We start from the raw sequence: 72,089 nt of genomic DNA on the forward strand, positions 1-72,089 counted from the left end.
CTGTATTCAACAACGGGAACGGGTCCTTTTTTCAATTGGTGGAGATAGATCGGTATATTTTCCGATGCCTGGAAGATTAAGCGTTGGCAACGCATTCTTTTTAAATCCCAGTAGTACCGTATGTGTGCTTTCAATCGCCCACAAACAAACGCACTTCTTGCTAGCACCGGATTATCGAATAGAATATCTGTCTGAGCAGCCTTTAACACAACACGGCATTAATTTATCACCTTGAAGAATTCAAGCACGCAATATTATTTTTAGATGGTTAAAAGAAAATTTAAAATATTTACGCTTATAACGTAAAAATCCGTAAACTTAAATCTTAGAAATGGCGTCTTGGAAATTTCCGTTCATTTTATCTGAGCATAGCCCATGTATGGCCTCTCTTTTTGCTACACGAATCGGTGCCCCGTTCTGACAGAGTGATTTTAGTTGAACGACAAAAGTTGAACAAAATGTCGTTCAGACGTTTCAATTTAACTCGAACCGATTTTGTTAATCATGATGGCGTCAAGTGAATTTATCGCTGCGTGCGTCCCTATGATTTCGGATCTTTTACTTAACGAACTGTAGAATTTGAAAAAGCATAAAAAACTTCCCTATGTGAGCTTAAAAATGGATTATAAGGATATAATTATAAGGCGTTAGAAGATACCGAAGGCTATCGCAATCATTTGCAAATTTTGGAAGAACAATTTGATGTACTGTTTTCTAAGATTCAAGAAAAAGTTATGGTCGCGGCTGTCCCGGCAAAAAGTAAGTTACAAATTACGCTAAGATAACTGGCAACGGGAGATTCTCTCTCAGGAGAGTCTGGCTTATATGTACAGTGTTCCAAAGATACCTGGCAACGGGAGATTCTCTCTCAGGAGAGTCTGGCTTATATGTACAGTGTTCCAAAGATACCTGGCAACGGGAGATTCTCTCTCAGGAGAGTCTGGCTTATAGGTACAGTGTTCCAAAGATACCTGGCAACGGGAGATTCTCTCTCAGGAGAGTCTGGCTTATATATACAGTGTTCCAAAGATACCTGGCAACGGGAGATTCTCTCTCATGTATATGTACAGAGTTTCAAAAAACACCATATCATGGTTTATAAAGTGTTCGTTGCAATAGTTGATATCCTAAAATTTGTTATGAAGATAAAAATAATTATTCTTTGAAACATTCAGAGACGTGTTATTTAATAATAATAACTAATAAGTTACAGTAACATTTCAAAAAGAATATTATTAATTGCAGTGTCACGGGCATTTGTAAACTTCTTCCTTCTGATCCCAAAGACAGGGGTGGCTTTGGTATAGATCCATTAACCTTTTGCACTCCTAATTTTTTTTTAATTACCTACTACCAACTCCTTAATTAATTTACAAAAAAGGGATAAAAAGTGGCCTCAATAAAAAGTTAAACAAAAAATTTTAAAATATGTAATTTTTATTACTCTTTCTTTACAAAAAGAAATGTAAAACTATATTTTCACCTAATTACTGAGTATTATTTTCAAGACCGAACGACACATGTGCTTTCTCGGCCACGAAATATTTGCTACTAAAAACAGTAAAAACAAATGTAAATACACAAACAGAACAAAATATTATGTGATAACAAGTGAATAGGTATAATAATCCTTTGTTATGTGTTGGGAGAAATCCCTTAGCGCTTCCTATTGTTACGCAGGTAGACAGGCAAGTACCTACCTACTTACATGCGTCGCAACCAAATAACTGCGCAGTGCATTTACAAGGTTAAAAATAATACGATTTTAAAAATTATCTAAAAGGCGAAACTTGACGAGATATATGTATTTTGCGTATTCGGAATATTCAGAATGAGATATAAAGTGTTTAAAAGAAAAAAAAATACATTTGATAATTTAAATTATTTTTCGAAATTGCGTTACTATAATGTCGAGTATGACTCGACATAGGAGTTGGTGTAAGAAATATAATGTCGAGCCACACTCGACAAAGGAGTGGTATGAGTTAATCTTAACATCATATCATCCGACCACTTAATACCATTGAAGTAGATGCCATGATGGTAGGAACTAGGTACGAGTAAATTAATCACTCAGTAGGGATGTCGACTTGAAACATATGTTCACACGTTTCGATTCAACTAAAACTTTCGATCAACCAAAATCGCTCTGTGTGAAAGGGGTAGTAGAGAGCGAGAGATCAAACTACAATTTGCTCTGATCCAATGAGATCTGAGCTTTCAGTCACGACAGTTTTGTCTATAAGAAAACGGGTTGGTGACGTCACGCCTCATCAGGGTTACAAGGTCAGACCGGAGATATACGCCCCTGCTATCCAACGCAACTATCTTGGTACATAGATTTTGTAGATCTTTTAAAATTATAGGGTAACTCCGCAATCGGTGTTAAAAACATTCATTGATAAAATGTACATGAAAGTAAAGTGTTAATACTTATTGATGACCGGTCAGTGGTTGAGTGGGCATAGCGCTTGGGTCTCACCCGAGCGTCGCGTGTTCGATTCCTCGGCTGGCTAAGTCCTCCATCACAACACAAGCAACATTTTCGGCTTTCTGTGGTGGTAGTAGGAGATTTTCAGAGATTGGAGATTGTTGGGTTATTCGTAACCTGGGAATGTTTGTCTTTCTTTAAAAAAAAAAAAAAATAAATAAGACAAATAAAGTAAAATAAGACAATATTTTGCTGCCGACTTCAGAATAGGTGAGTACCGGCAAATCAATTACTTATATTGGTATTCCCTTCGGATTACTAATACTACCTCCCACTTCCGGAACCCCAAAGCCGCCTTTGAAAGGCTTTTATCGACAATATGGGTAATACAGAATACACCAACACAAAATAAAAAAAGGTTTCAGTCTTGATCAAAACAAAAGGTGCAATAATTTATTCAAAATTTAATAACATTAAACAAAAGTCAAAAACATTTACAATACATAACATAAATAACACAAAACATAACTCAGGCATTTAAATTTCATGACATTACATAATTCTTAATGATATTCTAATAATTCACATAACTAAGACATGTGAACACCTCAGCATATAATGTTGTTCTCCTAGTGAGGTGTTCACAAAACACTAAAACATATTCCTGATTTGCACGCAGTATCTACCCATCATCCCCACCTTACTTAATGCGGTATTGTTGTCTAGAAAGTTATAGAATAGAGGGAAGTATGACTACTGACAAGTAGTGAGAAGGCAACAAGTAACAACTGAAGGACAGAATGCCAAACTGACTATAATCCAATTTCCAAGAGAGAGGAACAAGTTGTTCTTGGCCCTGGGTTGGCTGATTAGCTTCTAACTATCAATTACTTCATTTTAATCTCACCCAATGGTACATCCATTTTACACGTACAAATACAAATCGGCAACTACGATTTCTCAATAACCAGTTGGCCGATTGACCTCAGATTTGTTATATAACTTCAGTAAACTGGTTTTTTTAAAGTAGCAGAATAAGGTCGATAAAATTTTAATTTTACTTTTTATTACTCAGATAGAAGTAAGAAAAATTTAAGTGCACCATTTTTGTACGAAACAATATTACAAAAATATGTTTTTCTTCTGTAAAACGTGTATACAATTTAAAAACTACAACTGATTTTGATATTATTAAAACATAAAAAAACTCATTTTTATAGAAATAATATAGGTATGTACCTACATTCCACAATAAGTCATGTTTAAGTACCTTTAACTAATCCCAAGTATGCCTACCCACTGGCCTTGCCTGTGTGGGATTTTTGTAATACATGTTGTCTGGAAACTCATAGTACAAAGGGGAAACTGATGAACCTATTACAAAAGTATTTTTTTATTTTGTGAGTTTTTATGTTCGAGTAAATCGAGTCAGAAGTTGGAATTTATAATTTTTTTTAATTGGTAGTATTTTAAAATGTGTCGAAACGTCGGCCCGGCTACAAAAAGTTTTAATAGAAAAAATGTAACAAAAGAATTGAAATGCTCTGATCGAACAAAACCAGAGTATTTTCTGGGTTTTCCATGTGACGTAGATGCACCAGTTTGCCGCTTGTACTACAAGTTTCCAGACACCATGTATACACGGGGGGAGGGGGGGGGGGGATTAGGGCAACTGCCCCCCTTAACTAATTCTATTGATACCATTATATTCAGAATGAAAAAAAAAAATATAATAAAAAATAATTTACAAATTGCTTAAAACACGGTCCTAAACAACAACACCGCTTTCAGGCCACACAATACCCTCTATCCAAGGGACAAAGGTAGATATCCGCGTATTGGTCACCATGCAGGGTGAAGTGTTATACAAGGATTTCATCCCCACCAGCAGGTGAGTACAGGCCACCCTGGGGCTGTTGGAAATAGTCAGTGGGGCGCCGTGGTACCAGCCCTGAGAACAAATAAAGTGATAAGGTGAACACACTTCAAATGGCAGATTATTAATTCATTTTAATTAATTAATCACTTCTTTAAAACCGGTAGGTGGTCAGTGTTTACATTCATGGTCAATGGAAATGGTTAGGTTAAGCTAACCTAACCTAACCTAACCCTAGTAGTTCTGTGAATAAAAGTCCTCGCATCCAAAAAATGTATGTTTTCGTTTTTCTCTCATTAAATAAAAATTTCTTCTGAAAACTTAAGATTTGTAAGTAGGTACTTATATACCTACCTACTTAATCATATAATATGAAAAAGTTACCCAAATGATAATCCACGGGAGGAATTAATTAAGGAAGTCGTTTCTCCTTAATAGTAGATACATTCCGAGAGAAGAGAGCAATCAGAAGAAGAATAAGGACGGGTTGTTTCGTGGAATAATAACAATTCATCAAATTTCAAAGTGAATTTTCATGTTCTGTGTAGGTTCTATTCAAGTTCTATTATTATATCATTATTGGCCAAGGGCTTCACAAAGCTGAAATACTAACAGAACTTGAATAGAACCTTCACAGAACTTGAAAATCAACTTTGAAATTTGATGAATTGTTCAAATTCTGTGAAACAACCCGTCCTTAGAGATTGAATGTTACGTTACATAATATAGACATTATTTTGAAATTAAAACTAATTTTTATATGCAAAATAATTATGTGTTAATTAAATTGAAAAAAAAATGGTAGACCTGTAGACAAGCTGCCATGGGGCAGGCAGCGGGACTACTCTTTTGTTATTTATAAAATGTTTTATTATCAATATGAAATAATAAAAAACATCAGTATTATAATGAGCTCGGTGTACAATACATCCCAGCGTTACATACCGGACATACTCCAGTTGTGTTGACTGGGCGGCTGCAAATCTCCAGGTCATGTTTTACGCCGACAGGGTGAGCATACCTGTCAGCGGGGAATGTTCTAGAGCACTCCTCCTGAGATACTCTCTGCATTGTCGTCTGAAATGTTGAAAAACGTACCAACTAATTGTTTTATCCAATGAGAACAATCCGTATAGTATTACAATGTGAAGTGAGGTTTTGAAAAAGTGTGTTTTTTAATGTAAATACTACACAAGTCTCTCAACTACTCCCAACCGTCTAGAACCAGTGGGACTATGACATCCCCAATTGAGGAAGTGGGGAGGCGAAGGTGATGAAGAAGAGGAAGGTGGAGAAGTACCTGATCTGGTCACCAAACACGACTAAAGCCATTTCAAGATACATTCGATCCGGATGAAGATCTTTCACCAGGGCGATACTGAGAGTATCTTCCACTCTCGAACGTGCCACAAATATATATGTACATTACTTTTAATAAATTAATAATTTATCGTGAAATTACACGCAAGGATTTGAAGCAGCTACTTCTAAGTGTGTGCTTTTATCAACATTTCATTTCTCCTCTTCAGAGTGGTAGAAATACCATAAACATGTGGAGATCGGGAAAGAATTCAATAATGTAAGCTTTGTGGAAAAGTTTTATAAAGGGACCCTAAGATGGGTTTGACATGTAGAGCGAATGTACGGAGAAAGGAGTGGATGGTAGAATAAGTCTGGGACTCCCAAGGTAGACATGGCAAGTACTTGGGTCATCTCAAGATTCAGATTAACAGAACCTATGTATGAATGTGCATGAAGCGAGGAGTGTGTGTTAAAACAGAGTTGTGTGGCGGTCCATCCTCTCTGCCTACCCCTGGTTAGATATCTATTTAAACAAATGTACATTTAGTACCAGCCACAGCTGTCAATCTTATCGTTATCACATCATCGGTCATTGTTCATTCTGAAGGCAGAGAAATGTGTTCTAACCTTGTGGGGAGGTGTGGTGAGTAAGTCATCCCACCCAGTGAAGATGAAGCCACTGTCAGGAAGAGTTGTGCCGGTGTGGAGACAGACTGGGATTATACTGCTTGTGAATGTTACCCTGAAATTGATTTAATTTATTTCTGTAAAACTGTAAAGTGGTAGTGCAATGCAATAGTATTCCTTAACCCTTTAGGTGCGGTATGCTGATATTCCTGCATGACGCATGACACTCGTGAGACCTTGTCATCTGTTATTTGACATTGGAAATAATGGTAATAAAGTAACAATAAATTATAAAATTTCATAAAAATAATAAATATCGTGACATTACTTTTCAACACATGTAACATTGACTTGACATTGACTGTAACATTGTAATAATAATTACAAATAGATTCTAATGTCGGTTGTGACTCTGTCCGTAACTCTGGATCAATGAACTCTAGAACTTTGATTTTTTTTCTGGGGTGTTATGCCATATTGAGCTACCTCCTTCTTTAGCTCACTTCAGACAGCATTACAGTAATTACAAATAAACATGTAATTTCACATTCTATTACACATCTGCCCTGATCATGGACACTATAATGCTGTCCGAAACGTTGACTAAAGAAGGAGGTAGCGCAACATGGCATAATACCCCAAAAAGAAATCACCATAATTTAAAGACGTGAAAATTTCAAATCATATTCAGAACTTTGGTTTTGAATTTAAGTGTCATCATTTTCAAAATTGGAACTGATTTGTCGAGAATTCAGACTATCTGTGATGTTTGAAGGGTCTGCGCTAGGTATCTTTCTATATTAAAGTGTTTAGTGTGGCGCACAGTTTGCTGTAGTCCACCCTTGTATGCGCGCGAGTTCCCTACAGAGCATCAGACCATGTGAAGCAACAGTGGGCATGTTCCGCTAGCAGGACATGTAGCAAGAATGGAAGATAGGACAGGACATACGAGTGTTTGTTGGTCGACCTACACTGAGGTGGCACTATACAGGTGGAACTATTCCTGCTAATAAGTAATAAGGAACTTACCTAGGAGATGGGGAAGAGGAAGGTGGGAAGTACCTGGCCATTCAGATCTGTTCACCGAACACGGCTAAAGCCATCTCAAGCAATGTTTCAATTCTGAATGGTAGTCTTACACCAGGGCGATACTGAGAGTATATTCCACTCTAGAAAGTACTGCAAATATACTACATAATAAATTGTTAAAATAAGATTTACTATTTGAACCTCCGACCTCCGGATTGCTAGTCGAGAGCCTTAGCACTCGACCACGGTGGCCGTCAGATTGGTAATTGTAATAGCAAATGGTCTTTAATTGAAATTCCAGTCGCACCCATGAACTTATTTGTTTTGTGAATTTTACTAACATTATTCCAAAGTTTTGTATAATTATGAAAAGCTTACTGTCTGTCAAGCTGCAGAAGGGCGATGTCGTTATACGAGTGTGAGAAATTAAAGCTGTGTAGTGGGTGGGCGAGTGTTTTTATCACATTGTATATGGCGTCAGGGTTGTACTGAGGTGTAAAGTTCCCCCCCAATCCGACGAACTTGACATTCTCTGATCTGAAACAAAACAAGTGCAGGTTAAGTAGGTCTAATTGTCTAATACAATCACTACGTCATCTGAGATTCACTAGCATAATATATTTGTTATGGTTTTATATTCCCTTGAGCGAGTCCAACATAAATTTTTACGTTATATTAATTTTAAATTGGGAATATTCATCGAAAACATTAACTACCCCTCTCTGTTACAATTATCGGGACTCGATACATTAAAAGAAAGAAGAATTTGTTTTGACCTATTTTATTTATTTAAAATCGTTACCAACCTGTTGAACTCCCTTGAACTTCTTTCGTTAATATGTTTCCATGTACCTAGTCGATCAGTTCGTTTCAAATTACCCTATCATTGCAACAATACAGGATCTAATGCTGAACTCAATTTCATAATGAATCGCCTACATGTACTTAGAAATAAATATGTTTTGGATGAACCTATAAATATTATTAGTTTAACCTCATACAAACACTACTTAATTAAAACTGTCTCTCAGCGCTTCTCAGATTGACTATAATCAAATACAGTTTTAAAGTATTAATTTCTTAACACTCATTACATAATATCCGAGATTTATAATATGTTGTATTTTATTTATAATAACCTACTCATTGTACTTTTTTATGTTGATACTACTATTTCTATTGTTCTCTTTTATGTATTTTATATTTATATTTTTTTTATCTATGTATATTCTGTGTTCATATGTAAAACAATTGTTATTCTTTTGTAAAAGCCGCTATAATCGGCGTTAATAAATAAATAAATAAATATCAAAGGAAAACCGCTGATTCAATTCAATTCAATTTTTCATTCTTTTAAAAACATTACAAAATCGTTAATTTCAAAGATCCTTAAAATAAATTGCATTCATATAAGTCGGTACATACATACTAGTATTACAAAGCAGTATTTAGTGTAGCTATACACTATGGTGTATAATTTGTAAACATGGAGTGAAAAATAAAATAACTGCGTACCATACTAGCGACAACAAAGATGCTGTTTAAAGGCAACTTCTTAAAAACTATATATATATATAATTGTCGATATCGGAATTGATTCTGTTCAACTACTGACTCATCTCGCTAACTTTACTCTTCGAACAGTTCGAGAGAGTTCTTAAGGCTCCGAAGAAAGCGTTCAAAAAGATGAAGTAGATTGTTTGAAGGGAGATAGTCTCACGGCTATGCGCCGGTGCCAAAGGATCTATGATGCTCGTTCCCCGGAGCATCTTCCATTGAAATACCGGTATTTACTTGTAATACTTGTATCCCAAATTCAACGGAAACACTCCAAAAACAATCTGTATCTCTTAAACTTACTGGAGGTCTAGCACGGTCAGTCGATAAAGCCATATGTCATATATGGTCAACAATTGATAAGAAATGATCCGACGGCCGATAAACATATTTTAGGCCTCCATAGCATCAGATAAGCTTCGTTTAACTGTCAATATACACATCTTCTTTAATAATGTCGTTCGTTATGCAAAATTACTGGCTTATTAACGAACAGAGTTGAACTAACGAAGCTCTTATAATTGGAAAAGAAGTCGTATAAGCGGTGAATTAAGGCGGGTACGGGTACCGCCGCCCCGAAAACTATTTATTACATAACCAACACCTCTGTCATAGCTAATAGTAAGCTCACTTCATCAGGAGCACAGCTCCTGATGAAGTGAACTTGGTTCATGAAACATGTTGAGATTTTGTATCGAAATAAAGTGATGTAAACAATGTTATTTGTGTTTTAATAAAAAATAAATATTGCCATCACAAAGTGAAAAGCAGTTAGAAGAAGTTTTCTTCGAAAAATTAATAGTAAGCATAATTTCTTCTGAAGTCATACGATTTATTGGTAGATATTTAATACGTGTTTACTTATAAAACATGGTTTTTGTACCGTTTTTTAAGGACTAATACAAAAAGGTCTCAATGACATTTCTGTTTTCAAATATTCTTCAGGCAGGTAGGTGCCATAATATTGTAAAAATGCAAATAAGGAAGTAAACACGACAATTTCACATAAAGTAATCTTTACTGAACAATTTAAACGGCCACCATTCTGAACCCAAAACTAAACATACAGACGGATGAAATGCAAAACGGTCGAGTTAAAAGAGACTTCAATTCATTCAATTATGTGAGGTAAATTTACTAGATCGCCACTTATACCACGAGTTTCCAAACACGTATATTCCACAAGTTTGTGAAATCTCGTCTAAAATGCGCTTAAATCTATAAGGTTAGATCGTTCAAATATCAAACCAATTTGTGTGTGTTTATTCATCGTTGCAGTCATTATTACAAGGAGTTGAACTTTTAAATGAAGAAACAATAAACTCACCCAATTGCTGTAATGGCGTATGCAGAGCACACCACCCACCTGTCACTCAGTAATGTCACTGGATGCCGCCGCCAGGAGATCTCTTCTCTCCGACCTGATCCAAGTCGTCCCTGGGAACACAACACATCTTCATATTAATCTCTAAGAAAGTGTTGTTTTAAATTGCTCGCAAAATGTTTTCTGATTTTCGTTTTTTCATTTGCTTTGTTCATTTTTTACTGCCAACCATCTGGAACCAGTGACACTATGGCATCCCAAATTGCTGTGTGTTGTGAGGCTGAAGGTAGTGGGAATGGGAACGAGATGCGGAAGAGAAAAGTACCTGCCTATCTAGATATAATCACGTATGACCGTGTTAAAAATAAGGAAATTGTCACCAAACACGACTAAAGCCATTTCAAGCAGCGTTTCAGTTATGATTAAACTGTACTTGTATATTATATACTATTTTAAATGAATACATAATAACACAACGTGACCAAATTGTCTATTCGGGTGCCCTGGACTGGCCGGAGATGGTAGGGCTATATCACTTGAAGTAAAATATCGTAAAACATCTCAGTATTGCCCCGGTGAAAGGCCATCAGAATGGAAACTTTGTTTGAAATGGCTTTAGCCGTGTTTAGTGGCCACCTGTTCCCCACTTCACTACCCTCAGCCTCATAATAACATCTACCCTGATGATGGAAACTGTAATGCTGTCCGAAACTTTGGATAAAGAAGGAGGTAGCGCAACATGGCATAATACCCCAAAAAGAAATCACGGTAATTTAAAGAAGTAATTGACATGTTAGTTTGGGTGTATAATATTAATTGAAAAACAATAAATTAAATTGAATATAAATATTTTAAATACACATGATTATTAATTATTTGATCCCGTTACCACTGAATCCAGAGCCAAGGATTTTACCCGCCCGCCGATGTTTTCAGAGAAAATTCAGATCTATAGCCTTAATTTGAATTGTTTTTAGTTCCTTTCTATTAATGGTCTTTCATTTTTGTTTAAAAAATGTAGTTTTTCTCCAACATACTTAATTAATAAATAATTACATTTAAAAAAATCTTCCTAAGAATTTTTTAAATACTGTTTTCAAAACATGTCATAAAATAAGCATGAAAATTAGTTTATTAAACATGATAAAACAAATATTGATTTGGAGAGAAACATGCATTACAAATTGATAACCACTTCTTTACCAACCAAGTTTGGAGATAACTAAAGTACAAAATAATGACACGTGGAAATTTAACATCCCCAAAATACATAAATGTATTGCAATCAGAGATGTGCAAAATGGGTAACCAAAACCATTTGAAATGCAAAATGGAAATGGGTCAAAACTTTTCCATTTGAAAATGCAAAATGCAAAATGGTTTTTAGAAAAGCATTTCAAATGCAAAATGCAAAATACCTATTTTCAAAATGCATTGAAAATGCAAAATGGTTTCTCAGGTCAAACAATTAAAATAATTATAGATTTTTTAAACAGTTTTGTCATTTAATAAAGGACATCAATGTAGAACAAACATATTACATGATGGTAAATCAAAAATGCCACGACTATGGATTATGAACCACAAAAAATTTGCGCAGGACAAATGTTGCCAACGTAAAAACATAGAAACAGCTATCTAACATTTAATATTACAGCGTCATGGCCCCATGTTCAGTATTTGAATCAGTATTTTTTGTAATGGTATCACTCAATTGCCAGGGTTCCTACCAGGGAGCAACTTGACAAATGTAAATTATCTCTCATAGCGAGGTTGAGGACCGACTGATATTTGGGGCTTATGAAAAAAAGATGAGTGGAGATAGTAGGAAGAATGTTACAAAAAAGCATTTAAAATGGAAAATGCATTGAGAAAAGCATTTAAAATACAAAATGCAAAATGGTTTTTAGAAAAGCATTTAAAATGCAAAATGGAAAATGCCCATTTTGCATTTTGCATTTCCATTTGAAATGGATTTATTTGAAATAAAGTACATCTCTGATTGCAATGAATAAGCAAATAGTACGGAAGTACGCGTCTGTTTGAATGTTGCTTATTTCAAGAACGACGGTCTAGGATGAATGTAGTTTGTATATACTTGACTGGCCACGCACTAGGCAGCCAACATGATCTGCAATGTGTATTAGGGCTCTATGGAAGCCAAATATCGTCGGCTGTGGAAGCCAGCCTCAAATGTGACTAGGGTACATGTGTGTGGATGCCTCAGTCCTCAGTCCTCACGCACTTGTCGTGGCAGCCAGTAGAACTGGTGATATTGGCTGCTACAAGCTACAACTGGCTGCTCCTTTATATGGCGGCTGCCTGGTGCGCAGCCACCCCAACTCTAAGATCATGATTCATGTGTTAATAGCAATGTTATATAGTTGTGAGTGATGAATACTTGGAACAGGTGGATGAGTTTGTTTAATAGTCACATGTTAATAGCAATGTAATATAGTTGTGAGTGATGAATACTTGGAACAGGTGGATGAGTTTGTTTAATTGGGAAGTATGTTTAGGAGAGGCTTAGGACTATTTAAAACGCAGCAAAATTCAGATATTTTATTAAAAATAGTATTTTTTACCACTATAATTAAGTTAGTTAATCAGCATTTTGAAAAGACGCCGATTTTTTTTATACCTACAGGACGTTAAATAATAGAACTAGAGTATTTTTTTCCATCAAGGGAATTTCATATTATTTTTTATCAACTCGGCATCTTGACGCTTAGATGGTTTGGGCATGTAGAGCGGATGAACGAAGAAAGTAGTGTAAAGAGTGTCGGGTCAAAAGTCAGAATAACGCAAGAGTATGTGAGATGAATTATGAATGTGAATAAAGCAAGGAGTGAATGCGAGAGCATTGTAACGGTCTATTCTCTCTGCCTGCCCCTGCCAGGAAACTGCATGAAGGCCAGTTAGTCATTTCAAGAAATTAATTAATATATAATAAATAAAGCTACCTAATGTCTGAAACTTACAATGAACGGGGCCTCGGCGGCAGTGCTTATGGGAGCCAGGTGATATTCTATGTTGGAGTCTGGTGTGTGCAGTGGACACAGGTTTCCCCGAGTCCAACCGAACCTTGTTTCTTGACACGGGTAAATTTTTTCCGGCAACTTTATGCAGTCTGTAAAGGAAACAAAAAAATTATCAGATGTGTATATTAATATAATGCCTCTTGTTTCATTACCTCGGTCAACTAAATTTGAACATATGATTTAATAAAATGAAAACGTTAATTTTTACACTTACGCTAAAGGAAAAACATAAAAATTATTTTTGCGGATGTGTTGTTTAGTAGGAGGTCTCGAAATAATAAATTGATGTTCCCTACTTAAAGTTAGAATAACTCTATTATTATGTCTAATAAGGGAACTTTGAAAAAAAAGTAACAGTTTTATCGTATAACCTACTATTGCATAGTTTTATTTTTATATATTAAATAATTAATCAATTTACAGTACAATGTATTAGAGAGTATAATCAATGTTAACTAAAATAATTGATACACTTAGTTTTCACTGCTTTTGATTTTTTAATGTTCCTCTTCTATAGAAGCTGCCGCTTGTGTCTAGAAGAGTGGTGAGCATCAAGATTAATAGTATTTAGTGTTTGTAATTATGAATATTAAAATTTATAATTAATTCAAAAAACATTTTCATCATTTTGGTATTTTTACATTGAACTTCTCTTTAATTGCTTTTAGTAGGTTTTATCGTTTTCTTTCGTATAACCTACTATTGCATAAATTTAATTTGAACAATAATAATTATTAAATTTCACACTCTGTATTAGGTGTATTTACAAATAAACTGAAACAGATTTTCAGACATGCAACATAATTTTATAATATGTATTTGTGGTCTGGTTTAGCAATACTCACAGTCTGCGGCCTTGGAGCCAATCGGTAGCTGAGTGACAAGTCCCTTCGGCAGCGGCGGACAGGCAGCCTCCGCGCAGCACACCAACTCCGACTCGTTATTAGTCAAATCACATTTCTGTAAGCAAAGAAAGGTCATGTTAGGGGCGCAAAGTCAAATATGTTATTATTGTCATAACGGGACATAAAGGGAGGAACAGTACCTGTGGAAAAATGCCTTTACTGGCGGCCTCCTTCGCTGTCTGGCAGTTGGCGAATGGTCTGCACACTCCCGCAGTCCCCGTGTGCTTCATCGTGCAGTTCATCCCTTCAAACAAACAGATACACCAAGGTTAAATAATACAACACAACATGACGATGAATATTTTACACGCAATCCACAAGTAATGTGCTTCAGTGGATTGATGTTATCCGGTCTACGGTAAGATGTGTCATCAAGAATTCCTAGTTACAAAGTTGCAAACACTCAGAGCTGTTCGAATTCCGCCTCAATGACTTTCTGCCTTTTGCAATGATGGTATTGTGGTGATGAGTGAGCCAAGGAAATCAACGAGCCATCGCATCGCCTACTGGATTTGTAATGAATGATGATTAAGTTCTGGGTACTATACCTTCAACCATTGTTACCAGAGGGCAGCAGACAATCTGAACGTTGGCCTCTACGTCGCATGTCTGAAAACAAAACAGTTTTGTTATAATTTTAAATTACCTTTTTAAAATTAATCTTCTTTATGATTTTGTTGTTTAGATGTGAGGGATAAAAAGGCACAGAAAATAAACGATTAGCTAACGTACGAAAATCGAACTCGGGACCTGTTCTCGCTCCGAGAGGAATGCACCAAGAAACAGCTGCCCGCCCTTTTTCTTTCAAAACTTAAGTTTGGGTTTGAGGCCAAAACAGTTAAAATAACTCAGAGTTCAAAAATATTATGAGTCCCCACTTGCATTCATTGTTAAATTAATATCTATGTTGCTGATGGATATCTTTTCTTAATAGACTCCCCGAATCGCTTTGGATGTCTAAATCGATTGCGTTTGAACGCTAAGAATTGTTGCATTGTGTATAAGTTATCATATCTTTGTTTATTAAAGGTACTATATTTATATTTATATGAAAAAAATTTTGTTGCTGCCACCGGACACTTCTTGTTTTTATGAAAGTGATTAAGGAAAAACAGCTGAAAAGAGAATTTCTTTCAAACAGTTTGTTCATTGCTGGTTTTATTTTTGATTAAATTAGGAAAAAATCAAATTGCCTTAAGTTGAAGAACTTGTTATTGTCAGGAATGGAAACTTCGGATATGCCGACTTACCTTTTTTTCTACCCTTCTACGGTTTCTCTCCTTTGCGCTGGTTCATACACAATACACTTAATTTTCACCAAATTGCGCAAGCTCACGATGGCTTTTCTTAGTTTCGACACGGTCAAAAAGGGGGCTCCGTAATCAGACACAGATTATGTGTTGACACTACGATTTTTTCAACTGAACTGGTTACGCTAAGTTGGCATGGGAAAAGTAGGACTTGGGTCGGTGGGCAACAATAATATTCACAAAGGAGATTAAAAAGAAAGGTGTAGGTAATACGATGCTAGGTACCAACAGTATTTAATAATTTTATCTTTAAATAATTAACTAAATTTATAAGTATAATAAAAAAATGAACAACCGGATCAAGCATTACTGCACAGGATGATACAGTATTTAAATCATTTTAGTTTTTTCGCAGTGGCTAATATGAGTGCCAAGATACGTTTATTTTTGCTTTCATTTTTATGCTCTTGATGAATATTTTCATCATGGACTGTTGTATTTCTCGGCCTGTGGGACTAACCTACTCTGGTCTGAGTACTCATATTCAAGGTGGGAAGGATCTTGTTGTTGAATTGAGTTGCTCCGGATTTCAAGCTGTGTGTGTTTATTTACTATGTAAGTGAAACCGTATTGCGAGCGCTAATCCTCTTAGTACCGGTATTTCAGTTGTTATTATAATTAGTGAAATTAATGTGGTTTTCAACTTTAAATTTGGTATGGTTAATTTGAGCTGAAAAACCATGATAAAATCCTGCCTTTTCTAGACGAAGAGGTGATGCGAAAACAAAATGTTAGCCATAGCAACAATGTGATTAGAAAAGCGACCCAATCTAATGGATATCTACACTCCAGAGCAGAACCTATCAACATCCAGAGCAGAAAAAAGGACAAATAAATTTAGTTGGTGACCCGAGCGAACAGAATACAAGTAGATCCAAAAATGGGATTGGAGTTTATAAACCTAACCTACGCATTAGATCGAAATATTTTCTTTAGTAGTTTTTTTATTAATAGAAGGTATTATTGTTAGTTTTAGATACGCATAAAGGGAAGAACAGTACCTGTGATAAAATGCCATTAGAGGCGGCCTCCTTCGCTGCCTGGCAGTTGGTGAACGGTCTGTACACTCCTGCTTTCCCCGTGTCCTTCATCGTACAGTTCATTCCTTCAAACAAACAAACACACCAGGGTTACACAACACAACATGACAATGAAGATTTTACCCATAATACGGAAATAATGTGCGTCAATGAAATTTTTGATAGTTAATGTTTGCTGGGCTACAGTACGAGTTATCATCAAGAATTCCTAGTGATAAAGTCTTAAACACTCTTCCTTTTGCAATATATAAAAGGTTTGTGTTACTGTACAGAAAACCAAAGCTACCATCGCAATCGATTTGATACGATTAATCAATCATGATTTAGTTCTGGGTACTATACCTGCAACAACCCCCTCGCAGCAGACAATCGGAACAGAGCCATCTGAATCGCAAATCTGAAAGCAAAAAAAACAAACGGTAAAAAAATAACTTGCATCCTGATGAACAAGCCATTATTTTTTAATTTAGTTCACGATTAAAAATAGTGCTGTAAACAAAGATTAAATAAAATTTATTAAATATAAATTAGATTAGAGACTGTAAAAGTTCACCTGAGGAGTGATTCCCTTCAGGACAGCCTCTACGGCAACGGGGCACTTTGATATACGAAGGCATTTGCCGGCCCGCCCTGTTTCAACTACCGAGCATTGATCACCTGCAAAAGCAACAATACCGTTTATGCAAGAATAGGTACATTTTATTGAGAAAATGATGATTTATTTAATAAATTAATTATTGGGTACTATACCTTCAACTACTGTCACCAGAGGGCAGCAAACAATCTTAACCGTTCCCTCTAAAGCGAAAATCTGAAAAAAAAATGGTTTAGTGTTCATTGTGATTTTAATAATGAATGAAACAATGTTAATAAGATTTAAAAAACAGAAAAGAGAAAAGACACAGAAGATAAGAGATTAGATCTCAACCAAGAATTGAACTCGGGTTCGCTACTCGCTCAGGGAGGGATACATCAACCACTGTGCTACTGAAAAACCTTATTTTAGCCGTCGAACCTTTTGGTCCTCTCATCTTCCCTCTTACTAAACCATTTTATATTAATATCTATTTAAGGTTATCCTTGCCAAGAGTTTTTTAATGTATTATTATTGTGGCAATATTACTTATTCTTGAAAAAGTCTCAGATTTAAAGTAAGTGCAGACACTGTCGTGTACAGTGGTACAGATTTCTAATTTACTATTTAATGCCTTTTTTACACGGTGCTAAAGATTTAGTCGTAATGCCAGTGCTGTCCAAACGTGAATTTAGTAAGTTGATGCCCCCACCAATACCACTATCCGGTGCACATGAGGCAATCCTGGCTTACTATCCTGGGTTGGCACAAACCAGAGCGGTGTACACGCTGCTAGGAAATTTTAAGCCAGTATCATTGCAGTGACTCCGGTAACCTCACGTCTACATCCGTTTATAGTTAATAATGAACAGCTTACTCCTTTTTAGCACCTGCTCCGGACCTGGTTGATTTTCCATTTTTCACAACTCTTGACGATATATTGCTTTTAATTTAAAATATTATATTAATCGCTACTGAAATCTATCAGATACGGAATAACGTTTTGGGGAAACTCTTGCAAGACAAATATAAGTTACATTCAAACAATCCTAAACTCTTTGACTTAGCTTTCGGTAAGCAAAAGTATTTATGTACAAAGAAGATAAATCAAATTATTGTATAAGTCAATTAATATATTACTTATTCCATGGATATTATGGTTAAAAATTGTATGTCAAAACCCCTTGTCGGATTCCATATATAAAGATAAAGTAGATCACACACACAACACAAGAATGTCCATTCCAAAAATTTACATATATATATATTGACCTCATATACAAAATGAATGCTTGTTTGTTTGTTAACTAATTATCTCTGCACTGGAATGAGATACGGAGTCGAATTAATGTTAACAGAAGGTAGGTTTTTAAGGGTTACAATGTGAATTTAATAATACTACGTGAATTAAATAGTAGAAAAAGTAGGGGATGCCCGAGAAAGATACGAATCAAATAATTATTTGTGGTAAAATGAGGCGAATGTGATGAAGGAAGAAATAGGCGTGGGGACAATACGACTAGGAAGTGAATGTCTTGAGAAGTCGGGGACACCCTAGAAAGATATGGTACGATCGAGTGAAACCAATACTTATGATAATCTTTCCGCTTTTAAAATACACCCAGTTGACAGGTACACGAGAATTCGCAACTATCTAGCGGATCTGTTTAATTGCACAGAAGCTAAGTACAAAAAGACTATATGTACTATCATATCTTCTGAATCATTATTAATTAAACCTAAGTCTACTCATATTAACTTATCAAATTTTCTGTGTACTTGTATTAATTTTATACTTTCTGTCGTCATTTTATGATCAAATGCCACAGTTAATTGTTATTTTTGTTTCAATTATTACAAGTGTTTGATTATTCTTGTATTGTGTAACATGCAATTATTGTGTATGGTATATTTATACCGTGGATGTTAAACAAATAAATAAATAAAATGCCAAAGGAGTTAAAAAGCGAATCAACCTGCAGGACTGAACTAAAAAAGTGGTTAATGGATCAAGATTTTCTATATTGTTAAATACATTAGTATCCATTGATTCAATGCGTGTAATTGTATAAATATGCCTTTGGGTGTTTAACAGCCGTTGTTTCCAACCTTTCCAAAGATCAATCTCATGCTCCGATCGGCCAAATGATTTGTTCCGTAACGTCCGATTCGCTTTTTCCAAACAACTTCACCGTTGGTTTTCTTAAGTGGTCCCGCCCACTTTCATAGACAATAAAATGACATCAAATTAAAAACTTTCAATGTTAAATTAATATTGACGAATTTATTATTGTATTTATTGTTAGTGCTTTTTTTTCAAATACTGTAAAACACAAACCGATATTTTATATATTTTTAAACAAACGTATGTAATATGAAAAAAATAAAGTGTTAGCTTGAATTTAATGCCACCGTGTCTTGGCGTCGCGAATATTTTTAACTCTGTCAATAGTTTTTATAACTAGTCATTTACTGAGGCAAGCTTAATCCATTAGTTTGGCTTCCTTAAATTGGTTGATCGCTCAGTCGTCACATTTCCGTTGGAAAGAGCGTAGTTGTGCTTTTGGGCAGTATCAGTGTTGCCAAGTTAGTATATTATATGCTTAATTTGGCATAATTACTCCATGTTTAGCATAACTATTATGCTTTTAGCATATAGCATATTTATTTGGCTTATTTTTACGGAAACATGAAAATAATAAAAACAAATTTTTTAACTAACAAAAATGATATCGATTGAAAAACTTGTGTCTCAATGGAGAAACATAGTTCACAATAAATGGGAATCCTTGACTTCCACTGTAGAGTTTTGGAATGAAGTCATGCAATATAAAGATGCAGCTAATAATAACCCCTTCGGTTATTTATGTCAGATTGCAATGTCTATTTTAACATTGACGCATTAAAATGCGGACATTGAACGTGTATTTAGCCAAATGAGTCTGGTCAAAACAAAACTCTGAAATCGTTTGGCGGTGAGAACCCTGAATGCCATTTTGTACGTCAGATTTGGCCTAAAAAGAGCAGGGAAGTGCTGTTATTCTTACACTGTTCCCGACAAAGTACTACGCTGCATTGGGACCAAAGAAAGTTTCGACTCCGTCTCTCAGCCTTCCACATCAGCTGCTTTTAATGAAGAAGAAGAAGATGAAGATAAAGATATTTTTGTTTCACTGATTTTATTTCTAAATTAAATTTATGTTACTTTTTTTTGGCATTTTTTAAAGTAATTTAGCATTTTTCTGGCATATTTTTCCCATCACTCTAGCATATTTTGAAGTAGTTGAGTTGGCAACAATGGGCAGTATTCAGCTAAAATTTCAGCTCAACGGTTAATCAATAGGAATGGGAATAACGGCCGCAAGTATGTTGTGAACCTTTGAGTGTCTGTATGTCTATGAGTATGTTGACTGTGTTATATCTATCTGTCTATGTATTCTAGGTCTTTGTATTGTAGTCACTTGAAATTTTGTTCTTTCTTATGTTTTTCTATATTGCGGCTACTCATTATATGTGTGCTTTAGTGTCATAATTAATATTGTGAATATGGCCTGCTAACAAACTGCTTTGGGATCTTAGCGGGTGCTTATAAAGAATAATGAAAAATAAATGTCTTTAGTGGTCATTATTATGCAGATTGTCATTTATTATTTTACAACTGTAAAAACTTTAAATTAATCTCGTTTCTTGGTTTTGGCATTTTTAAATTCGTATCCTGTCAAAAAAAACATCAGCGCATCGTCACCGAGCACTAGCCGATCATGTAATAGTTTTGAGCGGCTACACCAAGCTAACTAGAAAGCTAGGATATAAAATTCGGTGGTGGGGGACGTTACTAGCTCAAATAATAAAATCACATCCTATTAAACTATTCTATCTTGAGACCATAGGTTACTGGCTTCCTCTAACTTACTAGATTAAAAGCAAAGCTAGTTCTGTTTACACGTAGCTAGTGTTATTAAGCAATATCTTTCTATCCTGGTTTTAAATACTAGCCCCGTGCACCGTACAAGAATACTGGCATCGTGTGGACAAGGCATAAACGATTTTAGTTTTGCCTCAGTGGCTAATATTACAAGCGTCAAGTTGCGTTAATTTCAATGTTGCCTTCATCTCCCGGCCACGGGATTAAGTTGTCAATGTCAAGGTTGGGAGGATTGTTCCTATTTATATAGTTTCGTTTATGAGACTATTTTTTTTTTATAAAATTAAAAATTGTACAATGTTTTACTTGTTTTCACCTGACACTTCTTTTTAAAGAAGATTGATTTTAAATAATCATACCATTGCTAGTATAATTATCATTGCAAGTGTAATAATCATTAATAGTAGATTAAATTTCCGCGAGTGTAAAAAATTGTTATTATTGTCAGATTCACATAAAGAGGGGAACAGTACTTGAGGTAAAATGCCTTTACAGGCGGCCTCCTTCGCTGTCTGGCAGTTGGCAAATGGTCTGTATACTCCCGTTATCCTCGTGTCCGCCATCGTGCAATTATCACCTTCAAACAAACAGATACATCAGGGTTATACAACACAACAGGTGATGGTGACTGATAAACTTTATGAAATGAAAGTGAGGTACCTTCTCTAGGGGTATCTGTTTTTGCCTGGAATCTGGTTTCCAGTCCTGTGTTTTGCCCTGGTACCCAGGGGCAGCACACTATCAATCTGTTCTTTGGGGAGACGCACATCTGAAAACGCACTACATTTAATTACCTATTCATTTGTACATCTGCATGGAGGGCATACCTACTTTTTAAAATTACTCTCCACAATGCATTATTTTTTAAAACCTTTGAAACGTACCAAATTTTCAATAAATATCAACAATTGGTAAATATACAAGTAGTAGCGAGGTCGGCAGTACAGGGCATACTGATTGACTATTGGGAGATATATAATTAGTGTAGTGGTTCTGGGAGACATAGTTTTATACATAGCAGTTTGCATAAGAACTATGGTTTTTATATAAACTAACCAACTAACCAACTAACCAACATGAAGTTTCCCCGCAGGGGTAAACAGAGAAGACGGACCGCCAAACAACACGGTTTTGGCACACACTTCTTGCCTCATTCACATTCATTTCTCGTTACATACATACTCTTCTATTAAGCGCCCCTGAGGTGATAACTCACAAAAGCGGCGCTATACAAATTGTCCAATATTATTATTATATTATAATATTCTGACTCTTGACATGAAATGAGTCATGTTGTAACAGTTATAATTGCTACCCCAGGAATCGAATGTTGACTCGATCAGTAACTGGAAACTGATGTTGACTTGATATAAACACCTAGCCCTGTCGGGTGTATAGCCGCTCGTTTGTTTGACTACGGAACAGCGCCACCGGCGGAGAACGAGAACAAGGATTTGATTGGTGATCTCTAGACGACATGGCCACGAGTTAACTAGCTTGCATGTTGCTGGACATCATGTTTCTAGTTTTTATTATATTTTGTGAGGTCAATCTTTGACTCACATGGCGCCCAACATTTTGTAACAAGGTTAGTACTAATGGTTTAATAATGTCACATGTACGAAATAATGCTTTGCAAATACTCCAAACTACAAGCGTTTCCAAAAATGAACCTTGAACACGCTCTGAGATGTAATCAGTCCTAATTATAGAGTCTCGGGTTTTATTATGTATCAAATATTTAATTTCATAATGACATCATCTATTTTATTTTGATTCTAACCCACATATGAGTAATAAAATATGTCTGATGAGTTTATAAATGTTACAACGTATCTGATTCACCATGTCTTTCTCGGGCGCCCCCGACTTTTGCTACCATTCACATTTGCATTATATATTCTCCTTACACACCTCTATTTGCTCATTCGCTCTTTATACCCAAACCATATAAGCGTCCCTTTCTTGAGCTCACTCATTATGCTTACATCAGCCTTGCACTTTTTGCGGTTCTCCAGATTTCTCACACGATCATACATGGATTTACCATGCAAAAGTTTCAGGGATCTCATTTCTACAGCATTCAGTCTACTTTCATCCTTCCATTCCGTTTCTTCTTTCTGCCAGTTTCATTCCTAACTTCCATACATCAGGGTAGGTACCAACATTCCATTGTGGACTGCTAGCTTCGCTCCTTCAGACATTTTTGCTAGCGCCAACTGCGTTCAGTCCTCCATGAATGGAGTTACCTGCATTTACCCTTCTTTCAATGTCTCTGTCAGCTTTCCCCTCTCTCGTAAACATACTTTCTAAATACACAAACTCATCCACCTGCTCCAAGTATTCCTTATTTACAACTATAGTGCGCACTGTTTTCGTACTCTCTCTTTCAAACACCTTAATGACTTTAGACTTGCTTACATTCATCATTAACTCATTCTTCATACATAATTGGTTCTTCCTAGACACGAGAGACTGTAGATCTTCAATACTGTTAGCAATCAGCATCGCATCATCAGAATACAACACGCGACCACTCCGGGACCATTTGACTTCTTTCCAAAACAGTTTTATGTTTTCTTCGAAGTTATCTGTCGTTTTGAATTCCTCTTCCTCCTCCAGGCGTTTCTTTCTTTTTTTCACTACAACTCGTACTCTTTTCTTGCATCCCTTTTAAACATATTTCGCTCGATCCCTCTCTTCACTAGAAGCACTGCCAGCTTTATTAAGATCATATGTAGATACTTTCAGATAAATAAACTGCCTCACTGCAAAACTAGGCTAGCCCAAAGACACATTAACTATATTGGCCCAAAAAATTAATTCCTTACCTAGTTCCATCAAGATGTGCCAAAACCTAAACTCGTATAAAATAAAGGTCAAAAGCTAGGTAAAAAGTATCTGAAAGTGAGAGAATTTTTTCTATAATTTATACTACGAATATGATACCTGTATATGTATGATAATATGTTACCATCTACATTAAAAAAAAGTTAACTTCTTTTAAACTGTTTTTTATTAAATACGCAAAAACTCCAGTAAAATCATATTAAACTAACTATATGTACTATAAATATTTTTCCTTTATTCATATTTATTTTTTCATTAAAACCATAGATAATGTAACCACCACTGTTTTGAATACATACCTTATAATGACCACGCACAGGCTTCGCCTTTGTGGGATTTTTTTGTTACTGCCTTATGTTTTGTATAATTATACATATACCTGTATGTATCAAAAAATTGCCAAAAAATAAATAAAAATATATATATATATACTTTCAATTATTAATTTATTATTTTTATTCCTCTACTTTCTTCCAGTAGTTAAATGCAAAAAGGTTTTCCTTTAATTATGCAGATGTGCAAATGATGCACATTTTGGGCATATACAATATTATCACATCATATAGATCAAGGCTGCCCAACCTTTTTAACAGTTGGGCGAAATTGACGACTTTGAATCACTGGCGGGCCACTAAATACCTGACGGTTCCTATTTCCATGGGGGGGGGGGGTTGTTAGAGAATTTCTATAAAACATATTCCCCACAAAAAAAATTCAAAATGAGTGCTCCCCACAAAATATTTGAAATCCATGGGGGGGGGTTGTTGTTACGGAACTTCGCGAGAAAAAGTTCCGCGCACCCAAAAACATCATATGTGATTCCCCACAACAATTTTTCTAATTCCATGGGGGGGGGGGGTGGCTACAAGATTCCATTTCGGACGCAAATAAATTAAAAATATTATATCAAAAACCGGTGTATTTTTGTTTAAAAACTAAGTTCAACAGGTTAGATTTTTTCGTCGCTGATTCTCCGACCGCGCGCAAGCTGCATTGTTTGTTTTACCGCGGGCCCGCGACACCTTTTCAGATTGGCGGATTGGCGGGTGTTTTGAAAATGGTTCACGCGGGCCACTTATAATTCGTTCGCGGGCCATATTGTGGCCCGCGGGCCTGGGGTTGGGCAGCCTTGATATAGATTATTTGTATAAAAAATGCATAAGTTTATGACATCAAACAAACGAGTGGTATGTCTAAGAAATTTATATATTAAACCGTAAAATCGGTAAAATGGAGCTAGTGGTAGGCAGGGTCGGATCTAGAATTATCAGTGAGCTGGAGTGGTAAGATTGAAAAATTCCATATTCAAGCTTTTTGATATTGTTGGAATAAAAAGAATACAAAAGATGCAGCTCTGTCTCTCTGTCAAATCTCTCTTCTCTGAAACACGTGCTGGTCATAACTGCAACGTTAAATATCGCTGCTCCATTTTTGTTCACAGAAATAAAACACTCTGATATTGTAAGTTTTTAGATTCTCACGGCCAAAAGCATTTTTGTTGTTTGTTTTTGGGGTGTTATGCCGTGTTGCGCTAACTCCTTCTTTAGCCGACGTTTCGGACAGCGTTGCAGTGTCCATCATCAGGGCAGATCCGGTAGATCCGAAGATCCGAAGAAGCAACACGGCATAACACCCCAAAAACAAACAACAAAAAAACACCCTGATATTATTAAACGCAAATTTCGAGAATTCAAACTTTCCTGGAATCAGAAAAAGGACGAAGAATTTTACAAATAATTTTGTGGACAAAGTGTTTTAAGTCGTGAAAGACATGTCATAAGTCATAAGAACTGCCATGTCAAATATTTTCCATTTATTTTATTAAAGTACTCGTGTATTTTTCGTTGTCACGATTAGTTGGGATAAAAACTTGGCTCTTTTAAAATATCATACGTTAAGTTAGTTTTTAAAAAACCATCTTTTTATAAAAAAGGTAACCTTTTTTTCTGTTGAACAGTCAACGAAATATCGACTAAAAATAAGCTTTAAGCTAGAAGTAAAAAAAAAGTCCATAGGAAGTATGGAAGTATGGTTGATTGGTGTATGTTTTCTTCCTACTTAAAAATAAGAGATATTTCTTTTTTTTTAATTTCAATATTAATAATTTTTATATTATCTCACTAATTGTAATATTCGGCGTAAGTTTATATTTTGTATTTCACAAAGCGGCAGAAAGCATTTAAAGTTTCCAATGTCCCTTTTTGGAGAAGAGAAATCTCTTCCAAGGACGATAGAGTTAATTTGCCTACACAATATGAATACGATACATTGTGCGTAGATCGATACTAGCTTAAACAAGTACATAATAACACAACAACGTATTAGTCCAGTCAACATAGCACAACAAGTGGTAATTTCTTGCAAATTACCTTTTATGTAGTGTAGAAATATTGATATATGGTTTGAGTTGCTACGGCGATTTTAAAACCAAGTTTTCGACCTCAGCAAACTCAGCGCCCGGCGTTGCCCGACTAAAACAGTAAATCTTAACCTAGGACTATATTTCAAAAAGTCTTTGTTTTTACCGTATATTTCAAAAAGTCGAAAAAAATGTTCAGACGTTTTTGGAAAAAAAGTAAATTTAGCTTCAATTTGTGTATAAAATTACTTCGCATGTACCTTCCTGAGTTATATTTACCATTGGTAGGGTAGATACGTGAGCAGAAGTTATTTCTTGGTAATATGACTTACGAGTCAAGCGAAATTCCTTGCAAAATCTCAATAGAGTTGATACAGTGACGTAAAAACCAAGTTTTCAGCAAACTTGGTTTGCTAAAAACTTGCCCTTGTTTTTGTTACTGCCGTATATTTAAAAAAATAACTGACCGTCCAATAAATCATTAAATTTTTTTTTGAGAGTAGAGTTAATTTGCTACAATTTAAGCACGAGATGATTTATATAGAGACGACAATAATTTTAAAAAAAATTATAAGAAAAAATTATGCTCAAATTGTAACAAAATTACTTTCCTTTCAAAAAAACTCGATTTTTTTTCAAAGGACAGACTTTTTTTAAATATACAGCACAAATGAAAACAAGGGCGTAAATTTTGATGTTTTTACAGGGTAGCGCGGGGCGCGGGGGCGGGTTGAGGTCGAAAACTTGTTTTTTACATCACTGTGGCAACCCAATTTAGATTTAGTTAAGAATGTTGCTGACTTGACTGAAATTGACAGGTAAAATCTGCTCACATATCTATCCCACCCATGTCCAATATATTTTACAAGGCCATTTTACATCTTAGGCTGAAATTATTGATAATCATTTTTACTCGAGATCGTAATGACGTTTACCTACACCCCATAATTTCCATGGGCCTGGATAATTTTTTCACATTTATCAAAAAAAATCCGTTTTACACAAAGTTGTATCTCGGAAACTGCCATACATGTATTACCCAAAATTGTATCTCGGAAAATGACAAACCTCAATGTTTTACACTATGTTGTATCTCGGAAATTGCCATACCTATATTTTTTATAAAAAATTGTTTCTCAGAATATATCTACATATAGTATATCTTATTTTATTTTTAAATTTTACCAAATTGATTTTGCTTTGAAAAACGTGTGAGTATTTTTCGACAAACGTTTATTTTTTTTTAAATATACGGCAAAAACAAAAACAAGAGCCTAAATTTAGTTGTTTTGTCAGATAGCGCCAGGCGCGGTGGTGAAAACTCCGTTTTAAACTCACTGTGGCAGTTTAATATAAAAAATCAAAGTACCCAACCTTTTGCAAGAAATGTGCACTATAGATACATAAAATAATAGGAATAATAACATAACGATTTTTGTAGAAAATATGTAAAGAACAAAATAAACAATACCTATCTACATTATGGATCTTTGGACCTTCAAAAAGAACGTCTGCATTGGTGACTAATTATTATGTATGTGACTTTACCTGAGGTGGTATTCCTTGAAATGCCGCATTCATGACGGTAGGGCACTTGTGCAAGTGTGTGCAAACGCCAGGCTGAATAGTTACATCCGTCACACACAGCTCTCCTGCAACATAAAACCAGAATGAAGTGAGAGAAGGGAGAAGAACCTCTGTATTCCTAGTTGAAGACCTTATCCCTTGACGCATATTGTGCTACCAACCACCTAAACCTTCTAATCTAATGTATTTCTAATACCCCGAAACAATAATTGTCGTTACAGATGACTATAATCCACCAAACATTAAATGGGATCCATTATCCTCAGAATTATCTGCAAGTAATAACTTGAACCTATCTGTCATTTAATTTATTTGTGTTCCTAGATCTGTTATTATATTTTATTTATTATTTACAATATTGTATTTTTTGTAAATCTCTCAGGCCACGGGTACAGAACCCTTAGTTTTTTGTTTTAATATTCTTTATTATTATTATAATTTTAAGTGAAAATCTGTTATTAGATTTTATCTTTATTATTTAGTTTATTTTTATATATGTAAATAATCTGTTGATTTTCCCAAATAAATAAAATAAAATAAATAAGATAAATAGCACTGATCGAAGTCCAGATGTAGTTTTTTCTAACAACAAATCTGTTGCTGTAACTAAATCCGCAGAAGAGAATTAGAATCTTCCTTTGGACAATTATCATCAATCTTTAAATAATGTAACCATAAACAACATTTTATGTGAAAATCATAAAATTAACGATAGTCTCATAACTTTGATAAAGCCACAAAAATTCTTCCAGAAGACTTCCTACTTTAGGTTGATTGGTTATATCCGAATGATGACAAAATAAATGACAATATAAAACAAGCTATTATAAGTCATGGACCTTACGTTACGTCACAAAATATATCAACTTTTCCTAAATGATTCGGTAATGATCTTGTTATCTAAGTTTAAAAAAAGATTGCTCATTATAAATTCAAAAAACGAGAACATTTATGATTATATTGAATTTCACAAGTTGCGTAGCACTGCGCTGTAACTTCAGATAAATGAAATGTAATGTTAAATCTTTGTTGAATAATTGTAAATCATTAGAAAGCAACTATTCTAGTGTTACGAACTGTGGTGGAATCTAATCTGAAGATACTGTCGATTGTAACGGGATTATTAAATAAATGCACAATTGTAATAACACAATTAGTCTATAAGTTGTATGACACGTATTTATAGAAGCAACCACTATATATGGGCCAGGGGGGTATAACTCCGAGAAAAAAGAGGGTAAAAAAAAGACACGGTAATCTCTATGGCTGACTTGTGACATATATTTTCCACAAACCAGTGCGCACTACATGCATGTTTATAGGCCGCTGTCATTGGCCGATTTTAGGCTAGCCAATGGGGTTGGCTCCGAATGAGAATTATATTGTCTATGGTTACGCCTTTTTTATAGTTTCTATCCTAGTCGATGGTGAGTATGTCGTGTAGTGACGTATATTTTTCAGTTACAGACTTTTATCTATGGCAAACTTTAGGACCCATGGGCTCAGTACGAAAAACCCGAAGATATTGATCTAGTGAGTGGTTCATTTATGGTGAGCCCATATCATATGTATTTAGTATTTTTACAAAAGAGATGAGACTTGTATTTTTACAAAAGTCCCCGACTTTCCCCCTTGTGCTTCCTTCCCCACCCCCTCTTGAATATATTTTTCAAAGCCTTCCGGAATATGCTAATATCTCCTTAATGGTTTTATAAAATCAGATTATTTATTTTTTGTTTAGTTTTTAATTAGTTACTCTAAAAAATTGTATTTTTTCATTTTTGCGATAAAAGCTATACAATCGCTACAATTTATTAGTAAAGGAAAAATATCAGTTTTTAAAATAGTATTTCTGAATATATTTGCACATTACTTTTTTCTGAGCCTGTTAACGAAAAAAAATAAATCAACAAAACTTGTAGACAATATTTTTAGCTATAAAATAATGTATATGATGATGGGTTTTAATTTATAATAAGGCACGTAAACTGTTAATAAGGAGCACGGCGCGCGGCGGCTCGAACGCGCAGCGGTTCGCGGCGCAGCGAGAAATTACAAAAACCTAAGGAAAATAATGATTAATTCATGTGTTTGCTTTTTTTTTATAACAAATTCATTTAACGTTGAAGAGTTATATTGTTATTTACCAGTTTTAGTTCGGAGGGGAGGGGGTAATATAAATATTTTCCCCTGCCCAATGAAGCGCTTTAATTATCCACCAACCGCCGTGCCACGGTCTGGCTAAACAGTCATATTATGTTGTATGATTGTTTGTTACTTATTATTTAAATAAAGGTATGTGGGAAATTTATGAGAATCAGTTTACGCATCCTCAACAGATACTATATAAATAATGAGAGAAGAATACCGAGATATTGATGGGAAATTAATACAAATAGAAAATATGTATCAAGATTTAGTTACGTGGAAAAAAGATATGGAGGAGGTTAATAATGATGAAAATCTAAAAGAGACGATTCCATATACTGAAGCAAGTGAATACAGGATTAAAGAATCATCGAGTAGGACTGCCAAGTTGTGGCTTTACCTTCTACATTGCATCGACCTCATGCTTAGATTTATATTTGCAGAGAAGTCCGGGAATCGGAAAATGCACCTAAATACTATTGTTGATATGCTTCCATTTTTCCACCCGGCAGGAGATTTACCATACGCAAAATCAGCACATATGTACGTTCAAAGTATATTGCAACTCAAATCAAGAATAACTAAAGAAGAATATAAACTATTCACTGAAAATGGGTACTTTACAATAAGAATAAGCGACAGATATTAGTCCGGTACGTGGACGGACATGATCATCGAGCAGTGTCTCATGCGACCAATGAAGTCAGTAGGAGGTTCGACACTTGAGCGCGGAATCACTGACAACGCTTTGTCAAAGTGGAAACTTGGAACCACTTACTGCGTGAAAGTGCAAGAGAGCATTGAAGAATTGATCGGTATAGAATTTAATTTTACTGAACAGCATGTTGAGCTGCGCGAATCACGGAAGAAAAAGGGATGAGCTAGATATAGGAAAATATACATCATGGCTAAGACAGCACAGTCCGTTCACCAAGCTTTCGGGGGAGCTGGTGTCTTTATCTTTAGGGTTTATTTCAGATAATAGTGTCAATTGTGATAACGCTTATGAGGTGGGCCTAGCAGCTATGTAAAAATGAAAGGATGTAATTTTGGAGATATACGACTGAAAAGGAAAGACATGGTGACTACTCAGCATGATTCAAATCCGCAACTGTTAGGACGAGACAAGTTGCAGTAAGCCCCCAGCAGCTATTTAACAGAATACTGTGCATTAGTGATAGTCCTAGCAAGCTTTAGACCTACTTAGGATATGAATTGGCTTCAAGACCCCTTCTATTTTTGATGAAGTCTCCCTTCGTAAAGGAACAAAATCATGTATGGCGAAAGTATTTAGCGAAAGTATTCATGACGAAGTTGATTTGGAAAATGCTGCAATAGTCATCGATGGGGGATACCTCCTACACTGTGTTGTTTGGCAAACTTAAACTACTTACGGAAACATCATCAAATCATGCTCACGTTTCGTCCATACTAAATTTGGCAAACATTCTATTGTCGTTTTCAATGGATACCCTGAATAACCATCTGTAAAATATGAAGAGCAAAGACGAAGGTCGGCTAGCAACTCATCGTGCGATATTGAATTAAACTGCACTACACGTTGTTTGAATAAGAAGGAAGCTTTCTTATCTAATAAGAAAACCAAAAAAAATAATGATTGAAGCACTGTGTCATGAATTTAGTGAATCTGGTTTGTAAACAGTCACGGCCGCAGGTGATGCCGATATTGACATTGTACTAACCGGCCTCATCTATTTTTTTCTGTAAAGATGTTGGTGGAAAGGCCCCTTCAAGAACTTTCTACGTCATAGAGAAACCTATAATGTTACATAAAGATATTCGAAAACACATGTTATTTACCCATGCCATTACGGGCTGTGATACGACCCCATCTTTATATGAGTTAGGAAAGATAAAAGCTGTTGATATGATGAAAAACAATCCCGAAGCAAAACGCGCAGCTGAGGCATTTCTGGAAAAAGATGCAACTGAAGAGAACTTGTTGCAAAATGGAGAAAAATTCGCTCTCGCTATGTATGGTCTTGGTAGCTACTCTAATTGAAACGAAGTTCGATACTATAAGTTTACCAGACTAACGACAAAATCAGCTTTTAAATCTAAATTTGACTTGGCAAAACTACCACCGACTTCAGAATCGTGTCATCAACATTTGTTGAGAGTTTATTTGCAAGTACAGTTTTGGTTAGGAAACAAAGTAAACTCTATAAACTGGGGATGGAGGTATGAAAATGTAAATGAAAATGGTGGAAAGAAGAAATTTTTGAAACCATTTGCTCCTGATGACCTTCTTTATCTGGTGTCCTGTTCCTGCAGGTCTGGATGTGGAAATTACTGTGGCTGCAGAAAATCTGGATTTACCTGCTCTGCCATGTGCTACAACCGTAACGGATTATCATGTCTGAACACACCCCAGTATGACGAATAAATGGAAGACTCTCTTGAATAGAAAATTATTTGAATATTTGCCTAATTTTGTCAAAGATAATATTGATAAGTAGGTATATAATATAATTTACACACCGTTTTGTCATTATAATATTTTTAGAGGTACCTTTATTTTAAGAAGCTTGTTTGAAAGTAAAACATTTTAGATTTATGCACTATTTTAAGTGATTTGTTGTTTCGGTATTTTATTGTTGATAGGTGCACATAATAAAACAAGTGAGAATTTCCACAAAAGATTTTTTAGAACTTCGCCATAACATAAGGTCTGCAAAATTTTAATGTTGTGAAAGGGTAGTCCCACGCTGTTGTAGGTATTTTTGGCTTATTTCACATAACTTTATTTTAATAATAAGTAACAAACAATCATACAACATAATATGACTGTTTAGCCAGACAGGGGCACGGCGGTTGGTGGATAATGAAAGCGCTTCATTGGGCAAGGGAAAATATTTATATTACCCCCCCTCCCCTCCAAACTAAAACTGGTAAATAACAATAAAACTCTTCAACGTTAAATGAATTTGTTATAAAAAAAAGCAAACACATGAATTAATGATTACTTTCCATAGGTTTTTGTAATTTCTCGCTGCGCCGCGAAACGCTGCGCGTTCGAGCCGCCGCGCGCCATGCTCCTTATTAACAGCCTACGTGCCTTATTATAAATTAAAACATAATATACATTATTTTATAGCTAAAAGTATTGTCTACAAGTTTTGTTGATTTATTTTTTTTCGTTAACAGGCTCAGAAAAAAGTAATGTGCAAATATATTCAGAAATACTATTTTAAAAACTGATATTTTTCGTTTACTAATAAATTGTAGCGATTGTATAGCTTTTCTTGCAAAAATGAAAGAATACAATTTTTTAGAAAAACTAATTGAAAACTAAAAAAAAAAAAATAATCTGTATTTATGAAACCATTAGGGAGATATTAGCGTATTCCAAAAGGCTTTGAAAAATATATTCAAGAGGGGGTGGGGAAGGAAGCACAAGGGGAAAGTCGGGGACTTTTGTAAAAATACATGTCTAAAGGTCTTCTAACATCTGTGAAAAATTCAGCTTCCGGGGAATTAGTTCCGACATTGGGTCTTTTTTCACCTTCATTGACTGGGCTATGATCTGTAATTACCTAAAATCTGTCAATTCACTTTAAACTTGAACTAAAGAAGGTAGTACATGTAGGTCAAGTTGAATATATGTTTGGAATTTGCTAACACTACACTGGCTTTGTATTCACGAAGAAATTTAACGAAGATCTTACTTACTTCATTATGGTATAGTTAACTGTTTAAATATACCACAATGAATAAAATCAACAATGATGTTGCTTCATTATGACATAATTAATTATTTAATAAAGTCAACAAGGATCTTGCTTCATTATGACATAATTAATTATTTAATAAAGTCAACAAGGATCTTGCTTCATTATGGCATGGTTAACATGTTGTGATAAAAAATGTACATGTATTTTTTTAAACAACTGGTCAATACTGAAATAATAACAGAACTTGAATAGAACTTGAAAATTAACATTGAAATTTGATGACTTGTTCAAATTCTATGAAAAGACTAGTCCTTACAACAAACGTAACCTCTAGCGATCCAGTGGCAGCAAAGTCACCGGGAAAAAAAAAACAGGAAAATATTCTCATATTATATTGGATTCATAAGTTACATTTTTTCAGTAAAATTACTATTTTTTATGTTTTTTTTTTTACTTTGTTATTCGAGTTTGAAAAGTTTGGAACTTTTTCATCCTGGAATACTTTTTTGTCTGTTGGGAAATTTTCTACCATGGATTCATTATTTTTCTGAAAAAATTTCCTCCGGACAAATAAGTCAGCAAAAAGGTCGGGAATTTTTAAAAAAGAATTATTGTAATTTATATTTTTGATATAACGTGAAGTTTTGGAAATAATATTAAATTCTTTCAAGAAAATAGGAAAATTTAAGTTCGGAAAATGTTTCGGTAAATTTTGTAAAATGTGTAACAATTTTCCATGTTGGGAAATTGCTATTTTAGGGAAAAAATATCCAGGAAATTGTTTAATCGAAAATTGGTGGGGCAATCTTTATAAAAGCATTATTTTTTTATATTTTATGATTTTTGGAAATTTTACGTGTTGCAAATTTTTTATTCTTTGTGAAAAACATTCTTTCGGGAAAATTGTGAAATTTTTTCATAAAATAATCACTCCCCCGACCTGCGTCAAAAAGTGATTTTCATGCTAAATATTTGCTGTATTATTAGCACAAGTAGATTTATGTTGTGGCATTACTAAATAACTAACTAAGTTCAAATATCCGAAATAATCAATATTTTTTGGTTCAAAAATCACTGATTACAAAAATGAGTCCAGCGGACCACAACATATGTATTATTTAGGAAAAAGTTTAAGGTTTTCAAATGAAAATTTAAAGTTAGTTAATTATTTAGTAATGCCACAACTTAAAGCCACTTTATTTAATTATACAGTAAATATAACACATTCGGGAAAATAACCCAAAATCATTTATCTTTTTGATATTATGTGATGTTTGGGAATTTTCCATGTTGAGAAATAGGAAACAACAGAAATATTTTGCTCGGAAATTTGATCTAAAAAAGGGTTGGGAATTATGTGAAAAATTTTTAACTAAGAATTTGTTAATTTTCTTTTTGACATTTTCTAATCAGGAATTCTGTTTGAAAACTTCAACGGTTTCTTTTGTAAATAACAGAGTGCGCCAATTCCGTTTACAACAATCCGAAACTGTACAGGCATTAGCGTCATAATACTATCAGATATATTTCCTATTTTATTGATCTCATTATCTTATTTATTTTTTATATATGTTATTTCTTATTTTTTTGTTGAATTATATTAACAGATTATTCTCACACGAATATAAGGTTCTCTTGGTAATACATTTGTATGTATTAAAATTGAAAAAAGATGACGGTCATTTAATATGTCAATTTGTGACAGAAAATGAGATCTGGTTGTTCATATTATAAGTAATCTTATTTGGTTGGTTAGAGGGAGAACATATGTCGGGAAAGCAGAATTTCGCTGGCAACAGTTTGTAACATTTAGGATTTAGCAGGTTAAATGCATGGATTTTGTATAGAGACCAGTGGCGCACCACAAAAATATACATTTATAGAAGAGTTTCCAAGAAGACTGTACAGAAACGGACTACGCCTCGCGAGGATCAAAGAATTGTGTAAAATATTCTAGTGTATCACAAGTAATTAGATTGCACCTCACAAAGGAAAAGCTAGGATTAAAATAATTCTTTCGTGATTATATTTTCACCAGTCATTTTATATGAAAAAATCGAGTTCGCTATTCAAAATCAAATTATTTCTGAAAAACGTTGCGCAAAGTGTTATATCATTTGTGTTTTTTGTATTTTATGCGGAAACTTTATTGGTTCATGCAAACATGTAACATGTCATTATTTTGATAAAATATGTATTCGTTTGTTTCTCTGATAAACTAAAATAAAAATAAACCGAAAAACGATGATTCAAATAAAACATTAGCAGTTAACATTAGCATTAGGACTATTGTGCGGTATTAAAAAATAACTAAATATTTAAGTCACTAATTAAGTACCTAACCAATTTTTTATAAATTGAGTTTCTCACACGTTTTTGTAATACTTGTGCTATTAACTATGTATTTCTTGGGCTTAACTATGTAACAATTTCTAGACATTTTTGTATTATTGAGTTTTATTTTCAAATGTACTTACATAATATTATAAATCCTACCAGATTGGATTTAGGTAACAATATTTATGAACTAAAAAAGTAAATGAAGTAAATTTGTGTTAAATATATGCACGAAAACGTATTTTTTTAAAATTTAAAACAAACCAACTAAAAAAATACTATGGACTTTTTATTTGACAAATGGCATTTGTGGAAATGACGGATTTTAGTAAGAAAAATTAGCATTCAATAAATGTCAGTAAATCTATTGTTTAGTGTTGTAAGTATTTGTGTCGAATTGATTTTTTTTTGTAACAAATGTATTAATAAACCTCTTATTAAAAATCGATCTACTTGAAATACAATTAATCAATCTAATTTATTAAACTGCATTTAAATGTTGGTACTAGGTACCCATAATAATCACGGGTTTCAGTAAAAATCGGAATATTACAAACAATGGCAGTTAATCTAGTTTTAATATTCAACAAATTATATAGTTGTTAGGTATATAACTTGTTTACAATTTCAATGTAACACAGAAAAATAGACAACACATTATATTCTATAAATTGTTATCAAGTTTAATTTGCGGAACCCCATTTTCATTTGAAGTTTTTTTTTAATCTACTCAATATGCAATAGTATAAATTAATTTATTAAAAAAACCTAAATAAATGTTCTGTGTAATTATTAATGAGCGTGACAGATGTTACGCCTTTCAAAGGCATTATCAATCACTTTGAATATGTAAAAAAAAAATTTAAAAAAGACAATTCTTCAGATTTTAAAGTGCGTATGTTTTTAAATTGTGAAAATATTATTATAATTCTTACCTTGCAGCTGTCCCGAAACTAAAGATGTAATTACTAACACAGTGAACGCGATTTCCTCTAAGAAGCTCATTTTGAAAAATACTTTGAAGTGAAGTTATTTTTAAAAATCGTACTCTATAATGTACCGCACTCTACAACGTTACATCTACAATGGTTGGAAACAGCCAAGCAATCATATTTATAAAGTATTATTATCTGTACACTCGGAGCATGAAAGAGATAACGATTTGGTTTGTTTCAGTAACTCTTATAAACAGGAAAATATTTGAAATTATGGAATTAATTTGACTGTCTTCTTTGAGCATGCTGTCTGGAGGGACTTTTTAACGATTAAACGATTAACGTTTGTGGGATATGCGAGATAAACGATGATCGTTCTTGACATGACCTGACTACATACATACTTGATTCACTTGATCGTGCCATTTATTACTGATTTTTCTACCAGTTAAATCAATATGTATATGTTACCTTACAATGCAGCTTACAAACAGCTTCACAATCAGCTACCATCACGGATTCAAAACACAACCTGTGTAACTGGTTTTGCCTGCCTATAGGCGCTAGAGAGTGTGCCAGTGTGTTGCCCACCAACAGGCGCAACCCTCAAAATACATAACCGGTGTAATTGATTTTGCCTGCCTTTAGGCGCTAGAGAGTGCCATTGTTTTTGCCCACCAACAGGAGCAATCCTAAAAAAAAAAGGACAACACAACATGTCTAAATCTCGCAGTAAATTCTCCAGCGCGAAGAAAACCACATCTTCACCACAAACTAGCACTATGGACTCACCGTCGGCGACACATCAATCTATGATTAATATAGACAGTGAATCAATATTTGAATTCATCAATACGAAATTCGAGGAAATGAAGACAGTAATGCTCAATAAAATTGAAACAGAGCTGCAAGAAATAAAAAACTTCACGAACTTCATCAATGACAAATATGATGACATTTTACAAAAACTTCAACAAATCATGGACATTCCAAACACCGTCAATAAAATCAAGGAGGAACTAGCGGATAAAGAAATCAGATTATCTACGGTAGAAATCCACCTGGCGGATATAGAACAAGCAGCCCTGCTGAACTCCATAGAGATAAACGGCCTAAAATTACAGGACAACATATCCCCAGTCCACGCTGTTACACGGATCGCTGAACTCGCAGGCGTTACGATGTCCCCAGAGGATACATACAAAGTCACAACAAACAAAACAAATGATCAAACAAAAATAACAATTAATTTTAAGGATACCACAAAAGCACAAACCATGTTAGCATCCAAACACAATGACCCGATAAAAAAATTCAACGGAGAAGGAGCCAAATATGTTTATCTTAATGCGGCATTAACCCAATATTACAAAAATCTGCACTGGAACACCAGAAAAAGAGCCCAAGAAAAAGACTACAAATATGTTTGGGTAAAATCAGGAAAAATTCTCGTCAGAAAATCCAAAGACTCAAAGGTTATGGAAATAAAACACCTAAACGATATATCTAATAAACTGACATAAACACGACTACATCTAACACAACCTCACATCACATACTTACACAAATACACACCAACATGGCAGATTACATGGAATATATAGATTCGGACAATCAACACTACTGTGAAAGTACAAATGATATTAACCTCTGGACCAAATTCACAAAAGAAAAACATAGAATCAATATATTACACCAAAACATTAGATCGATCAATAAAAATTTTGATGAATTTTTTATATACCTCCAACAGCTTGAAAATAATTTTGATGTCATTGTACTGACAGAATGCTGGTTGAATGACAACTACATACCAAAAACAATCAAAAACTATAATACACACCATACAAAAATACACAAAAACCAAAATGATGGTATAGTTATATACGTCAGTGATAAAAATAACACAACCATTCAAGAAATAAACATAATCGACTCCAACTGCATACAAATTACATATAGAAAAGAAACATGTATCCTAGCTATGTACAGATCTCCATCCAAAAACAACATCACAAATTTCTTAACTGATCTTAACAATACATTAAATGATCTCAACAAATACAAAAATATCATCATCATAGGAGATCTTAATATAAACATTCTACAAAACGGACACCCACAAAACATAGAATACCTAGCAATACTAGCACAACACGGACTGGAGCCAATAATAAAGGTCCCAACACGGGTCACACAAAACACTAAAAGCTGCATAGACCATATAATGATCAAGACAAAACTAAAAACCAAAACAGTAGTACTTGAAAGCACAATCACTGATCACTACATGAATATGATAGCAATAGACACCGAAAACACTACTTCGAAACAACATAAAATATTTACAAAAAAAATAATTGACTACTCAAACTTAAAAGAAAAACTCCAAAAAATAAACTGGAATACATTATACCAAATAGATAATGTCGAGGAAGCCTGGAATACATTTACAAATACGCTAACGCAAGAAATAAATAATTACACTACAATAAAACATATAAAACTTACACACAAAGCAAAAAAAATTAAACTATGGATAACACAAGGAATATTAAACTGTATTCGTAAACGAGACAAAATTCACAAACAAATTAAACAAACACCGTATGACATGGAACAACTTAATTACTATAAAAGATATAGAAACATATGCACGAAAATTATTAGAGTAGCTAAGGAGATGTACTACAAAGAAAAACTTAAAAAAGCAAATTACCCAAAGGAAATATGGAAAATATTAAAGGAAGTTACATACACACAAAAATACAAACAAAAAAATACTATCGAACATCTAAATATTAACTCGAAAAAAATAGATGCCAAAACAAATATAGAAATGATGGCAAACCACGCAAATAACTTTTTTGCAACTATAGGGAAAGTTTTAGCGAATCGTAAAAAACACAGCACAAACACACTAACACAAACAAACAGATCAAACATCGATACCCAACCAACACAACACAGATTTATATTAAAAACAAGTTCGGAAATGGAAATTAACAAAATAATAAATACATTAAAAAACCAGATTGCTCCTGGATTAGATGAGATAACAACGGATTGCATTAAAATAATAAAAAATGAAATATTAAAACCTATAACACACCTAATCAACCTTAGCATAACACATGCCTGCTTTCCTAATACTCTTAAAAAAGGACTGGTAATCCCTATGTATAAATCCGGAGATAAAATGGAAATAACTAACTATAGACCAATTACTTTGTTAAACTCTCTATCAAAGATTTTCGAAAGACTATTAAAAAACCAAATAATAAAATACCTGGAAGAAAACAAATTAATCTCGGACAAACAATATGGATTTAGAAAAAAAAGAAGCACAAAAGAAGCTTTAGCAAGTACAATAGATTATATACATAGCAACTTAGATCAAGGGTTTAAATGCATAGCGATATATTTAGATTTGGCTAAAGCCTTTGATTCAATATGCCACAAAACACTTTTTAAAAAATTAGAAAATATGGGTATCAAAGACAAAGAACTACAACTATTAAAAAGCTACATGAGCGACAGAACACAACAAGTCAAAATTAATAACTATACTAGCAAACCACTGCCGATTACACACGGAGTTCCACAAGGAAGCATACTAGGGCCCGTTCTTTTCATAATTTACATAAATGAACTTTGCAGCATGGAAATAGATGGAGAAATAATTAGTTACGCAGACGACACAGTTTTATTATTTAAATCTAAGGATTGGAATAAGGTTTATAACATAGCGAATCTAGGAATCACGCAAGTGAAAAAATGGTTGGACTCAAATACACTCACACTAAACATATCGAAAACAAAATTCACAACGTACATCATAACTAACACAGGACAGCCAAAAAACAATACAAACACCATAAAAATACACGAATGCATAAACACCAACATCTGCGATTGCCCCCCTCTAGAAAAAACAGAACAAATAAAGTATCTAGGAATCCTAATTGACCATAATCTTAGATGGACACATCACATCAAACAAATCACAAATAGACTCCTCAGAACAATACACATTTTCCTAAACATAAGAAACATATATAAAATAAAACAATTGAAAACAATATATTATGCACTATGCCAATCAATAATAGAATATGGAATAATTGCTTGGGGAGGAGCAACAAACGCAGCTATCGCTCAAATAGAAATCGCACAGAAAACGATATTAAAAGTAATACTCAAAAAACATAAACTAACCGACACAGACCAAATATTTAAAAGCTGTGACGTACTTGATATACGCCAATTATATGTTAAAACACTACTAAACTACATTTTCGACCAAAAAAACAAACCCCAACAAACACAAAATATCACTAATAGACCGGTCAGACAAGCGTACAAAGAAAACATAAAAACTCCGACGGTAAACACTACCTTTGGACAAAGACACCATAAATACCACGCTATTAAAGCATTCAACAGTCTTCCACTTGAAACAAAAATTGAGGAAAATAAAAATAAATTCAAACACAAAATAAAAAAATGGATTAAAGAACAAAAAGACAATATTACCAAAATACTATAACATAAAAGAATAAAACATATACACGCAACACAAAAAAAAATATATAAAACACGCAACACGCACAAACACATATATATCATTATAAATGCCGATTTACATTCTCTTTTGATATTTTTCTTTTAGTGTTATAATTATATTTTAATTTTTAATCTTTATTTTTTATTTTAAATTTATCTTTATTTTAATGTTGTTTTTCTTTTATTTTTTTTAAATGTATAAATTCTTAAATTATAAAATGGGGGCCTCAGCACGGGTAAACATCCCAGTGAGGCCAACATTACTAAATTGAAATATGAAATATTGTAAAAAAAATGTATCAACAATAAAAAAAAATAAAAAATAAAAAAATAAAAAAATAAAAAATGGGTGTAGTAATTTATTTTGTCTAAATTAAAGAAACTGTGTTGATTTTCTGCAAAAAAACTCAACACAAAACGCTAAAACAGTGTATTAAAGTTAGTACAACAATACGACAGTATAAATTGATTCAATATTCTGATGTACCTAACCTACCTACTTAAAAATTACGATCTTAAAATTTTGATTTTCCCCACAGGTCCGCCGTAAGCTTGCGAACAGGGCATGCACTGCACACGGGCGGCACTTTCAGGGGGCGGCAAATACAGTGATCTCGGAATGTTCTGACTCGTTATCATTAATCATTCCAGCATAACGAATGTCATTGGATTTAATGCATGCATTGTTTAGCAATAATTTGTCCATAATTATCATTGAAATTGGCAACAAAGAAGTTTTATTTTCGGTAGATACCGATTTTTTTACCGAAATGTATCCATATCAACGAACCAAATATTTTTTGGGTGAACATTCACAAACCCCCCCCCCCCATCTCAATACACCCCTCCAAACTGCTTTCTCGGAGATAACTGTGTAAGTTTGAAATTTATCTCTTTCAACAATTGTTTAAAAAACGTGATACGACGATTATTTGAAGCATTTTCACGTATTTGCTGAGACCTCTTGGAAAGGAATGTAGTATAATCTAAGGAATCTGGATTAAAGGGAAGCAACCCACTCGGCTTGAAACCGTTCATCAAATATTCTGATTTCATTTCATCGAAATAAGTTCATTTGACGTGGATACGATTTAAGTACTTCTTTAACAAAATTACAAAATATTTTCCCTCAGGGCTTATGTCATCTTTGGGGATGCTATGTGCTCGTCTTTTGAGATGTTGAGGTTGTGATTTTGAAAAGACCCATGTTGTAGGGGGAAGGAAACAGCCGAACAGTTGAACTTAAGAGCGAGTCGTAAAAACGATCCGTTCTCTTGAGATAAATAGAGTCAACCAAGTATAAATATTAAGCGTGCGTTTGGCATGTTTTCCGACCACGTACCGGTGCCGAATACATAAATGACACTAGTTCCTCGGAGCATCTTCCATTGAAATGCCGGTAGAACCAGGACAGCATTCCCACCTGATATGAGGCTTCCTCGATTGGGGTATCCTTGTGTTGCTGAATGGTGGGCTAGTATTTACTCTTCCACCAGGGCGATAAAGAGTATCTCATTTTAATTTCAATAATATTATTTACAGTATTGTTTTATTATCACCAAGAGCGCTGCGATTCCAAAAATGGGTAAAAATCATTATTTTTAATTGGTTGTTATCCTTAGGTTACTAAAGTCAAGAGGAAAATGATAAAAATATTTTTAATATTAGTAAAAATGTATGACGTCATTACAACAAACGGTAAATACGCCTTGATAACAAACAAATACACATATTATAATAATTAATCAAAATACCATTTTAATGTAGCTGCTAATGATCTACAAATTATAAATATGTAAAATGAATAATGTAGTTAATTCTAATGACTACATTTTAGAGCTCGCATTTAATATAGTAGGATTGGAGGTATTGATTGGAAAGGATATGGGATGAAAATGACATGGAATGGAAAAGAAACGGAATGGAAATGACACGGAATGGAAATGATATGGAATGGAAATGACATGGGGTGGAAATGGCGTGGGATCCAAATGACATGGAATGGAAATGACAACGATGGAAATTACATGGAATGGAAATGACATGGAATGGAAATAACATGGAATGGAAATGGCATGGAAATAAAAAAAGATGAATTTAACGTGTTGTTTAAAATGATTTTTTTTTTTACAATAGTGAATAATAATAACACAGAAAACGAAAATAAAATTATGGATTCCATTACGCTTGATGCCCAAGAATCTGGATCAAATCCTAGTACAGTGGAAGATAGTGAAGATCATCGAAATGACACAAAGTTATTAGAAAAATACCTTTTCCGCCCCAAAGAACCTTAAAGAAATTGAAAGAGGGATGCTGAAAAGATTCCATAAGCTGTTGCGTCAAGGCAAAGCAAGATGGTAAAGAGGCAAGAGTTGCAAGACTACAACAGTAGTGTAAGAAAAGAGAATTAAGAATAATCCAATCACCATATCGAGCAGTCCGATCCAGCACTGGCGCAAACTTCACTCTCATCCTACAGATGACGGTGGTGGCAGCTTGATCTTAAAGATACCTAAATGTCGAAGATTGCAAAGAACGCTCTCTTGACACTTGTGTACCCGACATGTTCTTATGGCGCAGTATTATATTCACGGTGGCTGGTGATGGGTGCAATACAATGGAAATGGTTGCGTTATCATTCGCCTTTTTCAATTTAGTCTTGTACATTTTAATTTATTGTTACAAATTACTTGTTTTATTATATTACATTAAAAACACTGGTAAACTAAAGAAGGCTGGTACTAAAGATTAATTAGTGAGAGATGTGAAGCGAATGTCTTTTGGGTGGTCCATAAATATAGCATAGCACGGCCAATAACTGTGGAAAAGGAGGCAGAACTGTGGAAAGGGGGGCCAATAATGTGGAAGGGGGCAGTAACTGTGGAAAGGGGCAAATTATGTGGAAAGGGGGCAATTATGTCGAAGGGGGGCCAATAATGTGGAAAGGGGGCTAATAATTATGGAAAGGGCGCTAATAAATATAGCATGGAATGGCTAATAACTGTGGAAAGGGGGACAATAACTGTGGAAAAGGAGGCAGCACTGTGGAAAGGGGAGCCAATAATATGGAAGGGGCCAGTAACTGTGGAAAGGGGCAAATAATGTGGAAAGGAAGCCAATAACTGTGAAAAAGGAGGCAAAACTGTGGAAAGGGGGGCAACAATGTGGAAAGGGGGCCAATAATGTGGAAAGGAGGCCAATAACTGCGGAAAAGGGGGCCAATAAACATAGCATGGCATGGCCAATAACTGTGGAAAGGGGACCAATAACTGAATATCAATTCTTTATTCAATTTATAAATACTTAACTTATACTAAAAAATATGCATCAATTTAAGAGAAAACTAATTATCAACAAACATTAAGAAATAAATAACCGACCTATAGGTGTAAATAGTTTTAAAACAAGTTATTTATTAACAGAACCAATCGTTGTTCAAATTAAAAAAATATCTTAAATTCGGTGAATATTTATTTATACTGGGTTTTTACAGATGTGAGAACATTCCAGATATTATAAATCAGTTAATTTATGTTAAATAAATAGGTACAACAATTACAAAAATATATTAATTTTCATACATCTTAAGGCGAAGCTTAATGCCAAATCACCATTTTGATTCACCTTTATAACGAATTGGTGTACATTATGAATACCAAAAAATATACTTTAGATAAATTGAACGTTTTCCTATCGCTTCGCTTGAGTAGAATACAAATAAATATATAAATCACTCAATAAAAAATATAAATGCAAACTACTAAAAAAAATTTTTTTCAATAGAAATGTATGAACGCATAAAGGAAACAACTTTAAAAAAATACAGTATTATGGCTAAGATTATCTGTGACAGTTTCATTTGATAATTTTTTTTGCTTTCTTATATAATTATTTACAAAATAAATAAAAACCAGTTATTTGCTTGAAATCGAACGTTTCTGGACTCCGTTTGTCAAGCGATTTTAATGCCTATTACCTACAATATAAGGTATACCAAGAATATACACATTTTTGGCTTGTAGCTTCCTCTTGATAAAGATAAAACAAATAAAAATACAAAATTATATGAAAGCTCACTCAAATGACAAATAATACAAAAAAATAAAAGAGACACAAATAGAGACGCAAGTATTTTATTTTATTTATTTATTTATTTAAGGAGAAAACACAGATACAGACAGTAATTAAAAGGTAATTTTGTAAAACAATAACTTGAGAATTCGCCTGCATCCTAACTATTTCTCACTGATTGACAATACAATAAGTAATACGTAATAAAATCAGCGCAAAATATTTTTTATAGCAGAACATTTTTCTAAATCCATATAAATTATCGACGAAAATGTCTACTTCAGCACACTCTATCTAATTATCATATTTGGGTCATTTGTTAATGTATTCAGGTGAAACATGCTATGGCGTCTCAAACAATGGGAGTTGGGAACATTTAATTCAATATTGCTAATACATAATGCAGTATCATTAGTAGATGCATTCAGAGTCGCTTGATACTACTTGTATTGCAGTCAATTCATATCTCCGGGTGGAAAAAGAACTTCAAGCTACGTCAGGACGGTCAGGACTTTCTCGATGAGCCAACCTTGTTAAGTTTATTTTCTACGAACCTTGGGTTAAACATGGAAGACAACATAAGTATTCTACTTTTATGGCTATTTACATTTTGCATTCACACAGCGGTAGGCAAGATCGAAACATTTACACGACCGAAACACCAATCGAATTAATCGCTCGAAGTTCAGCGGGAGCGGGATATGGTACATTTGTATGGTAGGTAAGTACGGCTTTTGCAACAATGGACAAAACCAATGTGTTCATACTAACAATGATACATTTATGGTTTACTTGCAAATAGCGATAGGCGCAATCGATAAATCATCGATTTTTTTTGACCATCCACATTTATGATTTCTGACAAAACGATTTTGTCAAAAATCAATCGAAATGATAGTCAGAGATAATCATTTTCACAATCGAATGTCAAATCCGAGAGATTATCACGTCACGTCACCATTTTCAATATGACACTACATCGTCGAAACCTAGCGTCTATTAATTTATTGGTTTTAATTTACTTTAATAAGGATAATTTTGTAATAGTAATTTCATTTCCTGGCATTTTGACTAGTCATAACAATTTTTTCGACAGGATATTACATCGTCAAAAAAATGTTTTCTCATTTTTATTATCATTATTATGGTATGAAATTATATTTTATCCCATACTCTCAGTAAAGCTATACATATCTGATAAAAAATAATATCTTATAATCATTTTTATGTATTTTACATTCGTTTATCAATAGCAACTGTCTTTATCATAAGTCATTTGTCAATGGGTAACAATATACTTATATCAATTATTCATAGATTAGAAAGAAAACCTCACCCCAAATACCCACACAAGATCAAAATCATATCTCTTTATATTCATTATCTAATTGATCTTATAAATTTGCTTTTTCTTCATTTTTTCATTTTAACTTATTTTCAGCATCAACCTCTCTCCATCTTAAGTACTTACCATGATATAGGCCATTTTACTGTTTTTAGTATATTTATAGCCTTCAAGATTCTCAACATACAAATAACTTACAGAACGTACAATAATACGTGTTTTATACATCAATCATTGACACAAACATCACAAAAATTCCTACACATCATTCAGAACTCACTAACTCTTATATTTATATATTATATTAATTAAATTATAACTATGATTCAGCTGCATGTGAATAATTATAATGATTCCGATATTAGCTGTAATATGAACGTTGTTCTAGATTTGAATAAATTAAACAACTATAACTGGAGCTCATATAACTTGAAAATCATACATCAGAATATCAGAAGTATATCGAATCTTGATGATTTTACAATTTTTCTGAATCAATTTAATTCCTATTTTAATGTTATCATATTAACTGAATGTTGGATAAACAAAGATTACACATCCAAGTCAATTCCCAATTACTCTGAACAACACACCAAATTCAAACTCAACAAATCAAGCCGGATTGTTATATATATTAGACGGTCTACAAGCTCAAGTAGAAGAAATTTCATTATCGCAATCAAACTGGATGAAAATAATATTGAATAATATTATGTGTATATTTGCTATCTACAGGTCACCCTCTTTCCAAAATATAGACCCCTTCCTGAATTCATTACAATCAATCATAAATAATTAAAAAAATCTAGAAAGACAAATCATTATAGGAGATATTAACATTAATACCCTCCCGGATTACCATCGTCAAACAAACGATTATCTTTGTCTGCTTGCGGAAAATGGTTTCACTCAGACAATTAACAGCATTACTCGTGAACAGGGCCTGAGTAAATCCTGTATAGATCATATCAATGTGAAAAAATTAATTTTATCGACTCTTTTGTTATGCACACTAATATTTCAGACCATTACACAACAGCGATTTGCCTCAAAGAAAAGCCCCATACCTCTACTTAAATTAAATTCGTTTCTCAAACAAACTTCAATAATCTACTTGACGAATTGAGTTTAGAAAAATGGCATAAAGTTCTGGACCAAACAGACACTGATGCAGCAATGAATGAATTTGTTAACAAACCAAATGAGTATATTTCAAAACACAAAAGCATTAAACCCATATCTAATAAACTAATAAAACTAACGCCATGGATCTCCCAGGAACTAGTCAAATCGATCCACAAAAGAAACCAACTGCATGAAAAGGCGAAAACGTACCCAGAGAATTTGTTATTACAAGTTTATTATAAAAAGTATAGGAATTTGTGCAAGAAGTTAATTAAATCAGCGAAAGAAACTTTTTATAAAAAAAATCATTTACGAAAACAACTGTTCTCCAAAACATTTTTGGGAATCGTTTCGTCAAATAACCAAATCTAAAATTAACAAATCTTCAGAAATTAAATCTCTATACATCAACAACTCAAACTCTCAAGTCCCAAAAAACATTGCAAATTATGCCAATAATTATTTCACATCTGTGGGAGATACACTTGCGAAAAAAATTCTCGATAAATGTATGACAACAGAAACCGATCTAGCCAATTTATCTATCCCTAATCTCAGTCTCAAAATAGAATTAATCCAAACATCACCAAATGAAGTCATGAAGATAATTGACGACCTCAAATCTTCAAAAGCGTGTGGTCCAGATAAGATTTCATCAAATCTGCTAAAAATCATTAAATCATACATAGCCATACCCATTGCATTCATTTCTAATCTGAGCTTTAAAGCGGGTAAATTCCCTAATCATTTGAAACACTCAATAGTTGTATTACTACACAAAAATGGGGACAAATCACTAATACAAAATTACCAACCTGTTTCCTTGCTAAATTCTGTATCTAAATTTTTTGAAAAAATTGTGAAGAACCGTCTTAGTCATTATCTTGAAAATAACAACATCCTTTCTAGCAGACAATGTGGCTTTCGCAATGGTTTAAGCACTGAAAATGCCATTGCCAATTTGACAAAAATCATCTCTAATAATCTAGACAAAGGAATCAAATGCATTACACTCTTCTTGGATCTAGCCAAAGCATTTGACACTATTTCACACAAAATTCTGCTGAGTAAACTACAGAGAATCGGTATCCAGGGGCAACTTTTAAAATGGTTGGTCAGCTACCTAGAAAATAGGAGCCAAAGAATGGAAATTAACGGTACTCTAAGCGATCCAGCCAATATAAAATTCGGTGTACCTCAAGGAAGTACGCTAGGACCACTTTTGTTTAATGTTTATATAAATGAGTTATGTAATAGTTGCTTTGCAGACCATATAATTACCTTTGCAGATGATACAGTATTATTATTTGAAGGAAAAACCTGGGAAAAAAACTCACAGTAAAGCAGAAATTGGCATTAACAAAGTAAAAAAGTGGCTAGACAGCAATCTCCTCACTCTAAACTCGGATAAAACTACATCCTTCTGCTTCAGCGCAACTCAAGCGGGTCAACCTAAAGTGATGCATAGCATTTTTGTACACCATTGCAATGCCATAAATGTATGTAAATGTAGTACCTTAGAATGTGTGGACAGTACTAAATATCTAAGAATTATCATAAACAAATTTCTGAGGTGGGATAAACAAATAGATTTAACTTCCTCAAAAGTCAGGAAACTTACACATCTTTTCAGGGCTATTAGAAATATTCTCTGCATTAAAGACATGAAAAGAATTTACTTTGCCATGTGTAATTCCTTATTAGATTATGCTTCCTTAGGTTGGGGCGGTTGTACTAAAACAATACTTGATCCCTTAGCAAAAGCTCAGAAATCACTTCTTAAAGTTATACTTAAAAAACCATTCAGATACCCCAGTGATTCGTTGTTCGAAGAGTTTCGTGTTCTAGATGTAAGCAGAGGCGGATTTGCCGTCTTGGCCGCCCTAGGCATCATATTGACCAGAAGTATTCAAACTTTTCAGTAAGTTCCTAGGGTCAAAACCGTTTTAATTTTCCTGCCATTATCATTCATGGTTCATGGGGTGAGATTTGTCCAGGTCTTGGCGGCGGATACGTCTGCCCACTTGCTGCGTGGCGGGCCGGATCGAGAGAGACTGGGTGAGGGAGGCCTTTTGACCTTTCCAGCCGGACTATCTTGACCCATCGCCTTGCACCGCAGTTGGAGGGATGTATTCATACGTCCCGTCACTCCTGGACACACTAATCCCCAGATTCCTACCCACCCCTCATACATTTTCCTTTTCAGAACTTCCTATCCTTCCCTTCCTTAAAAATACCCTCCACACAGCATCACCTAAGATGACATAGGTCGTGAGGGAAAATATTTTCCTCAAAGCCTCCTGTGTGGAATTAATGTAAAAAAATACGCTTGCTAAATTCGCTAGTTCAATTACTGTATAATTGTCGATTGTCGCAGGCCGGATTGATGACATTGGCGGGCCGTTGTTTGGAGACCCCTGATATAGACTATAGACTACATAATGAATTTACTTTATTGACTAACTTTTATCGAAATCGATTAAGAAATTTAGTTAACTATAATAGCTGCTAGTTTGTAATACTTTCTAAGGTTTCAAGGATTTGAATAAAACATTTAAAACAGTTTTAGGTTCAATTTATTTAACTAGTTTCAGGTTTATTCTCAAACAATAATATATAAGTGTTTCCACAGTTTTTTTTCACAGCATGATAGGTGTGGCGAGGGTGGCTGCGGGGCGTGGGGGTGCGCTGTGTGCTGCGTGTGAACACGCTCTTGCATATCGCTATTTCGTACGTAGAATATTTAGGTCCTTAGGAAGTAATTTCTTGTTATCATCTGTGACTTTTTTGTCACGATTGGCCGCCCCTAATATCTGGCCGCCCTAGGCCCGGGCCTACATAGGCCTAAGGGCAAATCCACCTCTGGATGTAAGGCAATTATACATGAGGAAAATCATATTACATACCCAAAGAACGCGTCACCAATACACTTCCGTACTCCATTATCACGATACTAGACATGCTAAGAGGAACCCAGTTGTTTCTCCCACCACTTCTTCATCCTTAGCTCAAAGACAATTCTCATACTTAGGCCCTAAATTGCTTAACCCGGCGATACTCGCTACCGGGTAAAAAATACCACAGAGTACAAAAAATTGGTTGTATTTTTTTTTCTACGCGTTCTGGCAACCCAAGATTCTAAGTACCTTCAAGCCGATAGTTCACACGCCCTCACCCCGCGCGGCGGTCAGTTCGCGCACGGCGCTTGTTAACGACGGACGTGTAAAGTGAGTATGGGCAAAAAATACCCGGTAGCGACGATCCTTGTTCCATTATTTTTCGATATGTTTACGACTATGTTTTTTGTTTTAGAGCTGTAATACAATGAGTATTCCTCTGAGTGACAGTACAATAGAACAGCTGCTTCAAGAAGAAGACAGCGGAGAAGAAAATGTGTCAGAAAGAGAAGATTTTGAGGTGAATAGTGAACACGAAAGTGAAACTGAACAAGAAGCTGATAGTTCAGACGCGCCCTCAAATTCAGAAAATGTTTTTGACCGTCTACCTTCAGATTCAGAAGTTGAAGAATATGAAGAACTGCGTCCAATAGATGAAGAATATTTAGAAGATGTGCCATTGAAGTACCGGATGCGAGGAAAGTTTATTGGAAAAGATTGATCTACTCAGTGGCAAGTTCTTGCGCCAACGAAACGTGTTCGCACAAGATCCCATAATATTGTTTATCATTTACCAGGACCTATTGGCGAAGGAAAATCGTGTACATCTATGTTAGAAGCCTGGGATCTTATGATTCCGGAAACTTGCCTACATTGTAAGAGTACAGACATTGTGGAACTTAGAGCTCTTTTAGGATTACTATATTTCTGCGGAAGACTGAGAAGCGGTCACCTGAATACAAGAGATCTCTGGGAAAAGGATGGAAGTGGTTGCAATGTATGCATTGCCACCATGTCACGAGAGAGGTTCCATTTTTACATATTTGAACAAGGGTTGAAAGAAGACAAACGGAGAAGAAAACTGGCACCTTTTCGCGAGATTTTCCAAGAGATCGTTGACAATTTCAAAAAATATTACAGCGTTGGCAACGATGTAACGATTGATGAAAAGTTGGAGAAGACTCGTTGTCGGTGCCCATTCAGGCAATATATACCCAGCAAGCCAGGTAAATATGGCATAAAAATTTTAGTGATGGCTGACGCGCGAACCTTTTATACCAATAACATGGAAGTCTACGTTGGAAAAAATGACGGTCCATATGATCACAGCAATTCACCAAGAGATCTTGTCAAGCGTTTGGTAGAAACTATAAGAAACAGCCACCGAAACGTTGTGATGGATAACTGGTTCACCAGTTTCCCCCTATTGAGTGACTTGCTCAATGATTATGGATTGACAGCACTCGGCACTTTGAGGAAGAATAAAGCTGAAATCCCACCTGTTTTTACGACAACTAAGGGCCGAGATATTCACAGCTCCCTTTTTGGGTTTCAGAAAGACTGTACTGTAGTCTCGTATGTCCCAAAAAAAAAGTAGTGCTCTTGGCTTCAACTATGCACCATGACGGCAAGAAAAGTTCTGAATAAAACAAAAAGCCGGAAACGATTATGGACTACAACAGAACAAAATGTGGTGTCGATGTTGTAGATGAGATGCGTGCTACCTACTCAGTGTCACGGGCAACCAAAAGATGGCCATTAGTACTCTTTTATGGTCTTCTGAACGTCAGTGGCATCAATGCCTACGTTGTAGTGAAAGAAAATAAAGAACATAGCGGATTGGTTATGGTCCAGAGAAGAATTGCCTTGAAAGATCTGGCTTTGAGTCTTGTGATGCCGCAGATAAAAAAGCGATCATCGGTACCTAATTTGTCATCATATATAAAAACTAAAATAAAGTTTTTGGTCAGTGACGACTCGAATGACGAACACACATCCGCCAACGCTGACTCATCCAGGTCGCGTCCGCCTATATCTGCTTCTCGCTGTGCTGTTTGTGAATAGAAGAAGGATCGGAAAACGAAGACGGTTTGCGAATCGTGCTTCAAAAAGATATGCCGCGAGCATACAACCCCAATATGTGAGGATTGCTATGATAGAGTGAAGTAGTTTCGTTTTTCGCAAAATATTTGAAACAGTTTGTTTAGTGTTGATTATCTCAATGTTCACTCAGTCTAAAGGTATCATTATTTTTTATTATTTTAGGAGTGTACCTAGTTTATTTTCGATACCGATCTCAATTTTGCCAAATATGTAAGAAAAAAAATATTATTGTTGATTTTCGTAATATAACTAAGAATTTTTTTTATTTTTTTATTGTTTTTTTGGGATTAACTCTAAATACAAATAAATAAACATTAAAACTTGAATTTGTAGTTTTATTTATGAGCAATAGTACCAATAACACAAATACATTGTCAAACATTGTAACTCAAACTTCTTTTTGAAAATAACGGCAATTAAACTCGGTGGTATTTATTACCCGGTAGCGAGTGTTCATGTTCGTAAATACCTAGCGAGTACCGCCGAGTTTTAATCTTATTCCCGATGCATGGAAATCAAAAAGTGCTAACACTCTCCGAAATCTGGTAAATAATTGGCTTCTGATCTTGGGGAGAGATGAATGCGAAAATATGCTAATTAACAGTCATTAAACTTGCTTTTCTTAAATTTCGTTTTTCGAACTACCCTGTATTTTATTTAATATATATATATATACAGGGTGTATCGGCACGTACCCGACAAACTTTAACCAGCTATTCCTTAGCAAATTTGGAGTAAAAAATCTTATGTGCACTTTGCTGTCCGGTAACGTTTTTTTTTAATAAAAAATTTACTATTCATATTTTCACCACATGTCACCACTGTTTTATCCTTTGACAAAGTTTGAAAACCCATCTGGCAAATATTTTATTCGAATTCCGTTGAATAATGCACGTGTGTACCTATATTGGCGCACGTTTACAGTCACAACGAAATAGCACGGCACCATTCGTCTCATTTTTAACTATTATTATTTAGTGTGTGCGAAAGAGCGAAGACGCTTTTTGACATACTTGCTTATAACAGCTGTTTAACACGAAACGCAATGCCAATGACAGTGATGTAGTGTGGAAATTTTAAATTTTTTTGTTTTTAATTGAAAAAAAAATGCTACCGGACAGCAAAGTGCCCATAACATTTTTACTCCAAATGTGCTAAGGAATAGCTGGTTAAAGTTTGTCGGGTACGTGCCGATACACCCTGTATAAAATAAAATACATAATAAATAAATATATATATAAAATAAAATTCATAATAAATATATATATATATATATAATTATATATATTATATTTAAATATATGTATTACAGTAAATGTATGTGTTTACCATTGTAAATTCAAAATCTGCTTATAACACAGACATAGAAATTAATAGACGAGAAGATAATGGCGAGGGGTAAAATCAACTGTTGAAGAACGAAGGGAGTAAGGCTGACTGTGATTCGTCAATAAATCAATCTGACAGTAAATAGGCATCTCGCATTATAATATCACCATTTACTTCTTAAAAGTAAAATCTGCTTTTGAATGAATAGACATTTTTACACGGGAGCGCAAATTACTCGCCACGTTATGAACAAATTTGCGAAGTCCAAATTCGGCAAAAAAAATCGGTTCTATTTTCAGAGTCGAATATTTCGTTTAAGTATTTAGTTAAGACACTTTTATAAATGTTCATAATTTACTACCCAGCAACCAACCAGCTTTGTGTTTCGCGTCCAGACGTTTCTCGATGTGATAGTATATGTTTCTAAAACTGATCTATATTATACGATGTGAATATGCTTAAAATAAAGTAAAATAATGCTTATATATGGAATGTAATACGACAATTGGGTTTATTCTCTTTTTCACATCTATTTTTACAAGTTTTCATAGTACAAGTCAACATTTTGCCGTGTTATTTCGTAAAATGAACCGATGATGCCTCGACCATAGTTCGCACAAGAATGATGACGTCACGTTTTCAAATTTCACTTGAGGCCATACGCGAGCACAGCCGGCTCCAATGGAACCGGTATGGGGAGTGGGGATAATACGCTTTTAATCACTTAGGGCAGGTCTACTAATATTCATATGTCTATGGCTTATAACCTTTCTTTACATCTTTTTATTTTATTTTTCCTTGTTTTAGTTTCTCAACTCTCTTTTAAATTTTTATTTTTATGACAAAATTTCATGGAATGGAAAAAAAGCAGACATGTTTTTTTTCTTTTTTTAATATTAACTTATTTTCAATCTTCTATCTATTTCTACTCTTCCTTTCAATTTCTTTTCTTTTTTATATATGTTGGATTCTCTGGCGCATTAATTTCACCAAATTAAAAGTAAGATTTCACGGAATGGTTGAAAAGCTTACATGCTTCATGCTTCTTTTTTATATTTATTTATACATATACTTTTTTCTTTTTGCATATTTTTTAATTCACTTTTGTATTTTTTTGGCTTATTTTTATTCTCTATTTTCTTCTAATCTCTTTTATTTCTTTTATCTATTTTTGATTCTATAGCTTATTAATTTCATCTTAATAAAAAGTAAAATTTCAATTTGATAAACTCACATGTCAATAATTTTTTACTATATTGCTATTTTTGAATTATCATATTTGAATATTCTTTTAGTATATTCTCTACGTTTATATTATTTAAAATATATAGTTAGCAACTTCTTATATCAACCAAGAAAACTTTTCATATTATTTATAAAGTGCAATAACTAAGTAAAAGTCAATACACTAGACTAAACAAGAATCGCATTTAATAAATCTGCTTATTTCTGACTGTCCTAAAACAGGTAATCTCCTAGTTGGACAGCCAATGATCACTGTCAGAGATGTGCAAAATGGGTACCCAAAACCATTTGAAATGCAAAATGGAAATGGGTCAAAACTTTTCCATTTGAAAATGCAAAATGCAAAATGGTTTTTAGAAAAGCATTTCAAATGCAAAATGCAAAATACCTATTTTCAAAATGCATTGAAAATGCAAAATGGTTTCTCAGGTTTAAAATAATTATTGAAATTTTAAACAACTTTGTCATTTAATAATGGACATCAATGTAGAACAACTTGTGGAATAAAAAAATATACATACTGATATGTACTGTGTAAAAAACAATTGAATTTGAGTGGAATATAATAGAATCTATTATTAACTAAATATTGTCATTTTTAATGATTTTTTCCTAGGGCCATCATCATTTGTGTAATAACTCTCTAGTGAGGGGACATCCACCAGTGAACAATAAAGAAATACAGGACAGTGAGACAATCAGACAATATAAAATGTTGTTTTCTAGTGCGCACCTATTATTAGACCATAGATTGTCACAGAAAACTCCAAGCAGGCGCACTAGAAAACCCACAGATAATATAATACAACTTTGAGAAAACCAATATATACTCTATATTATGTAGCCTTAGCCATTATTAGATTTTAGAATAACGAGCTTCTCAAAAACATCATCACTCGTCTTTCTTCTATGAGGTCTCATGATTTTACTTCCATTTGAAAAGAGACATTTAACTGGTGCTGATCTCGGAAGACAAGTACATTGTCACGTCTGATGTCCCGTCTGATGAGCTAGCCGGGCTAAGGCAAGGAGACATAATGTATAAAAACATTGAAGAACCTTGATCATGTTCGAAGGTGGTTAGTTTTTAGATTCTCACGGCCAAAAGCATTTTTGTTGTTTGTTTTTGGGGTGTTATGCCGTGTTGCGCTAACTCCTTCTTTAGCCGACGTTTCGGACAGCGTTGCAGTGTCCATCATCAGGGCAGATCCGGTAGATCCGAAGATGTGTAAATTTTGGTTGTCGAGTTTGTGCTTATTTATTTGTGGCCTGGGCCCGTCCAAGTGCGAAATGCCAACGGAAGTGGCGACATCTTGTGGCGAATTCTGAAAGCACAGTATTTATGATAGCCTGGGGCCCATCCAAGTGCGAAATGCCAACGGAAGTGGCGCCATCTTGTGGTGAATTCTAGAATTAGAAAACCGATTGACAGCGGTTAGAGTAGATGTACCCAGTATCAAGGTATAAATGCAATGGTTTTATATTGTATTATTATATGGTATTGGAGTATACTAAGACATGTTATTTGCGTTTAGCTTTGGTGTAGCCGTCAATTACCGGATACCAAGAGCTGTTGAGCTTAGCTCCGTCGTCTCTATTGATATTAAATGGATTTTTGTAGATTTCAATTGCCTCCATAATCAGGCGTGATCTATAAGTTTTGGGTCTTCCCAGGACCTCGGGAGCAAATCCAAAGTAATGGCCGGTTTCAATTAAGTGTTCGGCGATTGCCGATTTATCAGGGTGGCCAAGTTTACAAGCACGAAAATGTTCTGCTATCCTTTTGAAAATCGTCCGCTCTGTCTGGCCTATATAAACTTTGTCACAACCAGAGCAGCTGAGTTTGTACACTCCATCTGCTTCCAGAGGAAACTTAGTCTTTGCAGACCTCAGTAGGTCTTGGATTTTGGTGGTGGTTCCGAAGACAGTTTTGATGTTTTCTTTTCTCAACAGCCTGGCAATTCTGTCTGTCACATTGTGAACGAAAGGCAGGAAAGCACAGCCTTTTGAGTCTTGTTCAACTCTGTCTTCGTTTGTTGTAGATTTGGCTCTTAAAATTCGCCTAGTCTGACTTGCCGGGTAACCGTTGCGCTCCAGTGCATCGGTCAGTTTTATAAGTTCTGCTCCAAGTTTTGTTTCTTCACATATTCTGGTCGCTCGGGTCACCAACGTACGGATAAGTCCTCTCTTCTGCGCTGGGTGGTGGTGCGAATCAGCGTGTAAGTATCGATTCGTATGAGTTGGTTTCCTATATACGGTATGTCCTAGGCTACCATCGTGTTTTCGTATCACCTCCACATCTAGAAAAGGCAGGATTTTACCTTGGTTTTCCAGCTCCATTGTGAACTTAATTTTGCTGTGGAGAGAATTAAGATGGTCCAGGAATTCGTTAAGTTTCTCCGTTCCATGAGGCCAAATGGCGAAGACATCGTCGACGTAGCGCCACCATACTTTAGGGACAGCTGAAGCTGTATCAAGTGCCACTTCCTCAAACTTCTCCATAAAGAAGTTGGCTATTACTGGCGATAACGGACTGCCCATTGCAACTCCCTCCACTTGCTCAAAAAGTTCACCCTGAAACGCAAAGTATCCCGTTTTGAGGCAGTGTTCAAAAAGTTTGCAGATGTCTTCCTCATATATCTCACTGAGCATTGTCATTGAGTCTTCTAGAGGCACATTTGTGAAAAGAGACACGACGTCAAAGCTGACCAAAATATCTCCTTCCTCAGTCTTAACCTGCTTAAGCTTACTGATAAGATCTGTTGAATCCTTAATAAACGATTCGGTTTTTCCAGTTTGCATCTGCAGTAATCTCGAGAGGTGTTAGGACAGTTTGTATGTAGGTGCACCAATAGCGCTGACAATCGGTCTCATTGGGATTCCCTTTTTGTGTATTTTTGGGAGACCGTACAGGGCAGGATTTCTAGAGGCCTTTACAAAAAGCTTAGACCAATCCTCTTTTCTGATGCTAGATGCTTTGACTAGTTCCCTTGTCTTTAAGTCAATCTTGTTAGTAGGATTGTTTTTGATCTTCTTGTAGGTGCCGGAATCGCACAAGAGGGAAACTGATCGATGCACTGGAGCGCAACGGTTACCCGGCAAGTCAGACTAGGTACATTTTAAGAGCCAAATCTACAACAAACGAAGACAGAGTTGAACAAGACTCAAAAGGCTGTGCTTTCCTGCCTTTCTTTCACAATGTGACAGACAGAATTGCCAGGCTGTTGAGAAAAGAAAACATCAAAACTGTCTTCGGAACCACCACCAAAATCCAAGACCTACTGAGGTCTGCAAAGACTAAGTTTCCTCTGGAAGCAGATGGAGTGTACAAACTCAGCTGCTCTGGTTGTGACAAAGTTTATATAGGCCAGATAGAGCGGACGATTTCCAAAAGGATAGCAGAACATTTTCGTGCTTGTAAACTTGGCCACCCTGATAAATCGGCAATCGCCGAACACTTAATTGAAACCGGCCATTACTTTGGATTTGCTCCCGAGGTCCTGGGAAGACCCAAAACTTATAGATCACGCCTGATTATGGAGGCAATTAAAATCTACAAAAATCCATTTAGGATTTTACTCACTTATGTGTTTTGGGTTAAAACAGATCCTAAAGGACTCTCAATATCAGAAGGTTGTTTTTAATAAAAGAATATTGAAATTCACTGAGTTTATTTGAACACATTGTAATACGCGACAATAAAATTTACATAGACGATTCTAGAATGTAGACGGTAATCTAATAGGCACAACCAGTCGGGTCCAGCGGGAAATCAAGAATGATTCGGTCGGCTCACTGGCGGACCGTTGTGTTGAACACAGAATGTTGCCATAATCAGGAAATTAAATTAATAATTATTTTGTGCTGTTCGCTGTCAGGTCGCTGGTAGGTACCGTCTACATACTTCGCCCCCAGTTGTTAAACGATATATAAAGTAAGAAACATATAGTAGTATACATGATTTAAAAAGAAAAAAAATTATAAAGTTGAGAACTTGTCAGTGATTATAACACACAATTGTACATTTTTAAATTTAATACAACAGGAATTATTTTTTTAAATTATTTTCAACTGTATATCGAAATATGTTATTTATTATCTCTACATATTAATGGAGATAGTAATATTAAACAAAAATGAAACTGGGCAGTGTCCTCATCCAGTCTGGCATATTCCATTTTTATTTCCATTGTAAACTATTGTTATTACATATGGAATGCCAAATAACATTTACATGTTTACATAAACATTTGGATAGAATTATCGCATAAATTATCACATGTTATATTATATTACTACATTAAAAAATTTTATCATCTGTGAATTTGATATTAAAAAATATAGCCTAAAAGTGCTTAAAATTATAACTTAAAATTATACAAGGCTTCAACGCGTAAAGCGTAATTATTTTCAATGCAAGTTGCAATTTCTTCGCTATTTGCGGAATGGTGAAAGTATATAAAAAAAACTTAAAAACTATTAACGCTTGCGGAATATTTTTAAAATTATAAAAAACATGTTTGTACAGTTATATATTTTGGTAATATGTGATACATTGTTTTACATGAACAATATAAGACATATTATTAAGCTATTATATATTTAGGACATTAGCGTGGTGTGACATTTCTAAGTATAGGTATATAAGATTTGCTTATACATATCTAAGTACATAGGTTAGTTAGATCATTTATTTATTTTTTAGGAAAAGAAATGCCTTTTTATGCTTTAAACTGTCCTAATCTGTCTGGGAAATGAACTCTTCGACCAGATTTTGTGGTTCTGATTATTTCTGGTAATACTGGAACAGATGTAGGAACAGATACATTTTCTTCTGCAGGAACAAAAGCAGGTTTGAGGCGGTCTATTGTGACACGCTTAGGTTTTCCTTTTACAGTAATTAGGAATGTTTTTTCATTCCGTTCTTCCACTTTGTACGGGCCTTCGTACGGATTCTGCAGTGGTCTTCTTCCACCGTCAGTTCTGAGGAACACATGTGTCGCGCTAGGTAGGTCTTTGTGGACAAAAAACTTTCCTGTACCATGAACACTGGCAGGAGTTGGTTTAATGGCTTCGAACGTATTTTGTAGCCGTCCGATATATGTGTCTGGTTCCTCGCGTGGTGTTGCTGTGAAGAAATCACAGGGTAATTTAAGGGTTCTACCATAGGTTAATTCAGCTGGTGAACACTTCAGATCTTCTCGTACCGTTGCTCTCAAACCAAGTAGAACTAATGGGAGGCTTTCGACCCAATTTCGATCGCCACAAGCCATGAGAGAGGCTTTTAAGGTGCGGTGCCATCTCTCGATCATACCGTTAGCTTGTGGGTGGTACGCGGTGGTCCTAGAATGTTTTATTCCAAATTTTTCGGTTAGTTTTTTGAAGAGGCAGGACTCAAATTGTCTGCCCTGATCCGAACTGATGGTATCTGGGGTTCCGTGACGGGCAATCCAATGTGTTGTCAGTGCAGTAGCGACGGTTTCTGCAGTCATATCTTTCAAAGGGATTGCTTCGGGCCATCGTGTGTACCTGTCAATCATAGTGAGTATATATTGGTACTCATTACACGCTGGGAGAGGTCCAACCAGGTCGATATGAATATTACGGAATCGATCCTCTGGTAGTAAATACGTTGCTAATGGTGCAACCGTATGTCGAGAGACCTTAGCTTTTTGGCAAGCTATGCATTGTTTGACAAAGTTTTTTATGTCTGTCGCCATGTTAGGCCAAACAAATCTTTGTTTTATGGTCTTTGTCGTTCCCAGGATGCCAGGATGGCAAACATTGTGTACACTTTCGATTACCTGCATTCGCATGCAAGCGGGTACGAATGGTCTGATATGGCCCGTTGATACGTCACACCATATTGAAGCTTCCGAGCCTGGAATCACCATTTGACATAAGGCGGGGGCGGTGTCATCTTTTGCCTTCATAAGTCCGTCGTCTTGACACTGCGCTTTCTCCATCTGCCTGTAGTCAATAGAAGTAGGGCTGTTAATCTCTTCGATTCGAGATAGTGCGTCCGCTACTATATTTTGTTCTCCAGAGATATGCCTGATGTCCGTTGAAAATTGGGCAATGTAATCCAACTGTCTCTCTTGACGTGGAGAGCTAGAGGCTCGCTTCTTGCAAAAAGCAAAGGTGATTGGCTTGTGATCTGTATAGATGGTGAAATTTCGACCTTCAATATGACTTCTAAAATATTTTACCGCTTCGAAAACACCAGTAAGTTCTCGATCGAAGGTACTGTATTTTCGCTGTGCTGGTGAAAATTTCTTGGAAAAGAATGCTAAAGGTTCCCAAGAATCGCCATTTGACTGTTGTAATGACGCACCCATAGCTATGTCGCTAGCATCAACCATTATAGCTATTTTAGCGTTGGTATTTGGGTGTGCGAGTAATGCTGCGTCAGCTAAGAGTTGTTTGCATTCCTTGAATGCGTCCGTCAGTTCTTGATTCCAAGTTATTTCCCTCTTGTCATTTTTCTTATAACCGGCAATGCAATCAAATAATTTAGTTTGAGTGTTGATAGCCTTAGGGAGGAATCTTCTATAATAGTTCAACATGCCTAAAAAACGTCGCAAGTCTTTTGCTGTTTTAGGTAATGGAAAATTTATGACGGCATTCACCTTTTCTTTGATAGGCGACATTCCTTTTTGTGTTATTGTGTGACCCAGGAAGTTGACTGTAGGTACGCCAAATTGGCATTTATTAATGTTGATTACTAGATCATATTCAGCAAGGCGTTTGAGTAATATTTCCAAGTGTTTTCTATGTTCTTCTTCATTTTTAGAAGCAATCAGGATGTCATCAAGGTATACGAAACAAAAGTCCAAATCTCTTGTCACAGCATACATAAAACGTTGAAAGCTTTGCGCTGCGTTTGATAAACCAAATTGCATGGATGTGAATTCGAATAATCCAAATGGTGTGATGATGGCAGTCTTCGGAATGTCTTCAGGTTCCACTGGTATTTGATGATAAGCCCTGGTCAAGTCAATTGTGCTGAATATGGTTGCATCTGCAAGTTTGTGTGCAAAATCATGAAGTTGAGGTATTGGAAATTTATCCGGGATCGTTTTAGCATTAAGACGACGATAATCGCCGCAAGGACGCCACTCGCCGTTGGGTTTTTTTACCATATGTAACGGGCTGGCCCAATTGCTTTTAGAAGGCCTGCAGATCCCTTGTTCCATCAGATATTTGAATTCTTTCTTCGCCGCTTCCAGTAGGGCTGGTGCTAGCCTGCGGGCTCGTTCGGTAACGGGTGGTCCTCGAGTTTCGATGCAGTGGGTCACTGAGTGTTTTTTGGCATCTGATGTCTTCATGATAGGTCTTGTTAAGTTTGGGAATTTGTTTAGAATATCACGGTATTTTTGCGATGAAGAAATTTTGGAAATACCGGATGTAGGTCCCTTATGAGTTATTCCTTTTATGACTAATCCTGTTGACTGGTCTGCGATTGTTGACTTTTTTAAATTCACCGTTAGGTTGAAATGATGAAGAAAGTCTGCACCTAGGATTGGTCTTGATACATCAGCCACAATAAATCGCCATTTTAGTGCTCGGCGTAGGCCAAAATCGAGTTCTACAGTTCTTGTGCCGTATGTCTTGATGGGATTTCCGTTGGCACCATATAGTGTAGCTGGACAGTTGTCAGAAGTGATGTTATTTTTGTTGTATGACGGGTTTCTAGGAATGACAGAAACGTCCGCCCCAGTGTCCACTAGGAATTTTTGTCTAGTTTGTAGATCATAAACAAAGAGACGACATGTGTTACTCGGAATCTCGCACGTCCCTACTGAGAGGTTCCGTTGTCGTTTCCCGAATTTTTGTTTTTTGAAATTACATGGTTGGTAACATCTGAAGGATTTTTCGCCATAACGTCTGTGGAAATGACATAATCCATCAGGATTCCTCTTGGGTGATCTACCGCGAGACCTGGACCTCGGCCTTCCAGCGGGATTCTGTTGTGATGAATTGTTGTAAGAGTAATTTCGACGTGGGCTCTGGTTTTGTCGTCCACGGAAGTTTGTAAAGTTGTTATTTTGAGACATTTTTAAACGTGACACTTCATGTGTAAGGTCGGAAATTTGCTGTTGAAGTTGTAATAATATAGAATTTTCCGTATTTTCCTTTCTTGAGGTACCCGGTTTATTTTGATGGTCTACAGCACTGCATTCGGATGACTGGTAGACGTCTATTATTTTATCAGCCGCCAACGCGAGCTGATTCGTGTCATTGTCGGTTAAAGCTGACAGGATTGCTTGGACGTGTTGCGGTAAACGCTGCAACCAGAGTGTTCTCACTATAGCACTGTCCGCTAAAGCTGGTCCGGCAAGTTCCATCATGTGTCGGAGGAGTCCGGTTGGTTTCCGATCTTCCAGCTGGATTCCAGTAAGTAGTCGGGTGAGTCGTTTCTCAGACGAATCTTGCAGTCTGTCAATAAGTGCCGCTTTGAGGCTTAAATATTTGTCAGTTGCGGGTGGTTTTGTGACAATATCGCTAACGCATTGTAGAGTTTGAGAATCTAGCGCTGCAATAATTATGTTATATTTAGTAAAGTCGTCCTTAACACGTGAATTAGCAAATTGCGCTTCCGCCTGTACTAGCCAAAGCGATATACTTTCTCTCCAGCATGGTGGTAACCTGACTGTTACATAATTGATATTTGAATCGGGATTAGTTGCGTTTGATGATTCCATGTTTTCGGTTTTCTTTGTATCCAGTTTATTCGTAGTTGATTCAAATGTTTTCTTCAAGTTGGGAATTTCTTCATCCGATATCATTCTGACATTTTCGTAGTATTTAAATGGACAAGTTTAATGCATGTAAGGCTTAAGATTTAAATACGTATTTAACCAAAATGTAATTAGTTAACATAAGATTATCTTTAACCATTCACTATCAAGTAAAAAAATCAGAAAAACTTTAATACATATGTTTAGAACCATCTATGTATTTATGTTGAAAATATTTGTAAATACTGCGTGGATAATCAAAGACGCAAACCAAAAATTTGAATGGAAGTAGTCTACACTAAATAGTTTTCAAAGATTTCGAATAATAATGTTAAATCAATAATGTGAAATAATTAATAATATAATGAAATTCAAGAATCATACATGTTTTTGTTAAGATGCTTTTCAGATTCATGTACATTATTTTAAAATTGATAACTGATTTGTGAAAATTGCAAGAATTGTAAAATCATTAGAAATATTTGCAAAATATGAATTTATTTTTAAAAAAACATTCAACGTTATTCATAAAATATTTTTTGGAACTGCATAAAATTATTAAATTTTTTATATTATTATGTAGTTTCATGTTAATCAACTGTAGGTATGACTCTAATATTGCAGTTATAATATTTCAAAAGTTCTAGAAGATTTTTTTTTATTCAAACATGTGCTGATTTGCAACATATTATTTAAAATTCATTATTATTTACGTCTAATCAATGCAACATATTATTTGAAATGCATTATTATTTACGTCAAATCAATGCAACATATTATTTGAAATGCATTATTATTTACGTCAAATCAATGCAACATATTAACTTTAATATGTATATTTAATAGTATGTAAAAACTGTTTAAACATTTACGTGACGTGAATATGATTTCTTCTTTCTTTCTGGAACTTGTAATCCCAGGATGACTCAGGAAAACTGGAATTCGCCCAGCAGATCGTCTTTCTGCATATGGACCGATGTAATGTGGCGAAATCTCGCCCCGCTGATGAAATGTATCGTGACGTCGTATTTGCAACTGCTTGAAGTGGTTGTCATGACGCAATCCGTCTTCCGATGGATGTAGCTGGTCGATCTTTCCTGGAATTAAGTTTAAAACGCACTTAATGCTCGAAGAAACAAGTATATTATATGATTAGTTGGGACATTTTATTAAAAAGTTAAAAGACTTTAATCATTTGTAGGTATTTCGTTAAATTGACAACTCGTACTGCATATTAATGCTTGTAAACACCATGGTTGGGCTGCTAAATAGCAGATCGCGCGATGCGCTTTATCTTAAACGATACTGAGAACATTTATTTTCGTTAATTATGAGAAAATAATAGTTAAAGTTACTTACGGAGGGGTATTCTGTCTCAGGATCCTTGATTCCACGCTGTCTCGACTGGATGGCAGATAATAATAATGATAAATACGCGTAATTTAGAATGACAATAATGTCAATACGTGTGAAACTTCGGGTCACCAATTTATGATGACGGATGACAATAATGATACGCATGAAACGTCGGGTCACCAATTTAGGATTTTACTCACTTATGTGTTTTGGGTTAAAACAGATCCTAAAGGACTCTCAATATCAGAAGGTTGTTTTTAATAAAAGAATATTGAAATTCACTGAGTTTATTTGAACACATTGTAATACGCGACAATAAAATTTACATAGACGATTCTAGAATGTAGACGGTAATCTAATAGGCACAACCAGTCGGGTCCAGCGGGAAATCAAGAATGATTCGGTCGGCTCACTGGCGGACCGTTGTGTTGAACACAGAATGTTGCCATAATCAGGAAATTAAATTAATAATTATTTTGTGCTGTTCGCTGTCAGGTCGCTGGTAGGTACCGTCTACAATATCAATAGAGACGACGGAGCTAAGCTCAACAGCTCTTGGTATCCGGTAATTGACGGCTACACCAAAGCTAAACGCAAATAACATGTCTTAGTATACTCCAATACCATATAATAATACAATATAAAACCATTGCATTTATACCTTGATACTGGGTACATCTACTCTAACCGCTGTCAATCGGTTTTCTAATTCTAGAATTCACCACAAGATGGCGCCACTTCCGTTGGCATTTCGCACTTGGATGGGCCCCAGGCTATCATAAATACTGTGCTTTCAGAATTCGCCACAAGATGTCGCCACTTCCGTTGGCATTTCGCACTTGGACGGGCCCAGGCCACAAATAAATAAGCACAAACTCGACAACCAAAATTTACACATCTTCGGATCTACCGGATCTGCCCTGATGATGGACACTGCAACGCTGTCCGAAACGTCGGCTAAAGAAGGAGTTAGCGCAACACGGCATAACACCCCAAAAACAAACAACAAAAATGTTTGAAGTTGTTTGGAGAGTCCGCCAGCGGTGAGCAGATTGCGCCGGGTAGAGATTCGTGGGATAGAGTGCGAAAGAGTGCGCGAGTCCATCCTCAATCATTCAGCATCCATTGAACGTTTAAAGGGACAATGATGCTTCATCTTTGCGTCACCTCGACAGCATGCTTGGCAATCCTGTGCAGTCTCCAAGGAATTACCCCTCAAAACCACTCACAAATAAAACCATTTTTACTTTCAAACAAACGATTGTATATTTTCATCTCTTCAAGCCACAACACTCGAACAAGCACAGGCCGATCTCACACAGGAGTCGAAACGTTGGTTTTATGTTTTGTAAATTTAAACGGAAAGTCTCCGAAGGATAAGTTCAAGTATCCGCGCTATCTTTTTCATTATTTTCGATATCACTTCTTTCTCGCCCAAAAACCACGCGCACCGCGGAATCGTCGTCTCGCGTATTGTCCCCGATCTACCTACCCGCGTTCTTTTTTTTTGCTCCCCCCGTCAAACCGATCGCAGGGCAGCCACACGAAAAAAACTCTCAACAAAACAATAATCGGGCACTACCCTGGCAATCCAAACTTGCACAATTCTTTGACGTTACAACATGTGCCTAACAGTAGAGTAGTCATGAAACATTTCAAAATCGGTTCTTTTGTCTTGAAGGTATTGCAAAGCTTCTAAATCCGGAGTTCCTGCTGTTGCTGCGGAAGAATCAGATGAATCTTCATTATCTTCGAAAAAAATAAGATTCATCTTGTACAAGACTATTAGTTCCACTTTGTGGAATTTACATAACATTTTTGGTACTTTCTTTTGATTTCCTTATTCGTAGTAAAAACACTGAACGGACTCTGTCCTTCTGTTCTTTAGGTGTCCACTTCATTTAAAAAAATAGATGCGACACTGTAGCGCAAATTGTACTTGTAGTAGCGACCATGCTTCCTTTTAAAACCTTTGAACAAGTTGAGTAAGTGGCGGAAACATTTCCATTCTCAATGCTGCCAATGATGGTAACATCTTTGAAGCAAATACTTCATATTTGTGGTAATGTATTGATATCTCTCACATCCCTGAAAGAAAAAATATATTTGGTTAAAATGCAGTTCGTACATATATTTATATAATGAAATAAGATAAGCAATGCCATACAAATTATCCATCTAAATCCATCTTCACTTGTTTATTCTTAAACTACTGAATATACTAACATAGCATTCTACAATTCTAGCATAATATATTGGTTTTCTTTAGGAAGCGTGCATAGGTAGATAGTTCGATATGAGATATAATAGTATTAATTACAGTACTTACATGATTTTAGATCCAAAAACACCACGACCAAAGATAATGAAACCATTGAAAACACAAAAAATTTGCGCGGGACTAATGTTGGCAACGTAAAAAAATAGAAACTGCTATAAAAATTTAATATTACAGCGTCATGGCCCCGTATTCACTATTTGAATCTGTATTTTTTTTAATGGTATCACTTAATTGCCAGGGCTCCTACCAGGTAGCAACTTGACAGACCTAAATTATCTCTCATGGCGAGGTTGAGGACCGACTGATATACTGGGCCTATGATGATAAGATGAATGGAGATAACAGGAAGAATGTTGCAAAAAGCATTTAAAATGGAAAATTCATTGAGAAAAGCATTTTAAATGCAAAATGCAAAATGGTTTTTAGAAAAGCATTTAAAATGCAAAATGGAAAATACACATTTTGCATTTTGCATTTCCATTTGAAATGGATTTATTTGAAATAAAGCACATCTCTGATCACTGTAATATGTAATATGTCATGTTTTTTAAAAATTAATAAAAAAAAAATAAAAAAAATATTTACAGCGATTCTGTTGATAATATCTTTGTGTTTGTTTGGTTTGGTTTCTTATCCCTTTGAAACCAAAGTCTATCACGGATTGAGCAAGCAGATCCGAACTGATTATTTGACTGCTACATGAAATGGGATGTACAAATTGCTAATGTTTGTAAACGTCTACGAGCTATTGTGGGTAGGATTTATAAAATAAAATATTTCGTGCCTATAAGTACTTTAAAGTTAATCTACTTATCTCTGGCTGAATCCACTATACGTTATGGAATTACTTCTTGGGGACATTCTTGTAAAACTAATATAAGCTATATACAAACATTACAAAACTCCATTATAAAATTGTTAATCCATAAATATGACAATCAACACAGAAGTAACATTAAATTAATATACAAGTCTCTGAATATTTTACCTGTCAGAGGATTATTGTTTTATAATATTGTAAGTCAACATGTTATATTGTCTGATTCATTGTATAGGGAAAGAGTTTGCCATAAACATAACACAAGATTCACTCAAAATGAAGGACTGGTAGTTCCGAAATGTACTAATAAATATGGTGAAAGAACTTTAAACTATATAGTACCCAAAATGTTTAACTTATTACCAATGAGAATTAAAAATAATAACATGTATACTGCTAATGTTAAATATAATCTAAGGAAATGGTTATTGGATAATAATGATCTATACTGATGCCCCTGAAATGGAATTCATATTCTTAGAAAATGGAAAAACAATTATTTTGTAATACCTGACTACCTACCTCTATTTATGAAACTATTGATGTACTTGTTGATAATACTAATTTGTTCATACATTTATTTTTACTTGCTTATTTTATAAGGTTTTTATGTTTTATGTTGATAATACTAATTTTTTCATACATTTATTTTTACTTGCTTATTATATAAGGCTTTTATGCTGCTATTTAAACTTTTCTGCAATGTAACCAATTTATGTAATTATGTACCGTTCAAATTGTATCTTATGAGTGTATAAATGTTGTCTCTATGTCCCTGCTGACAAACTACACAAGTAGTTTAGCGGGTTTAAATGTGAATAAAAAAAAAAAAAAAAAAAAAAAATACAAAAAATGTCGTGGAACTGTTTATTTATGCGGTTGCAGTTTGCTGACTTGGAATGATTGGCTTTGTCAACATGAGTTTGATCTCTAATTTACTAACCATCACGCCGTTTCCCCGCAGGGGTAGGCAGAGAGGACGGACCGCCAAACAACTCGGTCACACCACACACTCCTTGTCTCATTTACATTCATACATCGTCTCATACGTACTCTTCTATTATTCTGATTATTGACATTGCCCGACTCGACTATCTGATTCATGTCTTCCTCGAGCGTCCCCGACTTCTGCTACCATGATCATACATTAATCTCTGCCACGTCTTAAATAAAATAAATACAACAATTTAATAATATTGAATAAAAATCACGTTTATTTTAGTTTAAAGAGAATGGAAATTCATACCGATCAGTCGTATGAACAGAAATGTTTTTATCTGTCTTCCAGAAGTCGTGTTTTATGTTGTTGTGAACCGCTCAATTCTGTGTTATCTCTTGTATACATTTGAACAATTCGCACTCAACTGATAATTTAATGTTGCTTCAGTAATTTGTTCTGATTATTTTATTGAAGTTGTCTGCGTTCTCGTCTTCGCTAATTGATTTCTTCTCTATGTCGCTCCCAATACATCCGATTACGTTTATTCCTCGTAGCATCTTTCGAAAGTCCACTCAGAACATTAGAACGTCAAAAGACGTAAATATGATAATAGCGGTCAAGACATTAGAACGTCTTTTCACGTAAACGCGCGAGATTTTACGAAAATCGATTTATTTCCATCACTAGTATACGGATTGCCATGATTTAAAAAACAGAGTATCGATAATGAATAACGCTACGTGTTTGTATTCAAGAATATCTATGGAACGTAGAGGTGCATTATCTAAGCCGATTGGATCTGTCATCTTGTTTTTTCATAATTTATTGCGTTTCTAAATAATTTATTAAAAATATTTTAGTTTGGACGGTTAATATTTTGAGGTGACTAATAGTTTTTAATTATATTTCTTCAATTTATAAAGTGTTATTTCTTTATGATACTCAGAAAAAAGTACATTTTTCACGGCTTTGAAATAATGGTCAGCGATTTTTACATATTTTTGACGTTTTCATAAAATGTATATTTAGAAACGCAAATATTTACGTATAATAACACAATACGATAGTGAATTTTATAATCTTTCCAAAACATTTTTTTGAATGAGGTTACGTTTCCCAAAACGTGAGTTATGAAGCTTTTAGCAAAACTCGTAAATAACACAAAAATTTTCACGTTTCGACAGTTCTCAAAGGAACACACATTAAATAAAAGTCTTTGTCTGAGAGGTTCGGACTGTGCGCTTTCTTTATTTAGCCTACTATCTCTTTAGCGCTTGTTAATTTCTTCACGGTGTTTTTCACGATATCTTTGTTGCCGCGCTTTTTTTAGAGCGTGCTTATTGTCCAATCTGAAGTTACAAAATTTTGATTTAAAATGATAACAAAACACAAGAAATCTATGTGATGAAATGTTTCATAAATATCATTACCTGTCTGATACATTGTGTCTTTGATTTGATTTGATGGATTGATTTGGCTCGTTATGAGATTCAATTATAATGTCACCTATCTCCTGTGAAGTAGATATGAGCGCTGAAAATAATTATGTAATCTCATTAGTGTTGAAATGAAATACACGTGCGTGCCCGAGGGAGAGAGAGAGAGCAATGCAAATGAGGATAGTGATATTGAGCACGTGGGTATACCAATCCCACGTTTTACCAACACATGCGCAGCAAGTTACCCATTTGCTGATATTTGTACATTTTGGAGGAGGCCCACCACTTTCCCGCCCTGTTTTAGGTACTGATGGTACCCCTTCAGAGCTCTCGCAAGGACGCTAATTTTTGAAAAAACGAATCTACATTTAAAATTTCAAAACAAGACCTCCAAAATGTCCATGCATACGATGTTATTCGCAGTATGCAAGTGCTGTGTTTTAATAATTTTAGTAAGTTCTATTATACTTGGTTAATATAATAAAAACACATTTACAAAATGTCAACAATAGGTAGAGAAGAATTAAAATAATACACAGCCACCTACAAAAAGAACAAAAAAGAAAAATGGTAAAGTATGCGCCTCTTTCTGTGGTGAAGGGGGTGTCGATACCCACTAACAGGCAGACCTAGGGAGAGAAAGCTGGGCGTTGGATTGGCTTCACGAGAATCAGGTTCCGCGCCCCTAAGCCAGGAAACCGGTTGTGCCTCGACGAGAAGTGTGAGTTGGGGTTGGGAATATCCCGAAGACCATGAGGAGAAAGCGTCGGAATACCTGGAGGCAGGGCGGAAGGTCGTCAATCCACGTTCGGCCCATCCTCAGTCCAGTTCCTGACCTCAGGGGAGGCGCTGCGAGTAGACGATGACACAGATCCCTCATCGTGATTTGATCTTGAAGTTTGATATGCACGGACGAGGTCTTCTGTCACCCCAGAGTTGGGGTACGCCGGACTGACACAAGAAAAATATAAGTTCA

At 34.9% G+C, this 72,089-nt stretch overlaps 1 protein-coding gene across 1 annotated transcript; it reads right to left on the bottom strand.

Moving 5' to 3' along the window:
- Nucleotides 1-2,850: 2,850 nt before the first annotated feature.
- LOC149423302 (clotting factor B-like) lies at nucleotides 2,851-37,001 on the bottom strand. Its single transcript, XM_089632641.1, has 17 exons — nucleotides 36,853-37,001; nucleotides 27,699-27,802; nucleotides 21,602-21,710; nucleotides 21,415-21,518; nucleotides 17,193-17,253; nucleotides 16,996-17,099; nucleotides 16,785-16,839; nucleotides 16,404-16,507; nucleotides 14,641-14,701; nucleotides 14,233-14,336; nucleotides 14,033-14,147; nucleotides 13,128-13,276; nucleotides 10,150-10,259; nucleotides 7,644-7,802; nucleotides 6,237-6,351; nucleotides 5,253-5,384; nucleotides 2,851-4,382 (listed from the first exon to the last, which is right to left on the bottom strand). The coding sequence occupies exons 1-17, from the start codon at nucleotides 36,920-36,922 to the stop codon at nucleotides 4,200-4,202; spliced, it is 1,839 nt and encodes a 612-aa protein (XP_089488767.1). The 5' UTR covers nucleotides 36,923-37,001; the 3' UTR covers nucleotides 2,851-4,199.
- Between the last annotated feature and the right edge of the window lie 35,088 nt (nucleotides 37,002-72,089).

This window comes from Hesperophylax consimilis, chromosome 6 (assembly GCF_061612785.1).
Source record: "Hesperophylax consimilis isolate HC1 chromosome 6, BYU_Hcon_1.0, whole genome shotgun sequence".
In the NCBI taxonomy this organism is placed as follows: Eukaryota; Metazoa; Arthropoda; class Insecta; order Trichoptera; family Limnephilidae; genus Hesperophylax; species Hesperophylax consimilis.

Bases quoted from the DNA above. Each gene is read 5' to 3' on its own strand.
- LOC149423302 (XM_089632641.1), bottom strand. From the start codon at position 36,922: ATGAGCTTCTTAGAGGAAATCGCGTTCACTGTGTTAGTAATTACATCT. The intron at 5,385-6,236 runs GTTAGAACACAT...TCAACATTTCAG, and splicing joins TCACCACACCTCCCCACAAG to ACGACAATGCAGAGAGTATC. The intron at 4,383-5,252 runs GTATGTAACGCT...ATTTGTTCTCAG, and splicing joins ACACAACTGGAGTATGTCCG to GGCTGGTACCACGGCGCCCC.